We start from the raw sequence: 72,089 nt of genomic DNA on the forward strand, positions 1-72,089 counted from the left end.
TTTTCTTTTGAATAGAAGTGCGTCTAATAATAATAAAATTTTGTTTATGAGCTTTCATGAAAAACTTTTATCTCGAGCTTTCAGAAATCTTTGAGAATATATTCTCGCTTCAAAGACAGATGCTCGTGCGAGGGAGTAAAATATATAGATATATTTTTCAAATTTACGTGAGTTTCACGTTAAATATTTATATATTTTGTAAAACCATGTTTTAGTTTTGAATAACTGTTGAAAGTAAACATGGTTAAATAATGCATGTATGTGAGTTTTCACAATTGTAGAATGGACATATGTCCAGTTTTTGAAAAACCAGTGGATGTTAAGATTCATGTGAGTTGTTCACGGTTTTATGAAAATCAAGTCATGATTTTGAATAATGAATTTTGCTCGTCCTTGCAGGTTTGACGGAACGAGCGGGTTTTCAAAATTCTGATGTTATAATCACTATAGCTAGTGAAATTGTAAACAGGTGAGAGTTGGATTGTTACCATTTTTGACGCTGATGTGAGCACCTTTGTTATGATTTAATTTCACTGCTTTGATGAAATTTGCACCTCTGAATGACATTCTGAAGTAGATATATCAGATGGATACCGCAACTACTTTGCAGAGATGTCAAATGGTGGTTATGAGACTCCTTTAGTTGATGAAGAGGAAGAAGTGGTGACTAAGAGTTCTCCAAATGCGAATGAATTCTTCTTGGTTCAATATAAACCCCAAAAACATCACCCAGGTTCGAGCACTGTAAATTCCCCTGTCTCTTTGGTGAGTCGTTAGCGCTCCTTACATCATGACCTTTTATTGTACGTGAAATTAGGATCGCGAAACCAATATTTGTTATCTCGTTGCAGAACTTTCCTCCATCAAGTATTGACGCTCTTCGATTCTCTGCGGATGGTCAAACGGTTTCTGACTCGAGTGTGGAAGAAGAGGACGAAGTAAGTATTTCTCCATATAAGAAATTATGATATTTTGTAGATAAAATGTTCATTGTTGAGAATATATCCAGGAGGATGTCTTCATGGAAGTACAGAGTGCTGATACTCGGTCATCCTTTGAGAATAGAGATGGAGGAAATTCCAAAGGTTCGGAATCAAATGGAAGTAATGAGCCTCTTGATGTTGACACGGGCAATCCCAATTCCTTGAATGCTTCGGAGACCTCCCAAGTACATATCTTGTAACCTCTTCATATAAGTATGAAATTTCTGATTTGTGAGTGAATGAATGAGAATCCATGTGAATATGCACGTAATTTCGGCGAAATACGTCGTCAGAAAATTTCAGGCTTCAGCTTTTAATGAAAACACCGTAAAATCTTCGTCCGGAATCGTATTTTCAATGTCTGCATATGTATCCTCAATCCCAGGAAATTTTTAAGCTTTATCAAAGAAGCTTTTTAAGGTTTGATCATGTTCAGGTCCTGAAAAAGGCGAAATAGTAAACTTCCAGGAGACTTTCAGAACTTTTCCAGATGGTATGTTGCTCGATGGTTTTGTCACATCTCCTTGATCGTTCATCAGATTGTTATGAAATTTTGACACATTGTAGAGAACATCCATACGAAGATAATGGTATATAACCCATCTTCAGATTCCTTGTATATTGCTCCCAGTTCACCTTTTAGTACAGGGCAGAGTACAGTTACTCCTGACGAGGTTGCCATAAAACGTATTTTCACGACTTTCATGCTATTTTTTCATATCTAAGGTGCATGATGATGAACTTTGATGATGTTTCAATTCTTGCATACTGCATTTTATAATCTCACTTGGTTTCATGTTTAGATTCCTCTAACCTCATGTAATCTTCGTATCAGGTGCCAAATACCGAAGTTGAGGATATTGAAACCAATAAGGATAGCTCGAGCTGGTCTGGAGTTGTTGATGAAGAGACAACCATCCCTTCACTTCAAGGCCATGAGAAGGTTGTAACTGATTGTAAACTTCGATTGTTGCTGCTTCAGTGATAGAAGAAACCGAGCCACCAGTAGAGAATACTGAAGAAACTGTTGCCCTGATTGTAGAAGCTTCCTCAGTAACTGAGAATCGTGTAGTGGTGTATGAATACCCAAGTGCAGGGGTTTTTTTGGTCCTCCATGCATCACTCCCATACCAAAAACTAGTTGGTGGGGGATTTCAATGCTATTGATTCATTTGAGATCAGGACCCTTGATTGACACATGAGCATGGTGCCTGATTGCCATCTTGTTTCTGTCAGTCGTGGAAACATTACTTTTGAAACTCTAGTCATGGGACCATAACCGAGGTTTCTCTCAAGAGGGGATTATGTAATGACCATGATTTCATGTCCCTGTGGTAGAATTCCTTTTATGATGAGTGATTAGCACTGGAGAGCCCGGCACCACGAGTGTTGGGCTGTGAAATTGATCGTCATGATCGGTGGACCGTCAGCCCCCAGTATTTTGTTGAATCTCTCTCTTTCGTTTTTCCTTCTTCTGACAAGACCTAGATAGAGGACCCGGGTAGAAAAATTGATGTAAAGACCTAGGTGGTCGAAATTGGAGGTACCTTGATGAAGAACTTAGCGAAAAGACCTGGTAGACACCGATCGACTGTAGAAGTTATGAATCCCGTCTAAAAATTGTTGCTTGCATGTTGTACGCTCTGGAAGCTGTAGGAACCTCATACGACGTCGGAATTTGATGCTCGACCCCAACTTTTGAAGCTAAGAGACTGAGTTCTCTCATGAGACAAGAATCACCCAATTTGGAGTTGCATAGGTCATCCAATGAAGCGTGCACATTCGTAATTTGTAATCCCGTACAAATATTTCAGATTTCGTAGACCTGACGGTGAAGGACAAATCTTTCAGCTCGTATGTCCAATTGATGCGCCCTTTTGGTATGTTGTAGAAAAGACATAAAAGAACATCTTTCGTTGAGGAAGCATTGTCCCATTCCTCACCCATTGGTACGTTTTTGCAAACCCATGGCCCGGAGCACGTCGTATCTCATTTGTAGAGGCAATGAGAACATCTTGTAGGAGACTTTGGATTATGCCCACCAGTCGTGCAGCTTCGGGAAGACTTTCATGTGAGCATGTTATCAGGCATACACATCTTGATATGAATCATTGGTTCTTAGAGAAGTCCGCTTCATGTGTAACACTTCAGAGAATGATTAGTTGATGAAGCCCTGAGGATGTTGCTCCTGAGACCGTTTTTGGCGCTGAGATTATGAATGATTATGCTCCAGAGATCCTTGTCGATGCTGAGATCATGGATGGCGTTCTTCTGGAGATTATTGTTAATGCTGATACCATGGTTGAAGTTGCTTCAAAGACCGAAAAGGATAGAGCCATGATTATAGATATAACCTCTGCTTCTTCAGTGGGATTTTTATATTCACGAACTAGTTGATGAGTTGAGCGTCCGTAAGATGAAGGTGTACTGAGAGTTCAACCTGAATGCTCACTTTGATCGTACTGGTGTTGAATCAATGTGTCATCGTTGAGATGTTTGTGCCGACGCTAAGATGTACTCTTTGATTGGGAGTACAATTTGATGGATTCTTAGATGCTTGAGCGTTGAAGCGTATATTCCTTAAGCGTCTTAGGGGTTTGATCATCTCGGCCCTGGAATATCTTCCGTTGATTCAGCATCCCTTTCGTTGCGGTAGTGGCATTCGACACTTGTTCAGACATCAGAGCTTTCTGATTTTGTGGAAAACGTGGTCTGAGTGCGGAACCTCTTGATGAATGTCTATGCATATTTTGCAGGTTCTTGCTTCAACCTCGTCGAAATTCCTCAAAGTACTCTGATGATGGAATGTCCGTCAAATATTCTGGATCAGAACTTTCTTCGTTGGAGAGATGTGTAGCCAAAGGCGCTTTGTAAGTACCCATCTTTTCAGCGTGGATCCATGCTAGTCTGAAGGAGATGTCATATCCTGGATCTTCCTGATTATGTGAAACTTGGTTTCTGTCCAGGTTGAACTTATGTTCACTTTGAGAATGATGTAGCCATAAGTATTTCCGAGCGCTCCTTCAAGGTCTCTGATTGAGATGGAGCATGAGTACCTTCATGTTCGAGTGATGCATGTGGATCCGATGGTTTTCAGTGGAATGTTGTTGATGGCGGTGTCAGCATCGATCAACGTTCTTCCAAATTCGTTTCTTCTAAGATTGATTGTGGTAAGCAGTCCCTAGTCGTACATCTCTTGGTTTGTGGCTGGAGACTCAAGAAATATTTCCGGAATGGACTTCTTGACACGATGTGGTTCAGTACTGTGAACATGTCTCTCCTTTGTTCCTTCGAAAGATAACGCAATTCACGTTCGACCAAGGATTGAACTGCCTATTTGATAGGTTGTTCAGAGAGTGTAAAGATTCTCACTGGGAGAGGATTCTTGTGTGCTCCTTCAGTCCCCAGTTGAAGCTATTTTGGATCAACCTTCTCTTTGAAAATGTGCTTCAAAACTCGGCAGTCGCTTGTGGGATGATTGACGAACCTGTGGAAGTCACCTCTTTAATGGAAAAAGGAAAGTCAGGTGCTTATTGATCAGGAATTCTTGTGCGTTGGTCAGAGGCTTGTGCATATTTCTTATCCTTCCTTTGTGCTTCTGAAGGAGCTGAGGTATGCTTGCGCGGAGGTTTGGCTTTCCGTTTGCTCCCTTCTGCAACAGCGTTTGTGGAAGGCTGGAGGTTTTACTGCTTCTTGATCAGACGTCCGCTACCTCGAGTGTCTCGCGGTTCCTGTATTTGTAGCTTTTGTTCTTTCTAGTAAAGCGGGCGCAATAGTTGATGATCTCTTCGAGGCTTCGTGAAGCTCTGAGAAAGTCTGGAATCGAAGATTTTCCAGTAGAGATCTGTAAACCGGGAGCATGCCATTGATGCACAAATCTACTATCTGTCGCTCCGTGACATTTGGATCATGACAATCCAAGGCTTGGACTCTGAATCTTTTCACGTAGTCATTGGGGTTTTCACTGACCCTCTGAAACATTCTTCCCAGGTCAGAGAGAGTGACTTGCTCTGACACAAAGAAGTACTTCCTGTAGAAGGCAGTAATCATTTCTCCCCAATTGTTGATAGTCCCTGGTGCGATGTTGTTATACCAGGTGAATGCTCTGCCTTTCAGAGACTTTGAGAATTCCTTGAGACGAACGACATGATTATGTTCATGTTTTCCCAGGGCTTCGAGAAAACGAGAGACATGTTCCTGAGCATTGCCAGTTCCATCATATAAGGTGAAGGTTGGAGAAACGTAACCTTTGGGGAGTGGAATCATCTGCGTAGCGGCAGGATAAGGAGGTTGATGACGATGGACATGCAATGTTTTGTCTTTTCCACGGTTCTCCAAGAGGTGCTCCAGATCCTCACGAGTGATGAAATTCGATGATCCCTTCACTGATGAGTTGTCTGCAGCAGTTTTGCGGACTTCATCGTCTTCTACTGTATGGATTGGAATTACTTCAGGATCGTCGTCTGAGGATTTCTCCTTCTCCTTTCCCTTCTCTTGAGTTTTCTCTGACATCTTGTCAGTAAGAGTTTTGAGATAATTACACAGCTCCTTCTGTGTAGCAGCCATGTTAGTCCGATTCTTTGCAAGAGTCTCCTGCGCTTTGATAAGATTAGCAACGGTAGGTGGTGGATATCCTCTGACTTCTTCAGGGTATCTTCCGGACAGTGGATGACCTTCGACGTGAGGAGGAGTAATGTCACCACCATCAGTATTGGAGGTCGGAATTGTCTCCGGGATATTATGATTGTTGTTGTTGCTAGTGCTAGCACGGTTTGTGTTAGGATTCATAACTGAACCTGACCTGAGATCAAACATCTTGTGAAATTGTGAGAATGCAACCGAGAGAATGATCTCCCACTGTGGTCGCCAATCTGTGGATGGGGAAAAACGATTTGCTGGTTTTTAAGGAATTGAGGAGACGACCGTACGTAGGAGACTCCTCGAACCAAGCGAAATGTTAAATCTCACACAGATGCACCGCTGCAAAGGGGGTGCTTTAGATTCGAGAGATCAATCTGTAGTACTCCGGCCTAAATCAAGACAATGACCGTTCCAGAGTAAATTCGGTCACAAGAGAGGATGGGTTGATCTGTAGGAGGGAAGATGGGAAATGTGTGGAATCAATGGTAATCAAAGATTGTGGGTGTGTGAATTCTGAATATGATAAGCTCTGAATGATTAAAATTGCTCAATTGAGAGTAGTTTCTCAATTGATGAGTTGATGATCTCGTGTTCTCGATGAGACGTGAGATTGATGATACTGTTTATGCCCATCATTCAATCATGATTCAGAGACTTATTTATATTGCTGGAATTTTAGACATCATGACCCCATGAAGTGTGACAGTTGATGGAATCAAGGAGTGGGTAAGTGGAGATCGTGTTTGAAACCAGTTGCTCAACGTGTGGAGACTTGGTCGATTTTCCACCCACTACCTCGTGAATTCCTTCAACTGATTGCACGACTTGCTCATATTCCATCGTGTGTTTGAACACACGTGCCGTAGACCGCCAGACCAAAACCCTAAGTGATATCCCCCCAAAGTGACACGATTGACGTCTCGTGGTATGTTAGTCAATTGATGACTTCGTGGTATGTTACGGGCAACAACAATCAACAGAAACTGGTGGCTATGGGAAGCCGAGATCAATAGGAGTATGAAAGAGAAAGAAATTTTACAATCATGGTGGAAACAATAAGATTCAAAGACTTGATCAGCCGCAAGAAACTTATGGAGGTCAAAGACAAAATTATAATAGAGGACAAGGAGGTCACAAAGTAGTATGGGAAGAAATCAAAACGCCACCTCTGAATGCAAGTGTGGAGAAAATTTGGGAAGCTATAATTTTGATGGAGAATATACCAACACCATGGAATATGGGAACGGAACCACCTCAAAGCCGCAGAAGTCATGAGTTCTATTCTTATCATCATTTTCATGGACATACTACAAATGATTGCAGAAATGTAAAGAGAATTATTATGAGAATGATAGATCAAGGAAAGCTAAACCACTTTCTGGTAGGTCATCCACAACCTCAACCATTGCCGCCACCACCACTAGAGCATCACAGAGTAAACACAGTAAAAGAAAAGGAAACATTCTTCGTAGAAGTTGGTGCAAAAGCAAAGAATCTATTCTGTCCCTCTATCGTACATTCATACAAGACAATTGAAGATTTTCATGACAATATTTTGAGTAGAGTGTTCGCAAGAGACAATGATGGAAGAGAAATTATGAATATTGCGAAAATCTCGCCGCTAGAGGAATGACATAAACAGACTATTTCTTTTACCGCAGAAGAAGTCTCTGAAGGTGGAGAAGTACATGACAATCCATTAGTGGTAAAATTAGAAATTAATCCAAAACCCAAAGAAGATGAAGATGATGAAGCTGAAGACTCATGGGCAATTAATAGGATTCTAATCAATACTAGAAGCTCTGTGAACATCTTATTTTATCATACTTATAAAACTATGGGAGGAAGAGATGATGATCTTATACCATCAACATATAAGATATATGGTTTTAATGGTACTGCCAATAAGCCTAAAGGGGAGGTTACTATGCGAATTCCATTGAAGGGAATATCTTCTGAAATCTTGTTCTGTGTTGTTGACGTAGAGTCACCCTACAATGCATTAATTGGTCGACCTTGGATACATGGGATTCTAGGTGTAGCTTCAACTTTCCACCAGTGCATCAAATTCCCTCACCCCAGCGGTCTAGGAATCATAAAAGGAGATTGGGTTGAAGGAAAGAAATGTTACGAAACTGAAGTAGAATCCTGTGAAGGAAGAGCAAACAAGAAGGAAAGTTGGCGACGCAAAATCAAAGAGACACAAAGAAGTGAGAGATTGATGGTGGACGCAATCAAACGAAAAGAAGAAGAAATGTTGCGAAACTAATGCTAGCTCAGAATAAGAAATGGTGAACATACCACTACCAAGGAAACAGTAGCAGAAAATAACAAAGAAGCAGAGAATGACAAAGGTAATAAAAATAAGAAGTGTATGAATGATTGATTTGTTGCGACACTCTTGCAACAAATAAAATTCTCAAAAGCACATTTTACTGAATGATAAAAAAGAGATTGAGAAGTGCAAATATGATGTGATAATATGCGAGAATCTCGCAGAGATAATGAATTCTACAAAAGACAATCAAAGAACAATGACAAAAGAGAAAGGGGCGAACCTTTATGGCGTACACCCTAGTTCGCGAATACAATTTCGCAAGAGGCAAATGTAAGACCTAAAGTACGTCATATAAGGGGGTACTTGTTGCATGGCTTAGGGAAAGGCTACACCGCCCCCGGAACCTGAGTCATGGAGATTTGGGGTCAATAAAGCCCATCCGGGAGAGGCACCTTGGATTCTCAACTTAAGCATATGACTTAAGTTGGGCGACTAAGGTAATAAGGACTCTCCCAAGGAGTGCAGAATCCGACCAAGGAGTTGAGGTACACGGTTGAGTCAAGAGTGTCAGGGGCGTCTGGAGCGTACCTTGCCATTCTCGACAAGTCTTGGCTTATACTGGACTCGGCCCGAAGAAAACCCCACTTAGGGTGCAGTCTCGTAACCATAAGCCCTATAGGTAAAAGGGCTAAGAGGATGCAAAAATAACTGGTTGTTGTTAATACCGGATGGGAGGAGCCAACCTTGTACGGTAAAGGTACGCCTCCTTGAAGGGGCAACCAGGGGGGGAGATAAGGGCGGAACCCTCCATTAGGGAGATGATAAGTGTCTTAAGACGCAAATGTCATGAGGCTTTTTACTCGCAAGGGTATTAAAGGCTTGTCATATTTTTGCGACAATCCTGAAGAGGCAATAATACTAAAGAGAAAGATAAGACGAGATCAATGGGTTTTCACATGAAAGTGCGAAGACGTCCTGCGATTTCGTCGCACAACGACAATGTAATGGGGCTTTATTTTCGCAAGAATATTTAGGCCTGTCATATAGTCGCAACATTCCTGAAGAGGCAATAATACAAAAGAAAAAGTTAAGGCAATATCAATGGGTTTTTGCATGAAAATGCAAGGACGTCCTGCGATTTTGTCGCAATGACAAGAGGTGGCATAATAAGACCTTTAACTAGGAAGGCAAAATAAGACCACACAGGAATGAGATTTTGAAAAGAATCAAAATTCACTTCGCATATGATTGCGAAATTACACATAAATAATTGCGAAGTTGAGGAACAAAATAAGAAAAATCTGTAAAATCTCTCATTTGGATACAAATAACAGAGGCAAGTATGGGAATGAATGAAATTAGAAAATGTTATTTGTCTCCACATGATAGATTTACGCAAAAATTCAAAAATTAATGATTATGTTGATTAACCGTATTGCAAGAAAGAATTGTTTTAATGAATGCAGGTCGAAATGAAAGAAACTCATATATTAAGGAATATGGGGAGCCAAAAGAATTCGTAAATATACAAAAAGAAGGAATAAATGTACAAGTATTACAGAAGATCAAAGAAAGAAACAAAGACTACTTCTTAGTTGATCCTTCATCATCTCCATCAGACTTGTTCTCTTCTTCGTACGCATCAGAACCTTTATCTCCATCAGAACCTTCATCACCATCAGATTCTCCATCATCAGCTTCGCTATCAGAGATGTTAAGACTAGGAATGTTCTTTGGGATCTCCTCCAAGAGAGAAAGATAATCAGAGTGAGGAATACTATGGTCATCACAAACCATTTGAATAGTTTGGTTGTGAAAGTGCAGAGCGTCGTTCTTAAAGTTCGCAACAGTGATCTTGATTTGATTCTCTAATCTAGAATATTTGTCGTTGCGAGAATAAAGATTCTTTGCGAGTTCCTCTTTTTCAGCTTCAAGTTCCTCAACTCTTTGGCGATATCTACTTTCAGATCCTGCGAAGCGTATAGCAATTAATCAGTAACTTGATAAAAACTCGTGAAAAACCAAAGATTAATAAAGGAAAACAGTTAATGACCTTCTCTCTCAGAAATCATATCTCTAATCAAGGCTGTATGCTCAACTTGGAGACTAACATTTACACCTAAATCTTTTCTGGCGTTATCCAAGATTGTCGCGGCCCAAGCAAACTCGTTATCACTATTTATGAGAAGACGAGAACGAACTTGGTTTTCCCTCTCGCTAAGCACAACATTTTGACGATTGGCTTCATCTCGTTCAAGTTGAACCTCAAGAAGAGTCTCTTGGAATTTCGCCAAAGCCTTAACACCTTGATCAGAGATACGATCTTTATCATCTATAAGTTTGTTAATCTTGGTTCTTAATTCATTGATCTTCTCTTTAAGAATTGAGATAAAAACGTTTAAATTGGTTGGCTAAACCTAAACTAGATCTATGATCAATCTCTAAGAGGCGAAATTTGGATTTAAGTTCAATCAAAGGCAGAGATGAAATTTTATCATTAGAGAAACTATTCAAAGATTTATTAAGATGTTCAAGAAGATTGTCATTATCTAAGGCATCGGGAAATGAACGAAGAAGAATGGATTCATCAGAAAGACCATAAATGTCTGCAAAAAGGATTAATCAAATAAGATAAGACAATAGGATGAATGAATGAAAAGAAAGGAGAAAAATTGCATACCATAGAGCTGATCATTAGTTTTTGAAGAGTAGAGATTTTGTTCCTTTGCGAAGAAGTGTCGGTTTCCAGTTGTTTGTTCTTCTCGCGAAGACCTTTGACTTCAGCTTCTAATTGTTCGTTCTTCTCACGAAGACACTTAGCTTCAATTTCTACTTCCTCATTCTTTGTACGAAATTGAAGATTCTTCTTTTCAAGAATTTCGCGTCTCCTCTCCAGATCTGAGGCAACATCGAAAGAAGCTTTTCCAGCCTGCGAGAAAATACTAGAAATGCTAAAATAAAAAGATATTTTGAGTCACAATAATGAAGAAGTAAAAAGACGAAGGCATACCAAACTATTGAGAGAATTTAGGAAGCTAGGAGTCACTGATCTGGAGACCCCACGAAGAGAACTATCACCATCCAACAAAGGAGTATCGCAAATAGTTGCGAGATCTTTGCATATATTGGCGAGGCAATTATCTCCCATCCCTTGCCAAGAATCAGAGAAGATACCAGATAACTGTGCCATAGAGGATTCAGGTGGAGAATCTTTATTCGCAGCAGAGTCGTCATCATCATCTTTGTTGTCTTCATCATCTTCAGAACCATCAGGGAAATGAACATCTGAATGAGGAGGAGAATTCCCTCTCTTTCTTTTCTTTGAAGAGGATGCAGATGATTTTCCTTTGCGAAAAATATCTTTACCCTTATCACCAGCCGTCGCAACTTTGGTGGATTCTTCTACTTCAGAAATAATCTTCACGCACAACTGAAGATAAGAAATAGAGGCAACAATATATTGTTTAAAATCATAAAAGAATATTTCTTACCTCATCTGTGTATGAGCGAAGAGCTAACAAGGTACTGGCTTTCCCAGTCCTATGGTAGCTATCTTTCTGTTTCTGGATCTGTAGAATGCCGCAAGAATCAGCGAACAAAAGAATAAAGAAATGTAAAGTGGGCGAAACTGGAAGAAACATACCTCTTTCTTCTTTTCGGGCCAAGAGAATACCCAAGGTTGATAAGTAGCGAGATTCTCAAGAAGAACATTTGACCCAGCAATGTAAGGTCCTTTCAGCATCAAGGGAAAAACGCACCATTTATCATCTTTGGATGACGAGGGGTTGTGTTCTTACCAAAGTGCCAATCAATGTCATGCATGAGCATTTTATCTTCAGCAATAACATCCTTCCTTTTCAAGCAAATACCCCAGCGAGTATTCTCTTTCTTCATGGATATTAATTCATAATTTTCGAAGAAATTCGCTACTGTATACTTCTCAGCGACTATCTCTAGATCTACGAATTTAGGATCCCTAAGTTCTTTGGAATAAAGAGATCCTTTACCAGCACCACGATTAGCGAACTTCAGCATCAGACGGATGCAATCCCAACTCAATTGGAAGATAGCTCGCGAAAATCCTGAGTGAGAGAGAATTTCACAGAACAAAGGAATATCTGGGTCATAAAGAGGAATGGGGAGACCTGCGAGAATTTGACCCAACGAAACTATGATTGATTGATCATCACAATATTGATCAGAGAAAAGTTTGATAGAAAGAATTGACTTGGCACTTTCACCAGGAATGGTAGAAAGTGTGAAACCTTTCTCGGCAAGATCTTTTTGAACTTCCTTTAAGTTTTTCTCATGTTTTTGACCGCTTGGAGGCATATCTGAATATAGAGTATGGGAATGGATGAAAAGTAAGAAGATTGAAGAGGGAAGAATTACAGTAGCAGAACTTACGGAAGAACAATAGAGTTGCAGAGATGAGAGAGTAAAAAGAGAAGAGAAAGTAAAAAGAAAATGGAAAGAAGAGTAAGAAGAATATATAGAGAAGATTTTTTTTACTCGAATAAATAAACACCATTAATGAGAAAAGACGTGAGCGGCTGAAAAACAGCGGTTACAGAAGACGTGTCAAGAAATAGATGGAAGAAAAGATACGTGTGATAAATGCAGAATATGAAGAGATGGACAACTGCGGCATTTCTCACATCATTCTCTACTTCGCAAAGAAGATATGAGAAGAGGAAAGATGTAGGATCAGAATCTCGCAACAATAATGCCTCAGCGAAATTATTAACAACACAACACAACAGTGTCGCAGAACAACTTCAGAAATGACATAATAAACGACGTCAGCCAAATCATGAGAAAAATGTGACGGTCCTGCGAAAATTAGGGATTTTGCGAGAATGTCGCAAACCATATCTGAAAATAAAGGACAGATTAGTTGTCATCCACTATGTATTTCCCTATAAATAGTCATTCAGTTGTAAAGAAAAGGAGAGAGATCTTTTTTGAATGAGAAGCAAGTAAATAAGAGAGAGAAAATTTAGAGCAGAGGTTATTTTTGATTCCTTTATCTTTTCTTGTAAGATTGTTTAAAGATTGATCAATAAAATTAAGATTGTTAATCCAAAAATGAGTTAAATGTTAATGAAATCTTATGAGGGGTGTAGTGTAGGATTTCCTGCAATTACATCAGTCTAATATACCAAGTACTTCTGCTAAGCCTAAAAACGTTCCAGCTCCAGAAGTAAAATTGGAATCCCTTCCTGTTGCAAAGAATGTGTCTGAATTACCTATTGATCAAGGATGTTCCACATCACATGGAAGGAAGAAATCTCCTAACGAGGTTGTTAAGACTACTTTGTCTAATCACTTTTGTGATAAAAAAATATACCTTTTTTGCAATGCAAAAGGCTCTGCTAAACAAAAGAGAAACTCTAGGTTGAATAAAACCTCCTTGGTTCAACTTCAACACACCTTAGACTTAATTCTCAAAGGTGTAACTTACATTCGTATGTCTAAACCAGTTGGTTTTCGTACTTACCCTGTGTATGTTACCAGGAAGGTCAGTTCAATGAGTTCCTCAAATGCTCTAAAGCATAATAGTAGTCTTAACAAGAATCGTCCAAGGAAGGATCAAGTCATTTCCTCTAGAAATAATGTTTCCCTTAATGTGAACGAAATTCCAGGAGAAAGAAGAAAAATTGATGATAACCTGATGGAGATAATCGAAGGATATAAAGAAACTGTCGACAGGTTGTCATCCTCCGCAAGTCAAAATGCTTCTGGTAAGAACTCTAACTATGTCTCGTATTTTGATGACAGTAAGTTTTATGATAATTTCTCACATAAAAGGGAATCTCTCTTTAGATACAGAAGGAAAAAGAGACTCGATCATAAACACAGTTCTTTTAATGAGCTCAGAGCTCATACTTGTGCTAATTAATCACAAGGGTTAAGAACTTGCTCATAAAAATCCTGTTGAGCAAGATGTGTAAAAATCAGTTATACTATGGCAATTTGGTGTTCTGCTTAGTTGAGCTATCCTCTTATCGTTTATAGCTAAACTAGTGCCTGCAAACAATATTTCCTAGGATGTATTTTTGTTTTATCGTTTCTCTCTTTGCATTTCTTTTGCATCTTTGTGCGCTGCTACACGTGTGCTCTAAATTTCTCCTATGGTAAGGAATTTGTAGAGCCATTTCTCATGTAGCAAAAGTTCTTTTGTTGTTTTAGTCTTTATGGGCCATGTTGTATTCGTATGTGTACACGGGTTACCATCACGAGTCAACGGTGCAAACCCTAAAGGTCTTCTTCCCTAAGAAACCATATAAATACCAAACCTATGAGTCACGTTTGCATACTCTAGGTTATTTTGGTTTATCAAGAATGTCGTCCTCTTCACAAACGTGTGGTTTTACTAAAGGCTATCTTGATAAAGGTATTGGTTTCGAATCCGAAGGGAGGAAGAAAAGAACCCTTGTAGATGAAGATCATCCTAATGCCTCGTGTTACTATGCATATACTCATAAGAATATTGAGAAGGATGATATGATTTCTGCTGAAGTGGTCCATGACTTTCTTAAGTATTTTGAGGAAGCAAAACTGCAGCTCGTTGATACTCTGAAAAATCTTGATGTGCTGAAAACTGAGTTGAAAAAAGTTTCAACTGACCTTGGTCTCATAAAATCTCACATCAATGATGTTCATAAAGAGAATCTCTTCTTTGAAGATGCAACGGATGCTGCTAATCACAAGCTCAAAGACGTCAAGACTCGTGAGGATCCTGGACCGTCTATTTGTCCTTAGTTCGTGTTCGGACATGGCACTGGAGTCTGCTTTTGTTCCTTAGCTTGTTGATTTCTAGTAAATCTTCTTTTTTATTTGTTTTTATTAGAAGAATAACTGGAGTTTGGAATAGCCATTATTGTGATTACACATAGCTATGTCCAACGTTTTCATCTTCATGTTTTTAGTTTTATTGGTTTAAACTCTAAACTTGTTTGGAAGATGATTTTTGCAGTATCAATCTTTATGGTTTTATATATTGCAATATTGTTATGGTATTTGTGTGTTTACGTCCATGAACTTGACCGTCCCATATCTTGTCAAAAGTAAAGTCTTTCGTATGTCAATGTGCATGTATTGATAAAAGAATGAATAGACTTTTGACAAATACAAAAGTTAAGCCTATATTGTCAATTATTGATGGAAGATAGGTTAAAATATTTTGTTTGCAAGGATTATGTCTAGTGTATGTCATTGTGCAAATAGTGATGGAAAATAGAATGAATCCTTGTGTATTCCGCAGTAATTGATCTTCCCTGATCCATATTTTATGTATTACTGTGAGGCTCTGTAAAGTGTCTTATGTTGAGCATTAAACAACCAAGTTGATTATTTTTTATTAGCTATGTTGTTGCTCCGTGAAATACTTTATGTTGAGCATTTTCAACTAAGTTAATCATCTTGTTTGGTTATTTAGTTGTTGCTTCGTAAGTTTTCTTATGTCGAGCATGACCAATTAAATTGATTACTTTTGTGATTAGTTTGGTTGTGTATTTCGATTAGATTAATTATGGGTTCTCTTGTGATTAATCTAATTGTATTTTTAAGTCTCCATAAGTTCACTTATGTTTGATCATTTGTCGATTAAATTAATCAATGGTTCTCTTGTGGTTATTGAACATTTTGGATTCAAATTCATACTTGTATGTGAATTGTTATGTCCAAAGAAATCCTTCTTTTCTTTCGAAATTAAGGTCGCTCTTGTTGTTCTTTCGGTAATGACATTTAATGGGGGAGAGTTCTTTTGAACTTGCACTTAATTGCCATATCTTTGTGGGGAGTCCGGCTGTGGAATATTATAGGGGTTATCTTGTATCTTTATAAACTCCTTGATGAATGCATTTAGCTTCGGCTTTATGATTGCATCTAAAGAACAAGTTGATATTTTTGCTTTCTATTGGTCAAAAAATGTCTCTTTCGGAAATTTCATTAGGATCCCGTTCTTGTACCTTTGCCAATTTTATTGACAAAAAGGGGGAGAATTAATATGTAATTATGTAGTTCACACTTCAAATACATATGGTTTTCGGATCATTATGTAAGGGGGAGTGGTTTCCATGTGAGATGGAGTATTGACTAAGGGGGAGTGATACATATCACCTTAGTATTGTTGTTGAAGTTTTGATACAATTGAACTTTGACGTTGTGTAATGATACTATGACAATGTATAACAATGATTGAGAACTATTGTTTTCTTGTTGTTATAGCTACGGATTTTCAACAACGATGATGCTAAACTTACAACCTTTGGGATCACTGGAGTACTTGGAAGTGACGAAGATTTCGAGTAATGTTGAAGATTAGGCATGTGGAATAGGAGCTACAAAAGTTAATTTATTTAATTTTTTGTATTCCATATGTATTAATACTTTTGTAACTAAAATTGACAAAGGGGGAGATTGTTAGAGCATTGCTCGGTCGAACTCGCATGCGTTGCTATCTCAAGCATGTTTGTCAATGTTAGTGATCAAAACTATAAGTCTTGATTTCTAGCCTACATAGCTAAAGGTCTCGGACTAGGATAGAAAGTGTAGTTGAGCTCAAGAACTCCATGGAAATCATTGAAAAATTGGGGGTCTAACAACCACACCCAATATTTCGTTTGGCAATCTGAATAGATTAACTCCAATACACTTTCAATAGAATCAACTAGACAGTTAGACTCAATATATAAAAAGTATATCAAAGAGTTTTATATCTCTATCTCTTGATCCAATCTGCAATCAGCAAATAGGGATTTACGAGCCCAATTGAATATAAGAGGATTAACTTGAACGGTACCAAAGACCAATGTCCAAGTGTCAATCAATTCACTAAACAACCCAAAGGCCGGATACAAGGACTGGTTGATCTTAACGCACAACCTGTAATATTTCTATTATATAAATAAAATATAATGCGGAAAAGAAATAACACAGACACCATAATTTTGTTAACGAGGAAACCGCAAATGCAGAAAAACCCCGAGACCTAGTCCAGAATAAACACATACTGATTATACGTTGTTACTCCAATTTCCTACTACCTATTCGGACTAGATGTAATACCTTCTTCAGCACTTGTAGAACTCCTAGCAGAATACCGATTCTCTTTAGGAACTCTTCACACAAATCTTCTAGCAGAACCAGAGGTTCTCTTTAGAAGATACCACAACACGATTGATACGATTCGATATTTTGTTTGCACAAAACACCGGTTTGATTTCACTTTAGATGTGAATCAAGGTTTTGGAAATATTGTGTTTGTTTTGATAAAAACAATTACTAGGTAAAAGTAATATCAAAAACAAACTTGTAGATTAGGGATTATTATACTCTTCGATAAAAGAAGAGAAACCTAATAACTCTATAAAAAGAACAACTAGAATAAATCTAGAGATATCTTGTCTAAAACTTCTCAAGGATTTTTACGAGATGCCTCAATATAATTTTTTCTTTCTAGTCTCCGATTTCGACTAACAAGTGTTGGTATACGATCGGAAACTGAAATCTATCAAAACCTAGGGTTTAGGATCAACAACTCTTGAATGGTTTTATACCAGAAGAGAAAACCTTAGAATAGACAAGAGGTGAAAAACCTAGATTACAAGTTGTATGATCAATCACGAAGATTAAATCCAACTTGGCTTTGTGATCCCTAATACAAAGACTTTTATCTCACTCTTGTTCACGAAGAACAGAAGACATGGAAAACAACCTGCAGAGCTTACGCTAATTTTCCAAAGGGATGAAAAATGTGTAAACTCACGAACTCCTTATTTATAATGAACAATAGTTTGCAAGCTAAGCAAAGATATTTTCCTTTTTCAAGACTATCCTAAATAAGGGAGTCTTTCCTAAGTTACAACTCTTGCCAAAATAATTAAATAAATAATTAATTTAGGAAATTGTATTTTTGTGGATAAATCACAAATTAAATTAGGAAGGAATCACAAACACTTTAATATGGCAATCAAAAATGTTCGGACCAATAGCTATCTTGCCTAGATAAGGAAACATCACCAATTTGACCAAAAATGCCTTTTAGTCACGTAATTGGGCCCAAGTCCGTGAACTGTTGCAAACATCCCATGGATTGTTTCCTACTAACGAACTGTAACAATCACAGCAACACTTATAATTGTTACTTTAGTAAATCACTCATAACTTCATCGTTATAACTCGGAATTGAGTGATTCTTGGCTCGTTGGATTCATAAGCTCATTAACTATAACATGAGATTCTTTATAAGGATAAATGTTAGTCTCCAAGGTCATGAATCAAATAACCTCAAGTATATATACATAAATGTACATTTACCGTCTTGGAATTGTTCCATAGAGTGAGCATTTATCTTGATAGATTAGAAAGGTAGAATTTGAATAAGAATTCAAATGAAATCAATCACATAACTTTGTTGATGAAGTAATTGTTGATGTCTTCTTGTAGTCTTCAATCTTCAATCTTCATCCTTTAAGGATAGCTTCGATTTAACTTCTTAGACCTAATCTAGTAAGAAACTATCTTTAGTATGCTAAATCAAGAATTCATTTTGGCAACTAAAATTTAAAACTAACTTGACATACCAACGCTAGTGGGTTCAACCGAGCAGTGCTCTAACAACCTCCCCCTTTGTCAATTTTAGTGACAAAACCATTTTACATATGGCTTGTACTTGTTAAAAGTAAAAAAGACAAGCTTGATCTCCTTGGTTCTTCAACTCTTCATGTGTTCATCCTGTACTTGTTGAAGATCCATCATAGTATTATTACACAACATCAAAGTTTCATTGTATCACAACTTTGACAATAATAATACGGTGATATGTATCACTCCCCTTTAGTCAATACTCCATCTCACATGGAAACCACCCCCCCTTACACAATGATCCGAAAACCATATGTATATGTAGTAGAACTACACATTAATTCTCCCCCTTTTTGTCAATAAAATTGGCAAAGGTACAAGAACGGGATCCTAATGAAATTTCCGAGAAGAGAAGTTTCATAGACTAAAAGAAAAAAAATACATACCAACTTAATTTAGATGCAATCATGAAGCTGAAGCTAAATGCATTCATCAAGGAGTTTTAAGATACAAGATAACCCCTATAAAATTCCACAGCCGCACACCCCGCAAGATATTACCATTAAGCAAAAGTTCAAAAGAACTCTCCCCCATTAAATGTCATTCCCGAAAGAACAACAAGAGTGACCTTACTCCAGAGATAAGGATTTATATATTGGATTTTAGAAAACCCACAAGGAGATGCGAACTAAGAACCAATCATTGAAAGTCTCTCATGAGATCAAGTTACTGAATAATAGAACTATCTCATGGTAATAATACACAATATGTAATCATGAAGATCAAATATTGTGATCGTCTTTTCTAAGATACAAACTTGTATGAACAAGAAATGATATACTTAGAAGGAAGAATAATCTTTTCCATAAGGATTTACACCAAGAATGGTTACCATAAGAGTATGAAAAAAGATTCTTTGACAATAAAAACCAACATCCATGGCTTTGATAATTGCTTCTAACCTGTTATATTTAAGAATTTTAATCACAAATCAAGTTAGGTAATTAAGACTCATACATGTGGTATCTAACCATATTCATCTTAACCATAACTAGTTCAAGTGTCTCAAATGAACTAGTTAGAGAGTTGTTCAATTGCTATGAGATCTTATGTAACTACACAAGACACAATTGAAACAAAGATGATTCGAATTCACATGAATCGGCTCATGAACTTTATAACCACGGTTTGCATACTGCATTCCTTAGTAATTTAAGTTTCATGTTCAGAGCACATCTTTAGATCATAACCCACTCAAGTTCGCAAACAGGTTCGCGGACTTAAGGTAACCGACAGAGTTTCAAACTCAGCAGAAAATCTCGGCAAAGAGACTTCCGCCAGTTCGCGGACTTGTACTTACACGAACGAATTTGGAATCCCAGCAGAAATTCTCGGTATAAGAACTTCCGTCAGTTCGCGGACTGAGTTTGCAAACTGAGTTTGTGGACTTGGCAAAGCCAATTCCTCCGGTTTCTCTCAATCAACAAAGTTCGCAAACTTCGGATTAAGGAATAAGACTTATGCACATATGTGTTTCCACACAATGCTTATATCCATCATTAGTTATATAGACCTAAACTCTCATTCCAACCATTGAAACATTCTTAGAGGACGTTATATAGTTGTTACACTATTTATCGTCAAAGCGATTTTCAAAGTGATTGAAACATTATGACTTTCATCACTATGTAAAGATAAAGTTGATTGAAGCGAAAGCTTACCAACACATGTTTCGAGGAATATATTACCGATTTAAACTCAGCTCAAAACAATAAATTGTTCCACATATTCAGAAATTTCCCAACTTAATATGTGCGCCCCAATTCTTTTGCAATCTTCACCGCATTTATTAGGGCTTCTTGGCGAGGATGCACTCTCAACACAATCAGGTTGTGTTGAGGTGAGCAAAATCTTGCTCACTACAGGTATTTGAAACAAAATCATCCATGAATTCTAGGAATTTAAAAACTTCCTTGAAACTTTCAATAAATGTTCCATACCTTTTTAAGATGTTATCCCTTGTCAAACTCTTGTCTGAGAGATCCTTCTTAATAGTACTCGTTGCTTTATTAGTCTTCTTTGGTACCCATTTCTGAGCAGCTTTTGGAGCAACGTATTTCTTTTTCTCCCCAATATAATTGTGAATCTTCTTTGGGGGAATATTGAAAGAACTGATATTATGAGACTCAGTTTTTCTCCAGTTTGGAACATCAGATCTTGTCATCCTAACAAAATCATATCTGGTTTTACCTCGTTTAAAAAATCTGCAATTCCTTTGCAAGTGACATGGTTTTCCACAATAAAAACAATGTTTCGTATAATGGAAAAATTTATGTTTAGTATTACCTGAATATGTATGTGCTTTCTTTGGAGCTTGGCAGGATTTCTTCTATTCGCCATCCGTAGTTGGTAGAGATACTTTACTTTTGTCAACCGTGGAAGGTTTTGGTTGAGAAGAATATTTAGCTTTGACAAATTTTACCTCTTTGCAAATACTAGGAGCATCTATTCCTTCATATCCCAATCCTCGTGTATCACGATGAATTATACATGCTCCCAATATCGAGGTTAATTTATCTGAGCTGCTATTTCTAGACAAACTCTCTTTTAAGCTCAAGTTTTCTTCTTCCAAAGTTTTGACCTTCTCAAGCGCAATAACTAGATCTTTCTTGGATGATTCACATTGAACTTTGAGACCTTCTCGTTCCGAATCAAATAACAAGTTCATCTCAATGTTTTCCAAGTTATCTACCTTTGCTTGAAGAGTAATTTCCCGATCTCGACCTTCGGCAATTACTTCTTTAAGCTTTCGCATTTCGTTGAGATAATCTCTTGCACCACTAGAATCAAGTTGGTCTTGCAAGTCTTTATTCCGACTATGAAGTCTGTCATATTTAACTTTCTCACTGAAAATGGTACTATCAGCTTCCGAAAGTTTCCGATGACATTCTTTAAGAAGATTATTAGCAACTGGATCAACATGGAACACTTCTTCGTCAGAATCATAATCAGTATCCAAAAGAACTTTTCCAGAAGCTAATGCAACCTCGCCTATGAGCTTTTGAGGATTATAATATTTAGGTCCATCATCAAGAGTAGGCAAATCTGCTGCATATGCCGATTGTCTACGGCTCCAGCTAGGACATACTGAAGACACGTGCCCGAAACCACGACAATTATAGCATTGGACATCATCCTTAGGAGATGACTCACTTTTAGAAAAACTCTTTTTCCTGTCTCTCAATAATTTTCTAAATTGTCGTGGAGTATCATCCTTAGTATCTGGCGAACCAGATTTATCCTTAGAGGATTCAGAATTGTTTGCAGCTTTAAGAGAAATCACCTCTTTTCTTGCGTGTTCATTATCAAAGATTTTTAGCTTTCCAGCAAGAGTATTTCTGGAGAGTGTCGAAATATCGTTTCCTTCTTCAATGGCATGTTTCTTAGACTCGTATCTTGATGGTAGAGACCTGAGAATTTTGCACACAATATATTTCTCCGGAATAGTTCTTCCTAACGCAAATGAGGAGTTAACTATTTGAGAAAGTCTTTGGTTAAACTCATCAAAGGTTTCATCATCAGACATGCGAAGGTTTTCCCAGTCAGAATCTAGATTTTGAAGCCTTGCTTCTTTCTCTGCGGCATTCCCTTCGAACACAGTTTCTAAGATATCCCAATCATCTTTAGACTTATTGCATGTAGTCACGTGGTGCTGAAGATCTGGGGTAATAACATGTATGATGGCATTCAAACCATCATAATTTTTCTTTGCAGCAAGTATCTCGGCAGGATTGTATTCACCAATGTTCTTGGAAACGTTTACATCTCTAATTGCCACAACGGGAGCATCATAGCCATTAACTATATATACCCATGTTTGAAAATCGCGTGCTTGAAGAAAAGCTCGCATTGCAATTTTCCACCATAGGTAGTTTGTGCCATCGAAGGCTGGTGGTACGTTTATAGAGATAGCACCTCTGTCCATAGAATAAGATTGCTACAAACACATACTTATGATATCTTAGCGTGTTTGCCTGCTCTGATACCAATTGAAAAAACGGGGGTCTAACAACCACACCCAATATTTCGTTTGGAAATCTGAATAGACAAACTCCAATACACTTTCAAGAGAATGAACTAGACTGTTTGACTCAATCTATAAAAAGTATATCAAAGAGTTTTATATCTCTATCTCTTGATTCAATCTGCAATCATCAATAGGGATATGCGAGCCCGATTGAATATAAGAGGATTAACTTGAACGGTACCAAAGACCAATGTCCAAGTGTCAATCAATTCACTCAACAACCCAAAGGCCGGATACAAGGACTGATTGATCTTAACGCACAACCTGTGATATTTCTATTATATAAATAAAATATAATGCGGAAAAGAAATAACACAGACACCAGAATTTTGTTAACAAGGAAACCGCAAATGCATAAAAACCCCGGGACCTAGTCCAGAATAAACACACACTGATTATAAGCTGTTAAACCAATTTCCTACTACCTATTCGGACTAGATGTAATACCTTCTTCAACACTTGTAGAACTCCTAGCAGAATACCGATTCTATTTAGGAACTCTTCACACAAATCTTCTAGCAGAACCCGAGATTCTCTTTAGAAGATACCACAACACGATTGATACGATTCAATATTTTGTTTGCACAAAACACCGGTTTGATTTCCCTTTAGATGTGAATCAAGGTTTTGGAAATCTTGTGTTTGTTTTGATAAAAACAATTACTAGGTAAAAGTAATATCAAAAACAAACTTGAAGATTAGGGATTATTATACTCTTCAATAAAGGAAGAGAAACCTAAAAGCTTTACAACAAGAACAACTAGAATAAATCTAGAGATATCTTGTCTAAAACTTCTCAAGGATTTTTACGAGATGCCTCAATAGAAGTTTTTCTTTCTAGTCTCTGATTTCGACTAACAAGTGTTGGTATACGATCGGAAACTGAAATCTATCAAAACCTAGGGTTTATGATCAACAACTCTTGATTGGTTTTATTTCAGAAGAGAAAACCTTAGAATAGACAAGAGGTGAAAAACCTAGATTACAAGTTGTATGATCATTCACGAAGATTAAATCCAACTTGGCTTTGTGATCCCTAATACAAAGACTTTTATCTCACTCTTTTTCACGAAGAACAGAAGACATGGAAAACAACCTGCAGAGCTTACGCCAATTTTCCAAAGGGATGAAAAACGTGTAAACTCACGAACTCCTTATTTATAATGAACAATAGCTTGGAAGCTAAGCAAATTTATTTTCCTTTTTCAAGACTCTCCTAAATAAGGGAGTCTTTCCTAAGTTACAACTCTTGCCAAAATAATTAATTAATTAAGCAAATTTTATTTTTGTGAATAAATCACAAATTAAATTAGGAAGGAATCACAAACACTTTAATATGGCAATCAAAAATGTTTGGACCAATAGCCATCTTGCCTAGATAAGGAAACATCACCAATTTGACAAAAAATGCCTTTTAGTCACGTAATTGGGCCCAAGTCCGTGAACTGTTGCAAACAGCCCATGAATTGTTTCCTACTAACGAACTATAACAATCATAGCAACACTTATAATTGTTACTTTAATAAATCACTCATAACTTCATCGTTACAACTCGGAATTGAGTGATTCTTGGCTCCTTGGATTCATAAGCTCATTCACTATAACGTGAGATTCTTTATAGGGATAAAGGTTATTGTCTCCAAGGTCATGAATCAAATAACCTCAAGTATGTATACATAAATGTACATTTAACGTCATTGGAATTGTTCCATAGAGTGAGCATTTATCTTGATAGATTAGAAAGGTAGAATTGAACAAGAATACAAATGAAATCAATTACATACCTTTGTTGATGAAGTAATTGTTGATGTCTTCTTGTAGTCTTCAATCTTCAATCTTCATCCTTTAAGGATAGCTTCGATTTAACTTCTTAGACCTAATCTAGTCCGAAACTATCTTTAGCATGCTAAATAAAGAATGCATTTTGGGAACTAAAATTTAACAACTAACTTGACATACCAACGCTAGTGGGTTCAACCGAGCAGTGCTCTAACAATCATCATACAAGACGAAGGACTACTCAAGGAACTAGTGGATCTTTATCGATTAAAAGGTATATGGATACTTGAACTTATATGTCACTCAAAAGTCTATCTATTCTATCTCCTACTCTTGAGACAAAAGTCGTTTTGATATATAGACTTTCATTATGCACATTTCCTATTTCGAGCCGAGTTTATCTCCCCTATCTATTTCTCGAAATATGTGTTGGTAAGATTTTGCTTTAGCCGAATTCATCTTTACCTAGTGAAAAAAGTCATGTTATGTTTCAATCACTTTGAAAATTGCTCTGACGAAAAATGGTCTGTGAATAACGGCTATATCCGTCCTCTGAGAATGTTTCAATGATTGAAATGAGAGTTTAGATTACATAACCATTGGTAGGATATAAACATTGTTGTGGAAACACATATATGTATAAGTCCTTATTCCTTGAACCAAAGTTTGCGAACTTTGTTGATCAAGATAAATGGAAGTGGCGTGAGCCAAGTCTGAGAACTAAGTATGCGAACTCAGTCCGCGAACTGGCGGAAGTTCTCGACCCGAGAATTTCTGCTGGAGTTGGTGAACTCCTTCCATGAGCTTAAGTCCGCGAACCCAGTCCACGAACTTGAGAAGGTTATATCTAAAACCGGTTGTTCTTGAACTCATGTTTATTTAAACTAAGGAATGCTTTTGCAAACCGTGGCTATAAAGTTCATGAGCCGATTCGAGTGAATCAAACCTTTTTTGCTTCGATTGTGTCTTGTGTAGTTACATAAGATATAAGGAATTGAACAACTCTCTAACTAGTTCATTTGAGTCATTTGAACTAGTTATGGTGAAGAAGAATATGGTTGATATGAAAGTAATCATATGGCTAACCATTTGGTTAACTATTGTTGAACCAACAAATGTTAATGTTTGGGAACGGTTCGTAAACCCAAAATTGGACATTTCATTTGTGTGTAACAAGCTAAGTTTTCGATCCAACGGTTGAGAAATATTAGCTTGAATCTAATCAGGTTTTCATCTAACGGTGAATATTGAATGCTTTGTTACCAAGCTAACATTGATTGCAAACCCTGATTTGAAAACTATATAAGGGAGAAATCTAGCAACTGGGAAACCTAATCCCCACACCTTACGTGTGATACTAGTTGCATAGCTAGAGTCGATTCTCCTTTAACCTTTGGTTTCTTCTTCTAAACCAGGTTAACGACTTAAATACTTCATTGGGATTGTGAAACCAGACCGATACTACTTTTCTTGTAGTTGTGTGATATGATCTTGTTGTTTCTATCGTACGAGTACAATTGAAATAATTGGCTTGAGATTTTATATCTCTGATAGGCAAGATAGAAAAGTAATCATAAACACTTCGTATCATCGATTGTGATTCCACAATATCTTTATATGTTGCATCGATTAAGATTATTGTGAGGTGATCAATAATACTAGGCTGTTCTTCGGGAATATAAGACCGGTTTATTGATTGGTTCCTGTTCACCTTGATTTATCAAAAGACGGAACAAAACTCGTAGGTATATTCGTGGGAGACGGATTTATCTATTACCGTAGACTTTTCTGTGTGATACAAATTTGTTTATTAAAGTCTTCGACTTTGGGTCGTAACAACTCTTAGTTGTGGGTGAGATCAGCTAAGGGAATCAAGTACGTAGCATCCTGCTGGGATCAGAGGCGTAGGAGCATAACTGTACCTTGGATCAGTGTGATATTGATTGGGGTTCAACTACAGTCCAGACCGAAGTTAATTTGGAGTAGGCTAGTGTCTGTAGCGGCTTAATACAGTGTGTGTTCAATGTGGACTAGGTCCCGGGGTTTTTCTGCCAATAATTCCTTTCTTTCAATTTTTTGTAGGAATTGAGCGGAACCTGCTAACTAAGTTCAGGAATTGAGAATTAAATTAGATTTTTTTTACGACTTTTATTGTATTCTGTCGAATATATTCAGTTCTTCATATGTACTCAAGTTTCCCAGTGATTTTGTTCCTATGTTTGGTACATTAACTCAATTCTTTCACTAATTGGTGATAGGTATTTAGGAAAAAGCTGCTCACTAATTCAATTAGTGGTGAATGATTCTAAACAGTAAGTTTTTCTATCAACTCTTTATCTCTTGAAGTTATATATAAAAATTAGTTCTTTTAATCGACTAAAGATTAGAATAACTACAAAAATGTTGTAATAATTTTATATCCCTGTCGTGCCTCTACTTTTTTTTTTTAAATTGAGATTTTGGTTTATCATCACATTCTGAAATTTTGTCCATTTACAGAGCCTGATTGATAGACGCATTTATGTGTCTAGTTTGTCCCAATTGTATATATTGTTAGTGCTCGATTTTGTACTTATTTGGTTATTTTATGTCTTTGTAGGTGTTTTTGGAGGAATAAGCTTTTGCGGCGAAATTGGCTCAAAATGTGGCATTTGAACCTCCGTAGATAACGTACCAGAAGCACCCTATAAGTATGCCACAGACACCCCAGAAATACCCGGGAGGAACCCCGAAAAAGTGTTGAAAACATCCCAGAAAAATTACTAAAGGCACCCAAGGGACAAGTGTTATGCGGACCCCAGCACCCTGGATAAGGGGTAACCTAATTACTAGGGGAGGTCACCTTCACCTTTTGAATTTTGAAATTGGCGGGAAAAGAGAAACATCTCTGGCAGATTTATTGTGCGTGATTTGGAGGAGTTTGAGGTCGACTAAACCTCTGATTTTCATAGGATAGACTCCTTATGGGTCTAGGAATCTAATTAAGTGTTGGAAACCATTAACTTGGGCTCAATCGACGAGTTTTTACCTCAACAGAAAAATATGGAAAGTCACGTGTGTGACTTGTTTTAGGATATTCTAGAGAGACTAAAGAGCTATAAACCTTCCCAAAGATTCATATATATCTAAGGAAGAGTTTAGAATCAAAAGGAAAGCTCAGAAACGCATAGAAACTCTAAAACACGAAATTGCCGCAACTTTGCCGTGAAGAGAAAGGAAGAGATTTTGGAAGATTTTGGAGAGATTTAATCAGTGTTTTTGATATAAATAGATTGGTTGGGTCATATAGAAGAGGGGTCGAAAGTTTGGGAACCTTAGGAGAGCCATAGAAGAAGAAATCAGAGTTTGATCAAAATATTTTTCTGCTGCTGCTGCTGCTGAAGAACACGAAGAACAGACCCTCACTGACAGTAGTTCTTCAACAATGACTACGACCAGTGGCTGACGGTCTTAAAACAACAGCGTAGCAGCACTTTTAATTTATCGTTCTTTTGTGACCCTTTCTGGCAGTCTTAAACTCACTGCTTTAGCACTATTTCATCTTTAAATCAACTTTTGGGCTATAAACATGTATTTTGAGCAATTGATTAATATGAGGAGCTAAACCCAAACACTGGGATGACGGAGGAAGCCCTATTTCACGCATGTGGTAATTCTAATAATTCTTTTATGACTATTTGCATTGATTTTTAATCGATTTATGATTTTTATTGAATGGGTGTGATTTCGTTTGATGGTGTATGCTTGGTCTATGTATTTTTGATACATCATGCTTTTGATTTACAATCATTGCTTTTCAAAAATCTACTTTTTGGCAAAGAATAAGAGTCCATATTTTTAATATTTGATCTATAATTGATTGGAATTATTATTTGAATCACATGAATGGAATTTGGTGGAATCCTGAGTCTCAGTCTCTCTCGACATTGTGACAAACCTTTTGTATATATATTTTCTATTTTTATTTTAAGTCTAGAACCCAATCTTATCAAGTCCGAGTTGAACGATCTTTACTACCACTTTCAAAACTACATCAATTTTTGGCGCCGCCGACGCGGACTTGTATTTAGATTTGTTTTAGGTTTCTTTTTCTTTTTATTATTTTTTGTTCTTTTTTACGCGTTTTGGTATTTTTCGATTCTTTTCAGATTTGGAGCGAAGCTACAAGGGAAGAAAAAGTGCTATAAAAGGAAAGTATCGCCAAAAAAGGAAAGAAAAGAGGAATCCGAAAGGAGTGAAGAAGAATATTTTGTATATAGTTATTTTGTTTTATTTTTAGAAACTGTAAATAGGGTTTTAGTTTTTGTAATTTTTCTTTTTATTTTTGGACACTTTTTGGACTTTATTTTTGGACTGGACATTATTTTTTAAAACCCTACGGAAGGGTTAAGATTAAATATAAACTGTTTGCAGGGAAGGACGACATTTACGATACTGTCTCGGCTCCTCGGGTTCGTACACTGACATCGGAGTCGGTGGCCTGAGTCGACTTCAACGGTTCATCGCTCGTCTGGTACGGGAGGTAAGACTCTATCCACCCACGAATCCCCTGTCAGTGGGTTTTATTTTGTGTGACAACTCACACCCCTGCAATAGAATGTCGAACTGGTATTACAAGAGCCAATACAACGAATATCCGACTGAGTTTCAAAATGGACGTTACTACTTTGACCATAATGTGAATAGTGGTTGGGAACATCAGCCTTTTCAAGGTTATGGCTCATACCTTGATGAGCCCAATTACTATCCACACACGCACCGGTCATACGAGAAAAATTCTTATATTTCTCCTTTAGAAGAGTCCCTCGTGAAATTAGAGGAGTCGACACGTAAGTTAGCTGAGATGAATAACTTAGTTTATGACGAAATAGAACTTTCTATAGAGGAATCCTTCAATTTGATAGCTAAGACGAACGAAAGAATTGCTCGAAATAATCTTAATTTCCAATACAGTGATTCCAATAGTACCCTTGAAAATGAGGATAGTTATTTGCATAATCAAGATGACGAGGATAAAATTGGTAACACTACTTGTTTAGATGAGGTTCAACCATTTTCATGTTATTATGATGATTATGATGTAGATAGTGTTGATGAAGAATTTGAAATATGTAGGCATAGTGATCAGGAATTTGTTACTCCAAATGAACTTTATGATAATAGTGTTATTTCTGGTCCAGATCCCGGTAGTTTTAATGGTTATTCACCTATCCAAAAGGACGAGGATTTGATTAGAGATACCACTTCTTTAGATGATGTAGTATTTCCTTTTGATTACGAAGTCGATAATGGTTTAGAGGAACGAGTTTATTCTGAGAATATCGTTTTAGAGTCTAGTGATTTAGAAACAATGGTCTTAGATGAAGAAAATGAACTCGTACAGCTATTAAATATGGGTGAGGATGCGTCACTTGAGTATAACCTAGAAGAAGCAATTGACTATTTTCAGGATTCCAACGATCTAGAAATTAAGGAAATTGTAGCTAGTCTATCTAGAGATACCCAAAACTCTAAGTTTGGGGGTGATTATCATTCTCCATGTGCCTCAACCATTTTACAAGATTATCTTCACACACGCTTTCCTGAACCTAGTGATGGCCATAAGGAAGTTCAGTTATTAGAAACCCATCCTCTGGTTGATGAGGTTAGACCAGGCTATGATACTAAGATCGACTTTTTTTACCCACCAAATATTTTTCAACCAATTGTGGGAACGTATAAATTTCAGATGTGTCAATTATTTATTTTTAAGACTAAGCCTAATTATTTTAAGAGATTAGGGTCGATACATTTGCTTAAGATTGACCACCAGTTTCATCTTGGTCGATTGTGTGAGTCAAAACTGATTGACTTTAAGGATCCTCAATTATTCAGGTTATTATTATGTGCTTCTAAGTTTTTACTTGAGTTTTTCCAGACTCTAATACCTGAACCGGATCTTAGCTTTGAGGAATTCCAACCCATGAAAATATTTTATTTGGACCCAGTTATAGAACCTGAACCTGAACCACAGCTAGATGTAGTTGTCTTAAACAGGAAACTAGACAAGGATGTGCTTATTTTCTTGACAGGTTGCAGATTCCTTTTATTCGTGATAGCTCTATTTGGTTTTGATGATCCACAGAAATTTCGGCTATTACTTTATGATTCTATGAGGTGACTAATCCTTTCTTAGTCTAGCTGAAGACTTTAAACTTAGCACTTCTTGGGAGGTAACCCAACATTCATGCGACACGGTAATATCTTTCCTTATCTCTTTTGCTTCAAATGGTAACAGTTTCTCCTTGTTCATGCTTTTAATTTCATCTTTAGAACATTGAGGACAATGTTAGATTTAAGTTTGGGGGTATGGGAGAAACTTTTTAGTTGCAGTATGAATAAATAAACTCCAGAGCCTAGAAATTTATGCGTATTTAGGATGGCACTAACCAATCTAAGTGGATGGAAGCATTTTGGTTGTAGGAGTTGAGGAACCAATCTGAATAGATGGAAACATCTAAAGAGTCTATTCATAAAAGCACAGAGCTCAGGTTTTTAGAAATAACATGATAGTTTCACCATATTTCGTTGAGTCCCTTTCACTTCTATTTTTATTTTTTTCATTTTAAACTATGTTTCTCTAAGTGATTAGGTGGGGCACACGATTCAAGTTGTTACCACTGCTAGGGTGAATTAGAGTGATTGAGTTATTATATATATAAAAAAAAAGAAGTTGAGACCGGACCAATTAGACCAATCGGAATAAATATTAACACTTGGATAGCAATATGTGTGTGTTCTCCCTGTCTCCGTCGCCTAAACAAGCGTGGAATGCAGGACCCGTGGGAACTATCCTGTAATATGCTGACAAGAAGCATGCGCTTGGATCCAAAAGATCTATTCATGCCGTTAAAAAAAAAAACGAGAAAAAAGGTTATTATTCTATGTAGTCAACCACTGGTTCCCTTGTATATGCCAGTTTGTTGATCTAGATTTAGGTTATCGGCCGCTGGTTCCCTTGTATATGCCAGCAATGTTGATATTAGTACGACCGGTATCTCAGTCTATTAGGATAGGTTCATTTTAGCAGTGGCCTTCAGACAGATATGTGAAACATCGATCATTTGGTCAACATCAACACCATCTATGTTTTTCTATATCCATCTCTTAATCTTTCCATGTGATTAGTTTGACTCCGAATATGATGTCCATAGTGCAACTATCTGAGTAGAGCTCTGTCACTTATATATGAATTTTAGTATGCTTGAGTGCGAACTCGTGTACATCAATTGGAATTTCGCATCAGGGTACTTCCTCTTGTAGTCAATAAGTATGCCAACCAAGGAGATTCTTTAGTGCCTTCCAAGGTTCGTTGTAGATAGCTAGGGTCTGGAGTATTAAGGTTTTGTGGGTATATCTCTAGTAAGCCCTCCCGAGACTATAACTCGGCCACTAAGGACACCTAGGGGTTTAAAGTCTTATTGCATACGCTAAATGCAATCGACGATGCCTGCGACAGTGAGTTAGGATTTTATTTTATAGTTTTGATTTGCTCGGGACTAGCAAATAATAAGTTTGGGGGTATTTGATAGACGCATTTATGTGTCTAATTTGTCCCAATTGTATATATTGTTAGTGCTCGATTTTGTACTTATTTGGTTATTTTATGTCTTTGTAGGTGTTTTTGGAGAAATAAGCTTTTGCGGCGAAATTGGCTCAAAATGTGGCATTTGAACCTCCGTAGATAACGTACCAGAAGCACCCCAGAAGAACCCCGAAAAAGTGTTGAAAACATCCCAGAAAAATTACTAAAGGCACCCAAGGGACATGTGTTATGCGGACCCCAGCACCCTGGATAAGGGGTAACCTAATTACTAGGGGGGAGGTCACCTTCACCTTTTGAATTTTGAAATTGGCGGGAAAAGAGAAACATCTCTGGCAGATTTATTGTGCATGATTTGGAGGAGTTTGAGGTCGACTAAACCTCTGATTTTCATAGGATAGACTCCTTATGGGTCTAGGAATCTAATATGGGTGTTGGAAACGATTAACTTGGGCTCAATCGACGAGTTTTTACCTCAACAGAAAAATATGGAAAGTCACGTGTGTGACTTGTTTTAGGATATTCTAGAGAGACTAAAGAGCTATAAACCTTCCCAAAGATTCATATATATCTAAGGAAGAGTTTAGAATCAAAAGGAAAGCTCAGAAACGCATAGAAACTCTAAAACACGAAATTGCCGCAACTTTGCCGTGAAGAGAAAGGAAGAGATTTTGGAAGATTTTGGAGAGATTTAATCGGTGTTTTTGATATAAATAGATTGGTTGGGTCATATAGAAGAGGGGTCGAAAGTTTGGGAACCTTAGGAGAGCCATAGAAGAAGAAATCAGAGTTTGATCAAAATATTTTTCTGCTGCTGCTGCTGCTGAAGAACACGAAGAACAGACCCTCACTGACAGTAGTTCTTCAACAATGACTACGACCAGTGGCTGACGGTCTTAAAACAACAGCGTAGCAGCACTTTTAATTTATCGTTCTTTTGTGACCCTTTCTGGCAGTCTTAAACTCACTGCTTTAGCACTATTTCATCTTTAAATCAACTTTTGGGCTATAAACATGTATTTTAAGCAATTGATTAATATGAGGAGCTAAACCCAAATACTGGGATGACGGAGGAAGCCCTATTTCACGCATGTGGTAATTCTAATAATTCTTTTATGACTATTTGCATTGATTTTTAATCGATTTATGATTTTAAAATGGGTGTGATTTCGTTTGATGGTGTATGCTTGGTCTATGTATTTTTGATACATCATGCTTTTGATTTACAATCATTGCTTTTCAAAAATCTACTTTTTGGCAGAGAATAAGAGTCCATATTTTTAATATTTGATCTATAATTGATTGGAATTATTATTTGAATCACATGAATGGAATTTGGTGGAATCCTGGGTCTCAGTCTCTCTCGAAATTGTGACAAACCTTTTGTATATATATTTTTTATTTTTATTTTAAGTCTAGAACCCAATCTTATCAAGTCCGAGTTGAACGAACTTTACTACCACTTTAAAAACTACATCACTGATGTATTTATGTACTTAAAGAGGCGAAACAGAAGCTCAGGCTTGGAACTCGAGGTTAGCATTGTGTTTGTCATTTTTGATTCCCTATCTTGATTCCCTTATCAAACATAGAGGTATAATATATGTAGGATAGAAGTCAATTTTGTACAGTAAATAATATGCTGAAATTTTTGAGATTTGAGTGATCATTTATTTTGAAACAACTAAAGATGTTATACTTTGTTTCTACATGCTCAGGTAAATATATATAATGTTGTTGGGCTTAATTTAGTAATGTTGTTGTGCATATTTAGTTAGATGTTGTTGTTAAGTAAGATAGTTGCTCACAGAAATTTAATTCTCTTTCTACGTCTTCACGAGACTATTTAAATTTGATATAATCAAGGGACAAATAAATCAGGCTTCTAAGACGGGTCTCTTTTTCAAACTCAAGCCAAATCTATCAGACAACATCCACTTTCTTTCTCAGACTCAAGCCAAGAACATCTACTGGAAAGAAGAAACATGTGTCTCTTACTCACACCAATCTAATGGAAAAAGAAAAGAATTTGTAATTTGAACTTGATTTGAAGGTAGAGAAACTAATTGGATACTAATGGTTCTTTATTAATCCTAGACAATTAGGTTAGTGGTTCAATTATGTATGAGTTTGTTGATGGTGGATTTTCGACAAAGGTTAAAATCGTAAAATCATGATCCTGCATGTTTCTGACACGACTTCAGAAATGTATTTGTAACTCATATTTTATGATTCGTGAAAGCTCATTTCACAATCTTTGACTAAGCGGACATCCTCTCAAAGCTCTGTGTGAATATGTTATTCGTAAAGCCTCTTAGCTGAGCTTTTCGACACTTCGCATAATTTATCAGCACCTCTATGTAGAATCGAAATGATTGGAAGACTCCTAGACATATTGCATGCTAGTATAGAGCGCTAACGTCTTCAGGATGCCATACTATTCCCTGACTATGTAGAACGAGGTATAGAATCTCGATGATTGGATGACTCCTAGACATATTGCATGCTAGTATAGAGCGCTAACATCTTCAGTATGCCATACTGTTCCCTGACTATACAGAACCAATATTCAGAATGAGTATGATGCTTCCATCATCTCATACCTCGATTCTCGAATAAGCTCGCTCCTAAATATATCGCATGCTAGTATAGAGCAATTAATAGATTAATTCTAGCGCGACATTCATCAATCGAATTCCTAGAAAATAATCTATTTATCTCATTACTCCTTTCCATGGCTTATCCTCACCTGGATTCCATGGATTAGTAATAGATAATCATTTTATCTCATGACTCCGTTCCATGGCTTATCCTCAGCTGGATTCCATGGATTGGTAATAGATAATCAATTTATCTGATTACTCCGTTTATGGATTATTCTCAGCTGAATTTCATGAGTTAGTAATAGATACTCAACTCATTTTATTACTCCATTTCATTAATTAATATCAGATGAATTTCATGCAATAGTGATAAACATCCACTGATCGGGCATCTGGGCCACCACCGAGTAAGCCCCGAGAAAATGGTGTAAGTGTACTTAGTAATAATGCACGAACGAGCACCCGAATGCACAAACGAGCATTCAAAAATATGGACGAACGAGGAAACCTATGCAAAATAGGGAAGAAAATAATATTAGTAAAATAATAAAAAGGGTGTCTAGGGGACCGGGCCCACCGTCGGGCCAGTCATGCCGTCATGCCCGACCCCATGCCTCTTCCCATTATTTTACTTTATTTTATTATTTTTCCTAATCTCATAAAAACTCATTTTTTCGAGCAAACTTCCTTGTTCGAGCAAAACTCTTAGTTTCTCCATATTTCCTTCACACGATGAAAGAATAATAAAAAATAGGGAAAAGGTGTCACGAGACCGGACCTACGAGCTTGACGGACATGCCCTAGCCGTGGCCGATCCCACACCGTATAATCCATTATTTTATTATTATTATTATTTCCTTCATCTCATGGAACTCCTTCGTTTGAGCAAAAACTCTAGTTTTTCCATATTTTCTCAAATATTGCTCAAACCGTCAAAAGCCAAAAAGTCAAATGGTCACATGAACGACTAGGCTCCTCACGTCAAATATTAAAATATTATTATTTTAATATTGTTGAAATAATGATCGCACAAGCAAAGTTCTACTTGCTCATTCGAGCAAAATCGAGAGTTTCAGTCAAGATCAAACTCTTATTAAAATCTGAAATATTGCTCGAACGCGCCTCAGAAAATATCAAAATTCCCAGAATTGAAACACTGACAATATGGTAACACGGGCATGCCACCTTGATCGACCAAGGTCGGCCCTTAGGCTTGCAGAAGCCGGTCCCACATCCTATTAATGATTTTGACCTAATTAATCTACTACAGTTCATATTAGGTTCAAAACCTTTCCAATCAACTTGGAACTTGTTCAATCGATCACCAGCTGGTCCCACGACCACCAAGGGCCGGTTTTATACCCCTTAGTCGGTCCCTCGTCTCTCCAAAATTAGGTTTTATTGCCTAATGCTCAAACGAGCATAATTTGAATAAATGATTAAACCAGCATTTAATCATCTTTTCACCAACTGGTCTGCAAAGGACTTTGGTGCTTGCTTATTCGAGAACCTGGGCACTACATGGTCGGCCCATAATCCCATGTATCCGTCCCTCTCTCACTCAGTGATTAATTTTTAGTAAATCATCAATTGATCAACAGTCAATCAAAATTAGGGTTTCGAACCAAATGCTCTGCAAATCATAATTGTGAGCAATTTCAAGCACTAATAATTTTATACTGATCCATAAATCAACATCTTGATTAATTACATAATATTCGGTCTAGCTACCAATATCTTAATTAATATTTTATTTGGTCCAGTAACCAATAATTCATGAATCGAGCAATATTGCTCAAAGGGGCAATATTCACTTAAACTAGCAATATTTATTTTGCTCATCTATCAACACTAAATTGCTTAAACTAGCGAAGCACACGATCAACTAGATTCAGAACTCACTGATTAGACTATCAATTGCTGCACTGAGCAATATTCTTCATGTTTGATTCAACTATCAACATTCGAGAATCATATTGATCCAACATTCAATATTCTAGTTTATATTTAATGTCTGGTCCTCCTACCAATGTTTTGCTCGACTGAGCAACATGGTTCGAACGGACGACCATCCAATATTCCTGATCCACTTTGTTATTCGATCATGATATACTAGATCAGGGATGAGCATTCTGTATAATTTAACAATATCTTTGATTTCCCGTCGAATTCTCGAAATATCAAGATAAGTCCTTGATCGAGCAACCTCATCGGATGATCAATCCAAATCATCAAAATATCATTATCTCAACTATTAAAATGATATATCACAATTATCGAGACTCAATGTCTCTCATCATTGTGTCCCAGCAAACACCTTATGCTCAATCCATGAGTCTCAGAGCATATGACATTAGTTCATTATGCTCGACTCATCAAGGCTAAGACTCATTGTCTTGTCAAGTCAACAACTAACTAATTTAATACACGTCTGCCTTGCAGACTCCACATTCATGGGACATCAATCACGTCACATGGGGGGATATTAATTAGGATTTTGGTCTGACGGCCTACGACACGTGTGTTTATCCACGATGAGAAATGTGAGTAAGTCGTGCAAGCAGTTGAGGAAGTTAGCAAAGTAGTGGGTGAAAATCAACCAAGTCTCCGCACGACCTAGAACTGGTTTAACCACGATTTCCCACTTTCCCACTTTTTCACTCGTGCAACCGTCACACTTAATGGAGATCAATGTGTCTACATTCTGGCAATATAAAAAAGTCTATGAACTCATGATTAGAGACAATCTCGGATAGACAAGAATTATCATCTGAACAATCACTCTCAACTGAGCAGAATTCAAACTTATTCGAACCCAGCAGTTCATTTGTAGAAACCTACAACACATTCACGATCCTTGATCACCATTGATCTCACACACTTCTCAGCTTCCCTCCTACAGATCGACCCTCTTCCCTCTTTGTGACCGAATTGACTCTGGAACAGCCATTGTCTTGGTTTAGCTCGGAGTCCTACCGATTGATCTCTCGAACTCAAAGCACTCCCGGGCGGTGCATCTATTTAAGGTTAAGCAATTTTCTCGTTCGAGGAGTCCCGTCCGCACGGTCGTCTCTTCACTTTCCTAAAAAACCAACAAATTGTTTTGCCCCATCAACAGATTATCGACCGCAGTGGGAGATCAATATCTCGGTTGCAATATCAATTCATAAAAGTGGTTGATCTTAGGTCAGGTTCAGTTATAAATCCTAATCCAAATGGTGCTAGCACTAGCAACAACAACGGTGGTACTCCAGAAACTACTCCGACTTCCAACATCGGCGCTACTGGTATTCCCCCCCCCCCCCCCCCCTCAAACCAACATCGAAAGTAATCCCCTCCTCAGCCGATATCCTGAAGAAATCATTGAAAATCCACCTACCATGTCTGATTTCATGAAGGTTCAGGAAGTTCTCGCCAAGTATCAGACAGATATGGATGCAACATAGAAAGAGTTGTGCGCTTATCTCAAGTCTCTCACGGACAGACTGCCGTCTGAGAAAGCTCATCCCCAACGTGAAAAAGGAAAAGAAAAGGAAGTATCCTCGGCCGCTGATCCTAACGCCTCCCCAGTACAGATTACGGAAGATGATGAAATTGCTGCAGACAACCCGCCAGCGAATGAACCATCAAATTTCATCACTCGTGAAGATTTGGAGCATCTCTTGGAGAATCATAGAAAAGATAAAACGTCCTCTATCCATGCTCATAAACCTCCATAACCTGCTGCTACATAGAGAATTCCTCTTCCGAAGGGTTACACTTCTCCAACGTTCACATTCTATGATGGTACGGGTAATGCTCGAGAACATGTTTCTCGATTCCTGGAATCATAGGGTGAACATGAACACAATCATGTTGTTCGCCTGAAAGAATTTTCAAAATCTCTAACTGGACGAGCATACACCTGGTATAATAACATCACGCCAGGAAGCATCACCAGTTGGGGAGAAATGATTAATGCTTTCTACCGGAAATACTTCTTTGTCTCGGAAAAAGTTACTTTCTCTGATATGGGAAGGATATTTCAGAAGAATAATGAAAATCCGAACGATTATGTGAAAAGATTCAGAGTCCAAGCTTTGGATTGTCACGATCCAAATGTAACTGAACAACAACTTGTACACTTAGCATTAGCGGAATGATCCCGGTGTACAAAGCTCTATTGGAAAATATTCGATTTCAGACTTTCTCATAACCTTATGAAGCAGCCAAACGATCAACAACTACTGCACCTGCTTTACTAGAGAGAGCAAAGACTATAAGAGTCGTGGAACCTCGTGAAACTCATGGCAGATGACGTCTTGTCAACAAACAATACGATCTCCAAACATTCTACAAACGTTGTTGCTGAAAGGAATGAAAGTAAATCCGAGACACAACATAAGAACGCTTTTCCAATATCTCAGGCTCCTCCAAAAGCACAAAGAAATGATAACTAATCCGGCACAAACTTTGACCCAGTATCAACAAAAGGGGAAATAATCAGACATACTCAAACTTTCAGCTTCTCATTGAAGAAGTGATTGAGTTACTGAAAGTATGGATTCAAGATGGTGCAATCAAATTTCCATTCATCAGTAGAGAGCCAACTGAAGAAAAAATAGAGAATCCCAGGTTAATCCACGATAGCTTCAACTGGGGAATGAAGGAGTACATAAGACTCTCTCCCAATCAAGACCTTCACTCTCTATGAATAACCTGTCAAAGAGGAAATTCAATCCTTGGTCGAACATATGTGTGCATTTCTCTATCTATCGAAGGAATAAAGGAGAGACATGTTCACAACACTGAATCACATCTTGTCAGGATTTTCACTCTGCTAGTACTTCCTGAGCCTCTATCCACAGACAAATAGATGTACGACTAGGGACTGCTTACAAAGTCAATCTCAAAGGAAACGAATTTAGGAGAACGTTGATTGATACTGACACCACTATCAACATTGTTCCACCGAAATCCCTCAAAGCCGAAGGCATCACTAGACAAGAAGCTACTCGTGCTCCCATCTCAATCAGATACCATGAAGGAAGGCTCAGAGATGCTTACGGATACATCACTCTCAAAGTGAAAATAGGTTCAACTTGGACTGAAGCCAAGTTTCACGTAATCAAGGAAGATCCAGGATATGACATGATCCTCGGACGAGCGAAGATCTGCGCTGAAAAGATGGTTACTGACAAAGTGCCATTGGTTTCACATTTCTCCAATGAAGAAAGTTCAAATCCAGAATATTTGGTGGACATTCCACCATCAGAGCACTTGGAGGAATTTCGAATGAGGTTGAATCAAGAACCTGCATAGACATTCATCAAGAGGTTCCGCACTTAGGAAAGTCTCATTCCTCCCATGTATATGTCATTTATTTCCTCACATGCTATCATATCATGGAGACTCAATACAGCTAGCAACTCTGCTGTTGCAAGACGCTCGAATAGGTGGCTTCACCGCTACAATATTTTACCAAGTGGTTGAGTCCAACTCCTCTTCAAATTGAGCACTGCACTGGGATGATCATTACCAAGATGATTAATCCCAAGACATTTGACGCTTCATCACTCAAGCATCTAAGTGCCTTATTCCTCAAAGCCTTCAAATTGTACTCCCAATCAAAGAGTACACCTTGCGCCTCTATCGTCAGCACGAGTATCATTATAACGACACACTGATTCAATACCAACATGATCAAAGTATAACTGAACTACAGTCAATAAGTCTTCACTATCCCATGATAATACTTCTGAAGAAGATGCAACACCATTCATCAATGGATGGCACAAACTCCTTCAACATACACTGGGGACTTGATCTTATTGGAGAAATCAATTCAAATCTATTTCAATAAATGTTAGCCACATAACAAGTTATTGCAACTTGATGTGATTCCATGAAACTTCATCAATGGGACCTCTCTACATCACAATCCCCTGCACGACTGAGGAACTTCCTCTCTTCACCAATCACATCCAGAATGAAGACAGTTGCTGCTATCTATCGTAACAACATCGACTCACTGACGAAGCCGGTTCACAATAAAGTCATTATGTTCAGGAGAATTTGGGTTGAACTCCCAGTACACCTTCATCTTAGGGATGCTCAACCCACAAACTAGTTCGTGAATGTAAAGGCTTACTGGATGGAGGAGCAAAGACTATGTCGATAATCATTGTTCTAGCCTTTTCGGTCTCTGAAACAACTCCGACCATAGTGTCAGCATCAACAAGGATATCTGGAGTAACTCTTTCCATGGTCTCAGCATCAACAAGAATATCTGGAGAAAATTCAATCGTGATCTCAGCATCAACAACGGTCTCAGAAGCAACATCCACATGACAAGGCTTCATCAACTAACCATTCTCTGAAGTGTTACTCGATGCGGACTTCTCCAAGTACTAATGATTCATATCAATATGTGTATACATGAAAATATGTTCACATGAAATTCTTCACAAATTAAGATTGCACGACGGGCAGAAACAAGACAAAGTCTTCTACAAGATGTTCTCATCACCTCTACAAATGAGATAAAACACACTTTAGTCCATGGGTTTACAAAAACGTACCAATGGGACAATGCTTCCTCAACTAAATATGTTCTTCTATGTCTTCTACAACATACCAAAAGGGCACATCAGTCGGACATACGAGCAGAAAGATATGGCTTCCACACTCAGGTTTTTGGAATCTGAAAATTTGCACGGGATTACAAGTTTTGAATGTGCATGCGTCATTGACTGCCCTAGACATCTCCAAACTAAAGGATTGCTTTTTCATATGATTCCTCAGTCTCTTAGCTTCGAAAGTTGGGGTCAAGCATCGAATTCCGACATCATATGAAGTTTCAAAAACTTCCAGGGCGGATGACGTACAAGTAGAAATTTCTAAACGGGATTCATAGCACTTACAGTCGAGGGACATCCCCTAGATCCCCACCAATACTGGGGACTGACAGTCTGCCACCGTGATACTGCACGTCTCTCCATGACGTCTCCATAAGTTTCGAATACGTAAACATATGGGTGTTTTTGCAACAAGCTCATCTGATGAAATTTTGCATTGTCCTGCGCAAAGCGACAACTTGGAGTAATTGATGAGGAATAGAAGGACAGGTCATTTTCTCCATATGGAGGCCCACTACAACATGTCCAAAATTCACATCAATTGGATGAACAAGCTAAAAATTTCTGAAGAAGAATCGTGATCCTTCATATGGACGTTCATCCACCCCATTCAATCAGAGGAAAAGAGATAAGCAAGGTTTCTGATATTCATGAAGCAAAATACTGAAATAATCAAGGAAATATCTATACCTACAGAAATCAAAAGATGTTCCACTACTACAATGATTGTCATCATCTTCGTGATCAGAATCTTCTTCAAGTTTTTCTTCAGAATCATCTTCTAATTTTCTTCAAGAACTTCTTCCAGATGGTCTTTAGGATCATCATAAGTTGCATCCAAATAGTCGTCTTCATCACATTCGGCTCGGAAATCATCTTTGGCCAACCATTCAACCCTTGTACTCGAACCTCACGTTCGATAGATTTCCAGAGGGATTCAATTTCCTCCACATATGAATTAGAAGCTACGCCGTCTGTGCGAGATGTAACTTTATCTTCAGCTGCTAGTCTCACTTGCTGAAGCCGACGCTATTTTTGCTGATAAGCTGCAAGCTTTTCATCCTCATCTTTCTCTTCTGTAATAACTCATCTCGTCTCTGCTCCTCTTCTGCATCCACTAAGGCTAAGAAAGCGTTGATTCCACCACGAACGACTCCCAGATATTCGAGAGACATACCATGTATAAGCTTTCGAACATTTCTGAAAGGTTGATTCACCTTGGTATGAACGTCTGCAGAAGTCTTCATCTTAGGCTCGGTATTTCTGGAGTGTTCCCCGGAAGAGCCAGAAGAGTGGTTGTAGCTGGAAATCTCCATTATCTGAGGCGAAAGACATGGAGTCATGGATATACCAATAAAAACACGCAACAAAAATGGTAACAATCCAACTCATACCTGTTTACAATTTCACTAACAATAGTGACTATACCGCAAAAGCTTCAATAACTTGCTCGTTTCTTCAAATCTGCAAAGACGAGCAAAGTTCATTATTCAAAAATCAAAATTTGATTTTCATGAAACCGTGAACAACTCACGTAGATTTTACTATGTAAACATCCACTAGTTTTTCAAAATTTGGACAGACGTTCACACAAAGACATTATTTTATCATAAATAATTGTTTATTTTCAACGATTATTCAAAATCAAAATTTGATTTTATAAAAAAAAATTACGTGAAGCAACTCATGTAAATATTTGAAAGAAAAAAAAATTCTCTCGTACGAGCATCCACCTTTGAAACGAGAGTTTATTCCATTTTGTGAAATCTCACATATTTCAAAAATAAAATTTTGGTTTTCGTGAAAGCTCACAGAAAATTTTTTTATCATTAGACACAGGTCTATTAAAATAAAATCTCTCTTATGTTAGGAATTATTGTTTGTTTCTTAAACTAACGAACGAACATCTGTTCCTAAAACAAGGATTTCCTCTTTTGGGCCCGGGCCCGTAAACGCTAAACCGACCAAAATTGGGAATCCGACCGCTCGAATCAGCGGTGTCTCATCTCTCCATACTCACCATATGACACTCTAACATACTGCCAGAGTCCTTATTCAAGCATTTGCTCGTACATGACATCATTGGAGAAAATCGAGGATTTTGGTAACGCCTTTTACGACTAAGTTCAACTACTTATCTCGTCTACAGGAAAATCACCATCTAGTGCTTACTGCCGAACATGCCTATCCCTGACTAAGCAGGGCTAAAATCGTAAAATCATGATCTGCATGTTTCTGACACGACTTCAGAAATGTATGTGTAACTCATATTTTATGATTCGTGAAAGCTTATTTCACAATCGTTGACTGAGCGAACATCCTCTCAAAGTTCTGTATGAATATGTTATTCGTAAAACCTCTTAGCTGAGCTTTTCGACACTTTGCATAATTCATCAGCACCTCTACGTAGAATCGAAATGATTGGACGGCTCCTAGACATATTGCATGCTAGTATAAAGCGATAATGTCTTCAGGATGCCATACTGTTCCCTGACTATGTAGCGCGATGTATAGAATCTCTATGATTGGACGGCTCCCAGACATATTGCATGCTAGTATAGAGCGTTAACGTCTTTAGGATGCCATATTGTTCCCTAACTATACATAACCAATATTCAGAACGAGTACGATGTTTGCATCATCTCACACCTCGATTCTCGAATAAACTCACTCCTAGACATATTGCATGCTAGTATAGAGAAATTCATAGATTAATTCTAGCGCGACATTTATCAATCGAATTCCTAGAAAATAATCTATTTATCTCATTACTATGTTCCATGGCTTATCCTTAGCTGGATTCCATGGATTAGTAATAGATAATCATTTTATCTCATTTTCTCCGTTCCATGGCTTATCCTCAGCTGGATTCCATGGATTAGTAACAGATAATCAATGAATTTATCTCATTACTCCGTTTCATGGATTATTCTCAGCTGAATTCCATGAATTAGTAATATATACTCAACTCACTTTATTACTCCATTCCATGAACTATTCTCAGCTGAGTTTCATGCATTAGTAATAAGTATCCACTGATCGGGCATCTGGGCCACCACCGAGTAAGCCCCGAGAAAATGGTGTAAGTGTACTTAGCAATAATGCACGAACGAGCAGCATTCAAAAATATGGACGAACGAGGAAACCTATGCAAAATAAGGAAGAAAGTAATATTAGTAAAATAACAAAAAGAGCGTCTAAGGGACCGGGCCCACCGGCCGGCCCCACGCCTCTTTCCGTTATTTTATTATTTTTCCTATTCTAATAAAAACTCCTTCTTTCGAGCAAACTTCCTCGTTCGAGCAAAACCCTTAGTTTCTCTATATTTTCTTCACACGATGAAAGTATAATAAAAAATAGTGAAAGGTATCATGGGACCGGACCCACGAGCCGTCCGGCTATGCCCTAGACGCGGCCGGTCCCACACCATATAATCTATTATTTTATTATTATTATTATTTCCTTCATCTCATGGAACTCCTTCGTTTGAGCAAAAACCCTAGTTTTTCCATATTTTCTCAAATATTTCTCAAACCGTCAAAAGCCAAAAAGTCAAATAGTCATATGACCGACTAGGCTCCTCACGTCAAATATTAAAATATTATTATTTTAATATTGTTGTAATATTAATTACACGAGCAAAGTTCTACTTGCTCATTCGAGCAAAATCGAGAGTTTCAGTCAAGATCAAACTCTTCTGAAAATCCGAAATATTGCTTGAACGCGTGTCAGAAAATATCAACTTGGAACTTGTTCAATCGACCACCAGCTGGTCCCACGACCAAGGGACGGTTTTATACCCCTTGATCGGTCCCTCATCCCTCCATAATTAGGTTTTATTTCCTAATGCTTAGACGAGCATAATTTGAATAAATAATTAAACCAGCATTTAATCATCTTTTCACCAACTGATATGGAAAGAACTTTGGTGCTTGCTCATTCGAGCACCTGGGCGCTACATGGTCGGCCCATTATCCCATGTAGCCGGTCCCTCTCACTCAGTGATTGATTTTCAGTAAATCATCAATTGATCAACAATCGATCAAAATTAGAGTTTCGAACCAAATGCTGCAAATCATTATTCTGAGCAAGTTCAAGCACAAATAATTTTATGTTGATCCAGCAATTAACATCTTGATTAACTATATAATATTAGTTCCAGCTACCAATATTTTAATTAATATTTTATTTAATCCTTTTACCAATAATTCATGAATCGAGCAATATTGCTCAAACGGGCAATATTTGCTCAAACGAGTTCAATTTCTCCGGTTTCTCTCAATCAACAAAGTTCGCAAACTTTGGATTAAGGAATAGGACTTATGCACATATGTGTTTCCACACAATGCTTATATCCATCATTGGTTATATAGACCTAAACTCTCATTCCAACCATTGAAACATTCTTAGAGGACGTTATATAGGTGTTACACTATTTCTCGTCAAAGCGATTTTCAAAGTGATTGAAACATTATGACTTTCCTCACTAGGTAAAGATAAACTTGATTGAAGCGAAAGCTTACCAACACATATTTCGAGGAATATATTACAGAGTTAAACTCAGCTCGAAACAATAAATTGTTCCACATATTCAGAAATTTCCCAACTTAATATGTGCGCCCCAATTTATTTGCAATCCTCACCGCATTTATTAGGGCTTCTTGGCGAGAATGCACTCTCAACACAATCAGGTTGTGTTGAGGTGAGCAAAATCTTGCTCACTACAGGTATTTGAAACAAAATCATGCATGGACTCTAGGAATTTAAAAACTTCCTTGAAACTTTCAATAAATGTTCCATACCTTTTTAAGATGTTATCCCTTGTCAAACTCTTGTCTGGGAGATCCTTCTTTATAGTACTTGTTGCTTTATTAGTCTTCTTTGGTACCCATTTCTGAGCAGATTTTGGAGCAACGTATTTCTTTTTCTCCTCAATATAATTGTGAAACTTCTTTGGGGTAATATTGAAAGAACTGATATTATGAGACTCAGTTTTTCTCCAGTTTGGAACATCAGATCCTGTCATCCTAACAGAATCATATCTGGTTTTATCTCGTTTAAAAAATCTGCAATTCCTTTGCAAGTGACCTGGTTTTCCACAATAAAAACAATGTTCAGTATAATGGAAAAAGTTATGTTTAGTATTACCTGAATGTGTATGTGCTTGCTTTGGAGCTTGGCAGGATTTCTTCTTTTAGCCATCCGTAGTTGGTAGAGATACTTTACTTTTGTCAACCGTGGAAGGTTTTGGTTGAGAAGAATATTTATCTTTGACAAATTTTACCTCTTTGCAAATACTAGGAGCGTCTATTCCTTCATAGCCCAATCCTCATGTATCACGATGAATTCTACATGCTCCCAATATCGAGGTTAATTTATCTGAGCTGCTATTTCTAGACAAACTCTCTTTTAAGCTCAAGTTTTCTTCTTCCAAACTTTTGACCTTCTCAAGCGCAATAACTAGATCATTCTTGGATGATTCACATTGAACTTTGAGATCTTCTCGTTCTGAATCAAATAACAAGTTCATCTCAATGTTTTCCAAGTTATCTACCTTTGCTTGAAGAGTAATTTCCCGATCTCGACCTTCGGCAATTTCTTCTTTAATCTTTCGTATTTTGTTGAGATAATCTCTTGCACCACTAGAATCAAGTTGGTCTTGCAAGTCTTTATTCCGACTACGAAGTCTGTCATATTTAACTTTCTCACTGAAAATGGTACTATCAGCTTCCGAAAGTTTTCGATGACATTCTTTAAGAAGATTATTAGCAACTGGATCAACATGGAACACTTCTTCGTCAGAATCAGAATCAGTATCCGAAAGAATTTTTCCAGAAGCTAATGCAACCTCGCCTGTGAGCTTTTGAGGATTATAATATTCAGGTCCATCATCAAGAGTAGGCAAATCTGCTGCATATGCCGATTGTCTACGGCTCCATCTAGAACATACTGAAGACACGTGCCCGAAGCCACGACAATTATAGCATTGGACATCATCCTTAGGAGATGACAAACTTTTAGAAAAACTCTGTTTCCTGTCTCTCAAGAATTTTCTAAATTGTCGTGGAGTAACATCCTTAGTATCTGGAGAACCAGATTTATCCTTAGAGAATTCAGAATTGTTTGCAGCTTTAAGAGAAATCACCTCTTTTCTTGCGTGTTCATTATCAAAGATCTTTAGCTTTCCATCAAGAGTATTTATGGAGAGTGTCGAAAGATTGTTTCCTTCTTCAATGGCATGTTTCTTAGACTCGTATCTTGATGGTAGAGACCTGAGAATTTTGCACACAATATCTTTCTCCGGAATAGTTCTTCCTAACGCAAATGAGGAGTTAACTATTTGAGAAAGTCTTTGGTTAAACTCATCAAAGGTTTCATCATCAGACATGCGAAGGTTTTCCCAGTCAGAAGCTAGATTTTGAAGCCTTTCTTCTTTATCTGCGGCATTCCCTTCGAATACGGTTTCTAAGATATCCCAAACATCTTTAGACTTATTTCACGTAGTCACGTGGTGCTGACGATCTGGGGTAATGACATGTATGATGGCATTCAAACCATCGGAATTTTACTTTGCAACAAGTATCTATGCAGGATTGTATTCACCAACATTCTTGGGAACATTTACATCTCCAACTGCCACAACGTGAGCATCATAGCCATTAACTATATATACCCATGTTTGAAAATCGCGTGCTTGAAGAAAAGCTCGCATAGCAATTTTTCACCATAGGTAGTTTGTGCCATCGAAGGTTGGTGGTACGTTTATAGAGATATCACCTCTGTCCATAGAATCAGATTTCTACAAACATAGACTTATGAGGTCTTAGCGTGTTTGCCTGCTCTGATACCAATTGAAAAAACGGGGGTCTAACAACCACACCCAATATTTCGTTTGGTAATCTGAACAGACAAACTCCAATACACTTTCAAGAGAATCAACTAGACTGTTAGACTCAATCTATAAAAAGTATATCAAAGAGTTTTATATCTCTATCTCTTGATTCAATCTGCAATCAACAATAGGGATTTGCGAGCCCGGTTGAATATAAGAGGATTAACTTGAGCGGTACCAAAGACCAATGTCCAAGTGTCAATCAATTCACTCAACAACCCAAAGACCGGATACAAGGAATGATTGATCTTAACGCACAACCTGTGATATTTCTACTATATAAATAAAATATAATGCGGAAAAGAAATAACACAGACACCAGTATTTTGTTAACGAGGAAACCGCAAATGCAGAAAAACCCCGGGACCTAGTCCAGAATAAACACACACTGATTATAAGCTGTTACACCAATTTCCCACTACCTATTCGGACTAGATGTGATACCTTCTTCAGCACTTGTAGAACTCCTAGCAGAATACCGATTCTCTTAAGGAACTCTTCACACAAATCTTCTAGCAGAACCCGAGGTTCTCTTTAGAAGATACCACAACACGATTGATACGATTCGATATTTTGTTTGCACAAAACACCGGTTTGATTTCCCTTTAGATGTGAATCAAGGTTTTGGAAATCTTGTGTTTGTTTTGATAAAAACAATTACTAGGTAAAAGTAATATAAAAAAAAACTTGTAGATTAGGGATTATTATACTCTTCAATAAAGGAAGAGAAACCTAATAACTTTACAACAAGAACAACTAGAATAAATCTAAAGATACCTTGTCTAAAACTTCTCAAGGATTTTTACGAGATGCCTCAATAGAATTTTTTCTTTCTAGTCTCTGATTTCGACTAACAAGTGTTGGTATACGATCGGAAACTGGAATCTATCAAAACCTAGGGTTTATGATCAACAACTCTTGAATGGTTTTATATCAGAAGAGAAAACCTTAGAATAGACAAGAGGTGAAAAACCTAGATTACAAGTTGTATGATCAATCACGAAGATTAAATACAACTTGGCTTTGTGATCCCTAATACAAAGACTTTTATCTCACTCTTGTTCACGAAGAACAGAAGACATGGAAAACAACCTGCAGAGCTTACGCCAATTTTCCAAAGGGATGAAAAACGTGTAAACTCACGAACTCCTTATTTATAATGAACAATAGCTTGGAAGCTACGCAAAGCTATTTTCCTTTTTCAAGACTCTCCTAAATAAGGGAGTTTTTCCTAAGTTACAACTCTTGCCAAAATAATTAATTTAGCAAATTGTATTTTTGTGAATAAATCACAAATTAAATTAGGAAGGAATCACAAACACTTTAATATGGCAATCAAAAATGTTTGAACCAATAGCCATCTTGCCTAGATAAGGAAACATCACCAATTTGACCAAAAATGCCTTTTAGTCACGTAATTGGGCCCAAGTCCGTGAACTGTTGCAAACAGCCCATGGATTGTTTCCTACTAACGAACTATAACAATCACAGCAACACTTATAATTGTTACTTTAATAAATCACTCATAACTTCATCGTTATAACTCGGAATTGAGTGATTCTTGGCTCGTTGGATTCATAAGCTCATTCACTATAACATGAGATTTTTTATAAGGATAAAGGTTATTGTATCCAAGGTCATGAATCAAATAACCTCAAGTATATATACATAGATGTACATTTACCGTCATTGGAATTGTTCCATAGAGTGAGCATTTATCTTGATAGATTAGAAAGGTAGAATTGAACAAGAATACAAATGAAATCAATCACATACCTTTGTTGATGAAGTACTTGTTGATGTCTTCTTGTAGTCTTCAATCTTCAATCTTCATCCTTTAAGGATAGCTTCGATTTAACTTCTTAGACCTAATCTAGTCCGAAACTATCTCTAGCATGCTAAATAAAGAATGCAGTTTGGCAACTAAAATTGACAACTAACTTGACATACCAACGCTAGTGGGTTCAACCGAGCAGTGCTCTAACAATCATCATACAAGACGAAGGACTACTCAAGGAACTGGTGGATCTTCATCGAATAAAAGGTATGTGGAGACTTGAACTTATCTGTCACTCAAAAGTCTATCTATTCTATCTCATACTCTTGAGACAAAAGTCGTTTTGATATATAGACTTCATTATGCACATTTGCTATTTCGAGCCGAGTTTATCTCGCCTATCTATTTCTCGAAATATGTGTTGGTAAGCTTTCGCTTTAGCCGAATTCATCTTTACCTAGTGACAAAAGTCATGTTATGTTTCAATCACTTTGAAAATTGCTCTAAAGAAAAATGGTCTGTGAATAACGGCTATATCCGTCCTCTGAGAATGTTTCAATGATTGAAATGAGAGTTTAGGTTACATAACCATTGGTAGGATATAAGCATTGTTGTGGAAACACATATATGTATAAGTCCTTATTCCTTGAACCAAAGTTTGCGAACTTAGTTGATCAAGAGAAATGGAAGTGGTGTGAGCCAATTCCGCGAACTCAGTCCGGGAACTGGCGGAAGTTCTCAACCCGAGAATTTCTGCTGGAGTTTGTAAACTCCTTCCATGAGCTTAAGTCCGTGAACCCAGTCCGCGAACTTGAGCAGGTTATATCTAAAACCGGTTGTTCTTTAACTCATGTTTATTTAAACTAAGGAATGCTTTTACAAACCGTGGCTATAAAGTTCATGAACCGATTCGAGTGAATCAAACCGTTTTTGCTTCGATTGTGTCTTGTGTAGTTACATAAGATCTAAGCAATTAAACAACTCTCTAACTAGTTCATTTGAGTCATTTGAACTAGTTATGGTGAAGAAGAATACGGTTGATATAAAAGTAATCATATGGCTAATCATTTGGTTAACTATTGTTGAACCAACAAACGTTAATGTTTGGGAACGGTTCGTAAACCCAAAATTGGACATTTCATTTGTGTGTAACAAGCTAAGTTTTCGATCCAACGGTTGAGTAATATTAGATTGAATCTAATCAGGTTTTCATCTAACGGTGAATATTGAATACTTTGTTACGAATCTAACATTGATTGCAAACCCTGATTTGAAAACTATATAAGGGAGAACTCTAGCAACTAGGAAACCTTATCCCCACACCTTACGTGTGATACTAGTTGTATATCTAGAGTCGATTCTCCTTTAACCTTTGGTTTCTTCTTCTAAACCAGGTTAACGAATTAAAGACTTCATTGGGATTGTGAAGCCAGACCGATACTACTTTTCTTGTAGTTTTGTGATCTGATCTTGTTGTTTCTATCGTACGAGTACAATTAAAATAATTGGCTTGAGATTTTATATCTCCAATAGGCAAGATAGAAAAGGAATCATAAACACTTTGTCTCACCGTTTGTGATTCCACAATATCTTTTTTCGTTGCGTCTATTAAGATTATTGTGAGGTGATCAATAATACTAGGCTGTTCTTCGGGAATATAAGACCGGTTTATTGATTGGTTCCTGTTCACCTTGATTTATCAAAAGACGGAACAAAACTCGTAGGTATATTCGTGGGAGACAAATTTATCTATTACCGTAGACTTTTCTGTGTGATACATATTTGTTTATTAAAGTCTTCGACTTTGGGTCGTAGCAACTCTTAGTTGTGGGTGAGATCAGCTAAGGGAATCAAGTACGTATCATCCTGCTGGGATCATAGGCGTAGGAGCATAACTGTACCTTGGATCAGTGTGAGATTGATTGGGGTTCAACTACAGTCCAAACCGAAGTTAATTTGGAGTAGGCTAGTGTCTGTAGCGGCTTAATACAACGTGTGTTCAATCTGGAGTAGGTCCCGGGGTTTTTCTGCATTTGCGGTTTCCTCGTTGACAAAATTCTGGTATCTGTGTTATTTCTATTCCGCGTTATATTTGTTTATATAATTGAAATATCACAGGTAGTGCGTTGTTCAATCAATTAGAATATCCTACCTTTTGGTTGTTGATTTAAATTGATTGACACTTGGATATTGGTCTTTGGTACCATCCAAGTTATCTCTCTAGTATTTGATAAAGACTCGCAGATTTCTATTTGCTTGAGTAAAGATCAAATCGAGAGATTAAGATATAAACACTTTGATATACTTTTTATCTAGATTGAGTCTGACGGTCTAGTTGATTCTCTAGAAAGTATATTGGAGTTTGTCCATCAAATTGCTAATCGAATTGTTGGGTGTGGTTGTTGTACCCCCGCTTTTTCATATACCATAAGTGGATTTAGTTGATCAACATCAGTATGCCATTAATTCCTTTCTTTCAATTTTTTGTAGGAATTGAGCGGAACCTGCTAACTAAGTTCAGGAATTGAGAATCAAATTAGATTTTTTTTTATGACTTTTACCTTATTCTGTCTAATATATTCAGTGCTTCATATGTACTCAAGTTTCCCAGTGATTTTGTTCCTATGTTTGATACATTAACTCAATTCTTTCACTAATTGGTGATAGGTATTTAGGAAAAAGCTGCTCACTAATTCAATTAGTGGTGAATCATTCTAAACAGTAAGTTTTTCTATCAACTCTTTATCTCTTGAAGTCATATATAAAAATTAGTTCTTTTAATCGACTAAAGATTAGAATAACTACAAAAACGTTGTAATAGTTGTATATCCATGTCATGCCTCTACTTTTTTTTTTTAAATTGAGATTTTGGTTTATCATCACATTCTGAAATTTTGTCCATTTACAGAGCCTGATGTATTTATGTACTTAAAGAAGCGAAACAAAAGCTCAGGCTTGGAACTCGAGGTTAGCATTGTGTTTGTCATTTTTGATTCCCTATCTTGATTCCCTTGTCAAACATAGAGGTATAATATATGTAGGATATAAGTCAATTTTGCACAGTAAATAATATGCTGAAATTTTTGAGATTTGAGTGGTCATTTAGTTTGAAACAACTAAAGATGTTATACTTTGTTTCTACATGCTCAAGTCAATATATATAATGCTGCTGGGCTTAATTTAGTAATGTTGTTGTGCATATTTAGTTAGATGTTGTTGTTAAGTAAGATAGTTGCTCACAGAAATTTAATTCTCTTTCTACGTCTTCACGAGACTATTTAAATTTGATATAATCAAGGGACAAATAAATCAGGCTTCTAAGACGGGTCTCTTTTTCAAACTCAAGCCAAAGCTATCAGACAACATCCACTTTCTTTCTTAGACTCAAGCCAAGAACATCTACTGGAAAGAAAAAAACATGTCTCTTACTCACACCAATCTAATGGAAAAAAAAAGAATTTGTAATTTGAACTTGATTTGAAGGTAGAGAAACTAATTGGATACTAATGGTTCTTTATTAATCCTAGACAATTAGGTTAGTGGTGCAATTATGTATGAGTTTGTTGATGGTGGATCTTCGACAAAGGCTAAAATCGTAAAATCATGATCCTGCATGTCTCTGACACAACTTCAGAAATGTATTTGTAACTCATATTTTATGATTCGTGAAAGCTCATTTCACAATCTTTGACTGAGCGGACATCCTCTCAAAGCTCTGTACGAATATATTATTCGTAAAGCCTCTTAGCTGAGCTTTTCGACACTTCGCATAATTTATCAGCACCTCTACGTAGAATCGAAATGATTGGAAGACTCCTAGACATATTGCATGCTAGTATAGAGCGCTAACGTCTTCAGGATGCCATATTGTTCCCTGACTATGTAGAGTGAGGTATAGAATCTCGATGATTGGACGACTCCTAGACATATTGCATGCTAGTATAGAGCGCTAACATCTTTAGGATGCCATATTGTTCCCTGACTATACAGAACCAATATTCAGAATGAGTATGACGCTTCCATCATCTCATACCTCGATTCTCGAATAAGCTCGCTCCTAGATATATTGCATGCTAGTATAGAGCAATTCATAGATTAATTCTAGCGCGACATTCATCAATCAAATTCATAGAAAATAATCTATTTATCTCATTACTCATTTCCATGGCTTATCCTCACCTGGATTCCATGGATTAGTAATAGATAATCATTTTATCTCATTACTCCGTTCCATGGCTTATCCTCAGCTGGATTCCATGGATTAGTAATAGATAATCAATTTATCTGATTACTCCGTTTATGGATTATTCTCAACTGAATTTCATGAATTAGTAATAGATACTCAACTCATTTTATTACTCCATTTCATGAATTATTCTCAGATGAATTTCATGGAATAGTGATAAACATCCACTGATCAGGCATCTGGGCCACCACCGAGTAAGCCCCGAGAAAATGGTGTAAGTGTACTTAGCAATAATGCACGAACGAGCACCCAAACGCACAAACGAGCATTCAAAAATATGGACGAACGAGGAAACCTATGCAAAATAGGGAAGAAAATAATAATAGTAAAATAATAAAAAGGGTGTCTAGGGGACCGGGCCCACCGGCGGGCCGGTCATGCCGTCATGCCCGGCCCCACACCTCTTCCCATTATTTTACTTTATTTTATTATTTTTCCTAATCTCATAAAAACCCCTTCTTTCGAGAAAACTTCCTTGTTCGAGCAAAACTCTTAGTTTCTCCATATTTCCTTCACACGATGAAAGAATAATAAAAAATAGGGAAAAGGTGTCACGAGACCGGACCTACGAGCCGGCCGGACATGTCCTAGCCGTGGCCGATCCCACACCTTATAATCCATTATTTTATTATTATTATTATTTACTTCATCTCATGGAACTCCTTCGTTTGAGCAAAAACCCTAGTTTTTCCATATTTTCTCAAATATTGCTCAAACCGTCAAAAGTCAAAAAGTCAAATGGTCACATGAACGATTAGGCTCCTCACGTCAAATATTAAAATATTATTATTTTAATATTGTTGAAATAATGATCGCACAAGCAAAGTTCTACTTGCTCATTCGAGCAAAATCGAGAGTTTCAGTCAAGATCAAACTCTTCTTAAAATCCGAAATATTGCTCGAACGCGCCTCAGAAAATATCAAAATTCCCAGAATTGAAACACGGACAATATGGTAACACGGGCATGCCACCTTGATCGACCAAGGTCGGCCCTTAGGCTTGCAGAAGCCGGTCCCACATCATATTAATGATTTTGACCTAATTAATCTACTACAGTTCATATTAGGTTCAAAACCTTTCCAATCAACTTGGAACTTGTTAAATCGACCACCAGATGGTCCCACGACCACCAAGGGCCGGTTTTATACCCCTTAGTCGGTCCCTCGTCTCTCCAAAATTAGGTTTATTGCCTAATGCTCAAACGAGCATAATTTGAATAAATGATTGAACCAGCATTTAATCATCTTTTCACCAACTGGTCTGCAAAGGACTTTGGTGCTTACTCATTCGAGCACCTGGGCGCTACATGGTCGTCCCATAATCCCATGTATCCGGTCCCTCTCTTACTCAGTGATTGATTTTCAGTAAATCATCAATTGATCAAAAGTCAATCAAAATTAGGGTTTCGAACCAAATGCTCTGCAAATCATAATTCTGAGCAATTTCAAGCACTAATAATTTTATAGTGATCCATAAATAAACATATTGATTAATTATATAATATTCGGTCCAGCTACCAATATTTTAATTAATATTTTATTTGGTCCATTAACCAATAATTCATGAATCGAGCAATATTGCTCAAACGGGCAATATTCGCTTAAACTAGCAATATTTATTTTGCTCATCTATCAACACTAAATTGCTTAAACTAGCGAAGCACACGATCAACCAGATTCAGAACTCACTGATTAGACTATCAATTGCTCGACTGAGCAATATTCTTCATGTTTGATTCAACTATCAACATTCGAGAATCATATTGATCCAACATTCAATATTCTAGTTTATATTTAATGCCTGGTACTGCTACCAATGTTTTGCTGGACTGAGCAACATGGTTCGAACGAACGACCATCCAATATTCCTGATCCACTTTGTCATTCGATCATGGTATACTAGATCAGGGATGAACATTCTGTATAATTCAACAATATCTTTGGTTTCCCGTCGAATTCTCGAAATATCAAGATAAGTCCTTGATCGAGCAACCTCATCGGATGATCAATCCAAATCATCAAAATATCATTATCTCAACTATTAAAATTATATATCACAATTTATCGAGACTCAACGTCTCTCATCATTGTGTCCCAGCAGACACCTTATGCTCAATCCATGAGTCTCAGAGCATATCACATTAGTTCATTATGCTCGACTCATCAAGGCTAAGACTCATTGTCTTTTCAAGTCAACAACTGACTAATTTAATCCACGTCTTCCTTGCAGACTCCAAATTCATGGGACATCAATCACGTCACATGGGGGGATATTAATTAGGGTTTTGGTCTGACGGCCTACGACACGTGTGTTCATCCACGATGAGAAATGTGAGTAAGTCGTGCAAGTAGTTGAGGAATTTAGCAAAGTAGTGGGTGAAAATCAACCAAGTCTCCGCACGACCTAGAACTGGTTTAACCACGATTTCCCACTTTCCCAATTTTTCACTCGTGCAACCGTCACACTTAATGGAGATCAATGTGTCTACATTCTGGCAATATAAATTAGTCTATGAACTCATGATTAGAGACAATCTCAGATAGACAAGAATTATCATCTGAACAATCACTCTCAACTGAGCAGAATTCAAACTTATTCGAACCCAGCAGTTCATTTGCAGAAACCTACAACACATTCACGATCCTTGATCACCATTGGTCTCACACACTTCTCAGCTTCCCTCCTACAGATCGACCCTCTTCCCTCTTTGTGACCGAATTGACTCTGGAACGACCATTGTCTTGGTTTAGGCCGGAGTCTTACAAATTGATCTGTCAAACTCAAATCACTCCCGGGAAGTGCATATATTTAAGTTTAAGAAATTTTCTCGTTCGAGGAGTCCCGTCCGCACGGTCGTCTCTTCACTTTTCTAAAAACCCAACAAATCGTTTTGCCCCATCAACAGATTATCGACCTGTAGATGGGGAAAAACGATTTGCTGGTTTTTAAGGAATTGAGGAGACGACCGTACAGAGGAGACTCCTTGAACCGAGCGAAATGTTAAACCTCACACAGATGCACCGCTGCAAAGGGGGTGCTTTAGATTCGAGAGATCAATCTGTAGTACTCCGGCCTAAATCAAGACAATGACCGTTCCAGAGTAAATTCGGTTTTTCACAAGAGAGGATGGGTTGATCTGTAGGAGGGAAGCTGGGAAATGTGTGGAATCAATGGTAATCAAATATTATGGGTGTGTGAATTCTGAATACGATAAGCTCTGAGTGATTGAAATTGCTCAATTGAGAGTAGTTGCTCAATTGATGAGTTGATGATCTCGTGTTGTCGATGAGACGTGAGATTGATGATACTGTTGATGATTCAATCATGATTCGGAGACTTATTTATATTGCTGGAATTTTAGACACCATGATCCCATGAAGTGTGACAGTTGATGGAATCAAGGAGTGGGAAAGTGGAGATCGTGTTTGAAACCAGTTTCTCAACATGTGGAGACTTGGTCAATTTTCCACCCACTACCGCGTGAATTCCTTCAACTGATTGCACGACTGGCTCACATTCCATCGCGTGTTTGAACACACATGCCGTAGACCGCCAGACCAAAACCCTAAGTGATATCCCCCCAAGTGACACGATTGATGTCTCGTGGTTTGTTAGTCAATTGATGACTTCGTGGTTTGATGGGACGATGAGTCCATGTAGTTATTGAGTGTCGAACATGATGTTCTGAAACTCATGAATTGAACATGTCATGAGACAGAGGTATAATTCTTACGATGAAGTGAGCAAGTATTGCTCATTCGATGGATCGTTGAACCAATATTCCTTGGTTTGAGAAAATATTTATCATCTGAGCAAATGTTGCTCATGTGATGAATTGTTGAATATTTGATCGTCTGAGCATGTGTTGCTCATCTGATGGATTATTGGCAGCGTACCAAAAATATTAATTAGAATACTGGTCATTGAACCGAGCATAATTAATAAAATTAATGACCATGAGGCCGTCGTAAAATTATTAAGGTTGGAATCTGGAATGATGATCCTTGGATTCAGAAACCCTAATTTGATCAATTGATGATCAATTCATGGTTCGTCAGAAGTTTAACCATGGGACGAAGGAGGGAGCGACTACATGGGACCGTGGATCAACCATGTAGTGTCCATATGCTCACTTGAGCAAATACGAAGAACTCCTGAAGAGTTGACGATTTGTTGGTGGAAGAATGATTAATTGTTGGCTTAATCATTTATTCAAAATGCTCGTTTGATCCTTACGTGAGAAAACCTAATTAATTATGACGAGGCGAGGGACCGACCATGGAGTCATGAAACCGGCCCTGGGTTATCACGTGACCGCCTAACGATCACTTCATGAAAATCCAAAGTGTTTGGAAGAGTTTTGGACCTAATACGAGCAATTGTGCAAATTAGGACAAAACTGTGAAAATTGATGGGACCGGCTTCCGTGAGCCAAAGAGCCAATCTTGGCCGATCAAGATTGCGTGCTCGTGTCCCCAAGGCGTCCGCGTTTAGTCCTGATAATTTTGATATTTTATGGCGTGCAATTGAGCATCCATTCGAGAAAATATGCCAAAATTAGGGTTTCGACGAAACTGAGGAAAACACCATGAGATGATGAAAATAATTATAAAATAAGGAATGAGGAGGCGTGGGACCGCCGTGGTCAAGGCATGGTCGGTCGGTCGTGACCATGGTCCCGTGGTGCCTTTTCTTTAATTTTATAATATTTTGATGATTTTATGAAAAATTCATGAATTTTTGAGAAATTTGATGAATTTAGGGAGTTTCCATGAATTGAAGGAGTTTTCATGAGTTCATGGAACCAAAATATTAAAATAACAAAAACATGGGCGTGTGGGACCATAGAGGCATGGCGGGCCGGCTATGGACCGGTCCCACGAGTTTTTCATAATTTAATAAATATTTTTAGGTATTTTTGATGATTTGAGGGAATTTTTCCTAATTTGAGAGAAATACCATAAAAACAAGGAAAAATAGGATAAATAATAATAAAATAATAAAGCAAAGGGCGTGTGGGACCGTCTAGGGCATGGCCGGCAGGCTAGTGGCCCCGTCCCACAAGTTTTCATAATTTTGTTTTATTTTATTATTATATGATGATTTGTGCAAAAAATACCATGAAATCAAGGAGTTTTTCATGAAATTAGAGAAATAATAATAATAATAATAATAATAAAATAATAAGGAACCGTGGAGTGTGGGGACGGCTGGGACCAAGGCATGGCCGGTTGGCCAGTGGTCACGCCCCACACTCCTTTCCTTAATTTTATATTATTTGTTATGGATTTATGGAAGTACCATGAAACCGAGGAGCTTCCTCGAGACGAAGGAGATTTGATCAGATGAGAGAATTTTCATCAAATCATGGAAAATAATAAAAATGTATTAAAAATATAAAACTGGCGTGGAACTGACCACGGCACGGTCGGTAGGTCGTGTGTCCGTGTTCCCAGCACCTTGGTCAATATTTTTAATTATTTATTATTTTCTTCCCTATTTTGCATAGGTTCTTCGTTTCGTTGTATTTTGAAATACTCGTTCGTGCAGTGACTGTTAGTGTATCGTCGTTGAATACACTTTCACCATTTCAATCGGGGCTTACTTAGAAGCAGCTCAGACGCCCGGTTGTTGATTATTTATTACTAATTGTGGAATTCAGTGGGAAATAATTCACAAAGCTGAGTAATAAGATGTTTATTATTAATTCATAGGATCAGCTGAGGATTCGACTACGAATTCAGAATAATAAAGTGTACCATTCCATGGGATCGTATATTCGACCATAGAATCGAAGTAATTAAGATTTATCTATTACCATTTATGAGACCAGTTGTGGATTCGATCATGAAATCGGAGTAATGAGATAATATAGTTATTGTTATTCTATGAGATCAAGTTGTGGATTCGATCATAGAATCAGAACAATTGTTATTGTCATTCCATGGGACCAGTCGTGGATTCGACCATGGAATAGGAGCGATTGTAATTAGGAATAATTAACTTTGTGGCTCTATACTAGCAGAGAAAGCTGTCTAGGAGCATTAATCATCCCGATATGAGCTTGTCGGTAAGTCATATCCTTTATATAGTCAGGGTAAACTCGTTGTTTGTTCCTGAAGACGTTATCGTTCTATACTAGCAGAGCAAGCTGTCTAGGAGCCGTCCATCACGTGATGCTGTATAGAAATAATCACTGAAAGTATTCAGTATTCATGAGATATGACATTGTCCAGTCGTGAGACTACATATCTACATGTACTCTGAGAGAAAGTACTCTCCGTTGAGAATTCGATGAGAGACCCGTGTCTCAGTCCTCACGTCTGATTGCTGGATCAGAGCTTCGTATAATTATGAGTTTACGATTTTAGACCTTGTCGAAAATCCACCATCTACATTAAGTCCCCTGCTTACTGAGGAAAGCTGTGTTCCTCAGTCAGTATTAAATGGTGATTTTCCGGCCATAAATAACAATACCAGTAATTGAATTTAGTCGTAAGTTGAAACGTTACCGGTTTTAGAGAGCATGAGCAGACCACGACTTGAGGAAGGCTTCAATGTCATGATTGGAGTGTCGTTTGGTGAGCATAAATTGGTGTTGAACCGCTGGTTTGGACGATGAGTCCGTGGTTGGTCAGGATTCGCGGGACGGGGCCAAGAAAGGAATCCATTTTAGCACGGACGCTCGTTCGTTAGTTTAAGAAACAACAAAATAGACCTGAGTCTAATGATAAAAACTTTGTCTATGAGCTTTCACGAAAAACAAAATTTTATTTTTTAAATATGTGAGATTTCACAAAGTGGAATAAACTCTCGTTTCAAAGGTGGATGCTCGTACGAGAGAAAAGTTTTTTTAAATAGATGTGCGTCTGTTAGTAATAAAATTTTGTTTATGAGCTTTCATGAAAAAAATTTATCTCAAGCTTTCAGAAATCTTTGAGAATACACTCTCGCTTCAGAGACAGATGCTCGTGCGAGGGAGCAAAAATATATAGATGCATTTTCCAAATTTACGTGAGTTTCACGTTAAATATTTATATAGTTTGTAAAATCATGTTTTGATTTTGAACAACTGTTGAATGTAAACCATTATACATGGTAAAATAATGTCTATATGTGAGTTTTCACAATCGTAGAATGGACGTCTGTCCAGATTTTGAGAAACCAGTGAATGTTCACATTGTAAAATTTACGTGGGTTGTTCACGGTTTTATGAAAATCATGTCAGAATTTTGCTCGTCTTAGCAGGATTGAAGGAACGAGCAAGATTTGAAGTATTAACTCATGTACTATTAGTGGAATTGTAAACAGGTAAGAGTTGAAAGTTACCATTTTTGCAGACGCTGATGTGAGCATCTTTATTCCATGATTCGTTGTTTTGTAGAATCCTGCGCTTTGAATGATGCACTGAATGTTATGCATCTGTCACAGCCACTTTGCAAGAATGACTGACTCCCATGATGACACTTTCAAAGACGATGTTTCCAGGGATGACATCTCCGCGGGTGCAACTTCAAGAAATGGTACTTCTGGGACCTCTGAGTGATGGTGAGAGATCCTTCATACTGAGTTGTACTCCTGGTTATTTCATCAACTATACCACAGGATGATCGTGTAGTGAGGTTTCAGATCAATGTAGACTCCTCGGAAATGGAAGAAATTCTTCGGTGCGGAGCACCCAGAAGTAAGAACTACAGGATATTAGCAAATGACGTGCAGTCCCCAGCCGTTTCTTTGGTGAGTTGTTAGCGCTCCTTGTGTCATGACTTTTTCCTGCCCGTGCAATTAGGATCACGAGACCAAGGTTTTGTTATTTCTTTTCATACCTTTTCTCCATCAATTGACGGTCTTCAACTTGTTCCCAGGCGAACAATTCAGGGATCCAGTACTGATGAAGAAGTCGATGTAAATATCTCTTTCGTACAGGTGATCACGGCATCTACTTGAATGAAATAATAATAATTTTTGTTGATGAATCCAGGAAGAAACCATTGTAGATAACAAGCATGTTGATGAAGCGCACTCTTCTTTGGGACATGGGAATATGGAGAATTCCCGAAATCCCGAATCGAATGGAGATAGTGGTGTTGTCAACGGAGATTCTGGTATTGTCGAGGATTCAAATGATTTAGAGACTCCATTAGTAAGTATATATCATGTAATTTCTTCAAAGAAGTATGATATCGCTGATTCGTGAATGAATGAATGAAAATCCATGTGAATTTATGGATAACTTTGCCGAAATACGTCACCAGAAAATTTCAGACTTCAGATTTTACTAGAAACGTTGTAGAATCCTCGTCCGAAGTCAGGTTTTCTTGGTTTGCATATGTATCTTCAAGCCCGAGAAATTTCCAAGCTTTATCATAGAAGCTCTTTGAAGTTTGAGCATGTCTAGGGCCTGAAAAAGGCGAAATAGTGAACTTCCAGTAGACCTTCAGAACTTTTCCAGATTGCATGTTGTCCGATGATTTGGCCACATCTGTTAGCTCGTTCATCCGATTGCTACGAAATTTTGATATGTTGTAGTCAACATCCATACGACGATAATGGTATATGACCCAACCTTAAATTCCTTATCAATTTCTCCCAGTTATCCGTTGAATACATGGCAGTGTAAAATCTCTTCAGCAGAGCTTGTTTGAAAACGTGTTTCATGACTTCTACACTATTTGCGCATGTCTTGGGTGCATAATAAGGAACTTAGATGATGTTAGTTCACTTAAATTCTGAATTTTATGGTTGTGTTGGGTTTCCACGCTTGAATCATTCTAATCCCATGTAATCTTCACATTAGGTGCCAAATGCTGAAGTTGGGAATAATGGATCCAACAATGATGACTTGAGCAACTATGGAGCCGTTGATAATGAGACCTCCATCCCTGTACCTCAATGTCATGGAAATATTGTTGTTGATGCCGTGGAGGTGACTGAAACTCCAATTTTGCGTGGGATGGTGGAACCCGAATCGAGAATGGAAGAAGCTGCTTCAACCGAAGTTGTTCCTATGATTGCTGACGCTGCTCCAGCGACTGAGAACCGGATAATAGTGCATTAGTATCCCAATGCAGGGAATGCTTTTACTCCTTCATTTGGTGAGATACTCCCATATCATAGGTTTGTTGGTGGATTTAGCGTTCCCATTAGATATGCTGCTATGTACAAGAAACCGTGGAAGACGTATGGGAACATCGTCGTTACCAAGGATCCGGAGCATAGTTATTTCTTGACGAGGCAAGTAGAAGCCATCTTGCGTGTTATAAATGATATCCGCATCACAGCTGGAAATACTGTCACCGAGATGTACTCTTTGATTGGGAGTACAACTTGAAGAAAGCTGAAGAACTTGGCTTCAATCTGAAATGGCTTCGTCAAAAGATTGATGCTATCAGGAAAGCAGTGGAAGGTGACACTCCTTTCACCACTAGTGATGTCGTGTTGAAGAAGATGGATGAAGTTGCTCCAAAGACCGAAAAGGCTAGAACCATGATTATAGATATAATCTTTGCTACTTCATCCAGTGAGCCTTTTACGTTCACGAACTAGTTAGTGAGTTGAGAATCTGGTATACTGGGAGTTCAACCTGAGTGTTCTTGAAAGCATGACTGTATCGTGAAGCGGCTTTGTAAGTGAATCCACGTTGTTGTGGAAGATAGCAACAGAAATCTCCGTTCTAGATCGGGGAAGGGAACAAGTTCCTCAGTCATGTAGGGTTTTGTGATGTAGAGAAGTCCCGTCGATGAAGTTTCACGGAATCACCTCAGGTTGCCCAGTGTATGTTGAAGGAGTTGGTAACATTCATGTGTGAATGATGTTGCATCTGCTTCAGAAGTCTTATAATGAGATAATGAAGACTTATCGAATGTAGTGCCGTGCTGGTGTTGAATCAGTGTCGAGATATTTGTGTTGAAGCCAGAGGCGCCATTATCGAAGGTGTACTCTTTGATTGGGAGTACAATTTTGAAGGCTTCTTAGATGATTGAGCGTTGAAGCGTCATACCCCTTGAGCATGTCTTAGGTTTGATCGTCTGGGCCCCGACTTTCTTCTGTTGATTTAGCATTCCTTTCGTTGCAGCAGTGGGATTCAACACTTGTGCAGAAGTCAGAGCTTTCTAATTTTGTGGCACACATGGACACTCCTGGAAGGTTATGTAGAAACTCCCAAAGTGTTCTTTTCCATGTTTGGACATCATCTCAGCAATGAAAGTCTCAGTGATCGATTCAGAGAAATGTCAGATTCAACCACTTTGTAAAATACTAACGCGGTGAAGTTACCATTCATAACGTCTTGCAGAGTTGCTAGCAGAATTAAGTCCGCATGCTACATAGCATGTGAGGAAATAAATGACGTATACACGGGAGGAATGAGACTTTCCTGAGTGTGGAACCTCTTGATGAACGTCTATGCATCTTTTGCAGGTTCTTGCTTCAATCTCGTAAAGTTCGAAATTCCTCCAAGTGCTCTGATGATGGAATGTCCGTCAAATCTTCTGGATCAGAACTTTCTTTGTTGGAGAGATATGTAACCAAAGGCGCTTTGTAAGTACCCATATTTTCAGCGTGGATCCACGCTCTTCTGAAGGACGTGTCATATCATGGATCTTCCTGTTTATGTGAAACTTGGTTTCTGTCCAGGTTGAACTTATGCTCACTTTGAGAATGATGTAGCCATAAGTATTTCTGAGCGCTCCTTCAAGGTATCTGATTGATATGGAGCATGAGTATCTTCTTGTCGAGTGATGCATGTGGATCCGATGGTTTTCATTGGAATGTTGTTGATGGCGGTGTCAGCATCGATCAACGTTCTTCCCAATTCGTTTCTTCTGAGATTGATTGTGGTAAGCAGTCCCCAGTCGTACGCCTCTTGGTCCGTGGATGGAGGCTCAAGAAGTATTTTCGGAATGGACTTCTTGACATGATGTGTTCAGTGCTGTGAACATGTCTCTCCTTCGTGCCTTCGACAGATAGAGCAATTCACGTTCGACCGGGATTGAACTGCCTCTTTGATAGGTTGTTCAGAGAGAGTGTAAAGCTTCAGATTGGGAGAGGACTCTTGTATACTCCTTCAGTCCCTCGTTGAAGCTATTGTGGATCAACCTGGGTTTCTTCATTTTTTTTCAGTTGGCTCTCTATGATGAGCAGTGATTTGATTGCACCATCTTGAACCCATACTTCTAGTAACTCGATCACTGCTTCATGATAAGTTTGAGTATGTCCGATCATATCCCTGTTCGTTAATGCCGGATCGAGGTTTGTGTAAGATTGGTTATCCTTTCTTGATGATTTTGTAGGATGAGGTGTTGGATGTCTCATGTTTGAGCAGGAGCTTTCCTTTTGCTTGAGCAATAACGTTCATGGAAGGTTGGACATTGTATTGTTTGTTGATAGGCATCGGCTTCTCCGAGGTTCCTCGACCTTGTAGACTTTGCCAGCAAAGCAGGTGTAGTAGTCGCTGATCGTTTGGCTGCTTCATGAAGTTCTGAGAGAGTATGGAGTCGCAGAGAAAGGCTCTGTAGATTAAGATCATTTGTTTGTTCATGCTCTCCTAGTGCCTCCAGGATCGAGAGACGTGTTCTCGAGCGCTCCATGTTCCTTATATAGTGCGAGCGTTGGGGAAGTTAAGCCCTCGGAAAGAAATTATTTGCGTAGCAACAGGGTATGAAGGTTGATAACGATGAACAGATGATGCTTTGTCTTTTCCTCGATCCTCCATGAAGCGTTCCAGGTCCTCACGAGCGATAAAGCCTGCACGTTCCTCTGCTGGAGAGTCATCTGTAGCTTTGCGGAATTCTTCATCTTGTACAACATGGTTGGAGAGATTTCAGGATCAGCAGTTGAAGACGTTTCTTTAGCTTCTCCTTTTTCGTGCTGAGGCTAAGTTCGTTCAGACGCAAACTTGTCTGTAAGAGTTTTGAGATAAGCATACAACTCTTTCTGTGTTGCAGCCACGTCAGTCTGAACCTTCATGAGATCAAGCTGATTTCCTCTGATTTCTTCAGGAGACCAACCGAAGAGTGGATTGTTGATGGCGCCAGTGTCGTCACTTGCAGAGGAGATCTCTGGAGAACCAGTGCTTGGAAGAGTGATAGTAACATGTGACGCGATATTTCTGGCTGAAGGAGTGGTGTTAGCGCTACCACTAGAGCCTGCAACGTTAATAGGAGTAGTACTTGCTGGGAGTACCACTAGGACTTGCAATGTTAGATTTGGGTGTTGAACCAGGATTGGTAACTGAACCATACCTAAGACCGACAATCCTGCCGAATTGAGATTGCAACCGAGAGAATGATCTCCCACTGTGGTCGCCAATCTGTAGATGGGGAAAAACGATTTGATGGTTTTTAAGGAATTTAGGAGACGACCGCACGGAGGAGACTCCTCGAACCGATCAAAATGTTAAACCTCACAAAGATGCACCGCTGTAAAGGGGGTGCTTTAGATTCGAGAGATCAATCTGTAGTACTCCGGCCTAAATCAAGATAATGATCGTTCCAGAGTAAATTCGGTCACAAGAGAGGATGGGTTGATCTGTAGGAGGGAAGCTGGGAAATGTGTGGAATCAATGGTAATCAAAGATTGTGTGTGTGTGAATTCTGAATATGATAAGCTCTGAATGATTGAAATTGCTCAATTGAGAGAGAGTAGTTTCAATTGATGAGTTGATGATCTCGTGTTGTCGATGAGACGTGAGATTGATGATACTGTTGATGATGATTCAATCATGATTCAGGACTTATTTATATTGCTGGAATTTTAGACACCATGATCCATGAAGTGGACAGTTGATGGATGAAAGAGTGGGGAAATGGAATCGTGTTTGAACCAGTTGCTCATCGTGTGAGACTTGGTCGATTTTCCACCCACTACTGTGAATTCCTTCAACTGATTGCACGACTTGCTCACATTCCACGTGTGTTGAACACACGTGCCGTAGACCGCCAGACCAAAACCCTAAGTGATATCCCCCCAAGTGACACGATTGACGTCTCGTGGTTAGTTAGTCAATTGATGACTTCGTGGTTGATGGGACGATGAGTCCATGTAGTTGCTGAGTTGAACATGATGTTCTGAAACTCATGAATTGAACATGTCATGAGACAGAGGTATAGTACGATGAAGTGAGCAAGTATTGCTCATTCGATGGATGTTGAATATTGATTGTTGAACCAATATTCCTTGGTTTGAGAAATATTATCATCTGAGCAAGTTAAGTGTGTTGCTCATCTGATTGATGACCAAAAATATTAATTAGTACTGGTGTTGAACGAGTAATTAATAAAATAATGACCATGAGGTCGTCGTAAATTATTAAGGTTGGAATCTGGGAATGGATCCTTGGATTCAGAAACCCTAATTTGATTGATGATCAATTCATGGTTGTCAGAATTTAACCAGGACGAAGGAGGAGGAGGCTACATGGGACCGTGGATCAACCATGTAGTGTCCATATGCTCACGTGAGCAAATACGAAGAACTCCTGAAGAGTTGACGATTTGTTGGTGAAAGAATGATTAAATGCTGGCTTAATCATTTATCAAAAATGCTCGTCTGAGCCTTAGGTGAGAAAACCTAATTAATTATGACGAGGTGAGGGACCGACCATGGAGTCATGAAACCGGCCCTGGGTGTCACGTGACGCCTGACGATCACTTCATGAAAATCCAAAGTGTTTGGAAGAGTTTGGACCTAATACGAGCAATTGTGCAAATTAGGTCAAAACTGTGAAAACTTGATGGGACCGGCTTCGTGAGCCAAAGAGCCAATCTTGGTCGGTCAAGATAGCATGCTCGTGTCCCCAAGGCGTCCGTCTCAGTCCTGAGAATTTTGATATTTTCTGGCGTGCAATTGAGCATCCATTCGAGAAAATATGCCAAAATTAGGGTTTCGACGAAACTGAGGAAAACACCATGAGATGATGGAAAATAATTATAAAATAAGGAAAAGGAGGCGTGGGACCGCCGAGGCCAAGGCATGGTCGTCCGGTCGTGCCATGGTGTGGTGCCTTTTCCTTAATTTATAATATTTTGATGATTTTATGAAAATTCATGAATTTTAAGAAATTTGATGAATTTAGGGAGTTTCCATGAATTGAAGGAGTTTTCATGAGTTCAAGGAAGCAAAATATTAAAAAATAAAAAAAGGGCGTGTGGGACCGTGGAGGCATGGCCGGACGGCTGGGCCCGGTCCCACGAGTTTTCATAATTTTTTGTATTTTTCATGATTTGAGGGAATTTTTCCTAATTTTGAGAGAAATACCATGAAATCAAGGAATTTGATGAATTCAAGGAAAAATAAATAAAATAATAAAAAAAGGGGCGTGTGGGACCGGCTAGGGCATGGCCGGCCGGCTAGTGGCCCGGTCCCACAAGTTTTCATAATTTTATTTATTATTTGATGATTTGTGCAAAATACCATGAAATCAAGGAGTTTTTTTATGAAATTAGAGAAATAATAATAATAAAATAATGAGGAACCGTGAGGTGTGGGGCCGGCTGGGACCAAGGCATGGCCGGTTGGCCAACGGTCACGCCCCACACTTCTTTCCTTAATTTTATATTATTTTTTACGAATTTATGAAAATACCATGAAACCGAGGAGTTTCCTCGAGACGAAGGAGATTTGATAAAATGAGAGAATTTTCATCAAATCATGGAAAATAATAAAAATGCATTAAAAATATAAAACTGGCGTGGATTGACCACGACACGGTCGGTCTCGTGTGTCCGTGCTCCCAGCACCTGGTCAATATTTTAATTATTTATTTTTTCTTCCCTATTTTGCATAGGTTCATCGTTTCGTTGTATTTTGAAATACTCGTTCGTGCGGTGACTGTTAGTGTATCGTCGTTGAATACACTTTCACCATTTGAATCGGGCTTACTTAGAGGTAGCTCAGACGCCCGGTTGTTGATTATTTATTACTAATTGTGGAATTCAGTGGAGAATAATTCACAAAACTGAGTAATAAGATGTTTATTATTAATTCATAGGATCAGCTGAGGATTCGACTACGAATTCAGAATAATAAAGTGAGCATTACCATTCCATGGGATCGTAGATTCGACCATAGAATCAGAGTAATTAAGATTTATCTATTACCATTTATGAGACCAGTTGTGGATTCGATCATGAAATCGGAGTAAAGATAGTATGAGATAATTAGTTGCTATTCTATGAGATCAAGTGTGGATTCGATCATAGAATCAGAACAATTGTTTATTGCCATTCCATGGGACCAGTCGTGGATTCGACCATGGAATAGGAGCAATTGTTATTGCCATTCCATGGGACCAGTCGTGGATTCGACCATGGAATAGGAGCAATAATAGATTATCTGGGAATTCAGTAGTGAATGTCACGCAGAATTAATCTTAATTAGGAATAATTAACTTTGTGGCTCTATACTAGCAGAGCAAGCTGTCTAGGAGCATTAATTATCCCGATATGAGCTTGTCGGTAAGTCATATCCTTTATATAGTCAGGGTAAACTCGTTGTTTGTTCCTGAAGACGTTATCGCTCTATACTAGCAGAGCAAGCTGTCTAGGAGCCGTCCATCTCGTGATACTATATAGAAATAATCACTGAAAGTGTTCAGTATTCATGAGATATGCCGTTGTCCAGTCGTGAGACTACATATCTACATGTACTCTGAGAAAGTACTCTCCGTTGAGAATTCGATGAGAGACCCGTGTCTCAATACTCACGTCCGATTGTTGGATCAGAGCTTCGTATAATTATGAGTTTACGATTTTAGCCCTTGTCAAAAATACACCATCTACATCATTGAAGAAGTGATCGAGTTACTGAAAGTATGGATTCAAGATGGTGCAATCAAATTTCCATTCATCAGGAGAGAGCCAACTGAAGAAAAAATAGAGAATCCCAGGTTAATCCAGGAGAGCTTCAACTGGGGACTGAAGGAGTACACAAGACTCTCTCCCAATCAATACCTTCACTCTCTATGAACAACCTGTCAAAGAGGAAGTTAAATCCTTGGTCGAACATATATGTGAATTGCTCTATCTATCGAAGGAATAAAGGAGAGACATGTTCACAGCACTGAATCACATTTTGTCAGGAAGTCCACTCTGCTAGTAATTCCTGAGCCTCTAGCCATAGAAAAATAGATGTACGACTAGGGACTGCTTACAAAGTCAATCTCAAAGGAAACAAATTTAGGAGAACGTTGATCTATATTGACACCGCTATCAACATTGTTCCACCGAAATCCCTCAGAGCCGAAGGCATCACTAGACAAGAAGCTACTCATGCTCCCATCTCAATCAGATACCATGAAGGAACGCTCAGAGATGCTTACGGATACATCACTCTCAAAGTGAAAATAGGTTCAACTTGGACTGAAGCCAAGTTTCACGTAATCAAGGAAGATCCAGGATATGACATGATCCTCGGACGAGCGTAGATCTGCGCTGAAAAGATGGTTACTGACAAAGCGCCCTTGGTTTCACATCTCTCCAATGAATAAAGTTCAAATCCAGAAGATTTGGTGGACATTCCACCATCAGAGCACTTGGAGAAATTTCGAATGAGGTTGAAGCAAGAACCTGCATATACATTCATCAAGAGGTTCCGCACTCAGGAAAGTCTCATTCCTCCCATGTCTATGTCATTTATTTCCTCACATGCTATCATAGCATGGAGACTCAATACAGCTAGCAACTCTGCTGTTGCAAGACGCTCGAATAGGTGGCTTCACCGCTACAATATTTTACCAAGTGGTTGAGTCAAACTCCTCTTCAAATTGAGCACTGCACTGGGATGATCATTACCAAGATGATTAAGCCCAAGACATTTGACACTTCATCGCTCAAGCATCTAAGTGCCTTATTCCTCAAATCCCTTCAAATTGTACTCCCAATCAAAGAGTACACCTTGCGCCTCTATCGTCAGCACGAGTATCATTATAACGACACACTGATTCAATACCAACACGATCAAATTATAACTGAACTACAATCAATAAGTCTTCACTATCCCATGATAATACTTCTTAAGAAGATGCAACACCATTGATCCATGGATCACACAAACTCCTTCAACATACACTGGGGACTTGATCTTATTGGAGAAATCGATTCAAATCTATTTCAATAAATGTTAGCCACATAACAAGTTATTGCAACTTGATGTGATTCCATGAAACTTCATCAATGGGACCTCTCTACATCACAATCCCCTGCACGACTGAGGAACTTCCTCTCTTCACCAATCACATCCAGAATGAAGACAGCTACTGCTATCTACCGTAACAACATCGACTCATTGACGAAGCCGGTTCACAAAAAATTCATTCTGGTTAGGAGAATTTGGGTTGAACTCCCAGTACACCTTCATCTTAGGGATGCTCAACCCACCAACTAGTTCGTGAATGTAAAGGCTTACTGGATGGAGGAGCAAAGACTATGTCGATAATCATGGTTCTAGCCTTTTCGGTCTCTGGAGCAACTCCGACCATAGTGTCGGCATCAACAAGGATATCTGGAGTAAATCTTTCCATGGTCTCATCATCAACAAGAATATCTGGAGAAAATTCAATCGTGATCTCAGCATCAACAACGGTCTCAGGAGCAACATCCACATGACAAGGCTTCATCAACTAACCATTCTATGAAGTGTTACTCGATGCGGACTTCTCCAAGTACTAATGATTCATATCAAGATGCCTATACATGAAAATATGTTCACATGAAATTCTTCCCAAATTAAGCTTGCACGACGGGAAGGAACAAGCCGAAGTCTTCTACAAGATGTTCTCATCACCTCTACAAATGAGATACAACACACTTCAAGCCATGGGTTTACAAAAACTTACTAATGGGTGAGTAATGGGACAATGCTTCCTCAATGAAATATGTTCTTCTATGTCTCTTCTATAACATACCAAAAGGGCACATCAGTCGGACATACGAGCATAAAGATATGGCTTCCACACTCAGGTTTTTGGAATCTGAAAATTTGCACGGGATTACAAGTTATGAATGTTTATGCGTCA

Source organism: Papaver somniferum, unplaced genomic scaffold (genome assembly GCF_003573695.1).
Source record: "Papaver somniferum cultivar HN1 unplaced genomic scaffold, ASM357369v1 unplaced-scaffold_70, whole genome shotgun sequence".
NCBI lineage: Eukaryota > Viridiplantae > Streptophyta > Magnoliopsida > Ranunculales > Papaveraceae > Papaver > Papaver somniferum.